Genomic DNA, 72,089 nt, shown 5'->3' on the forward strand with positions numbered 1-72,089 from the left:
AAGAAAAGAAGTGAAGGATGAAAATGTAATAATAATAATAATAATAATATAATGTTATTATTGTTAATTAATAATTTATAAAAAAAAAAGGAAATTAAAAATTCTCTCTCTTCCTCTCTCTCGTGCGTGACCCTTCCCCGTCTTCTTCCTTCTTTTTTTTTCCTCTTCTTCTCCTACTTCATCCCCATACCCTAGCCTCCATAGCCTCCCCCATCTTTCTTTTTCTTTTTCCTTTTCTTTTCCTTTCAGATCTGCAGCCGACCGCCGATCGTCTCGGTCTTCCATTGAAGCTAAACGTCGTCGTCGTCGTCGGTTGGTGTCGTCGGCATCGCGTTCCCTCTCACCTTGCCATTCGTCCGGCTACGTTTGCGCCAGTCTCCATTCGTGAAGTCCAGCCGCCGCGTGACCCTCTGCCCAGCCCCCGCGTGATCCCCTGCCTTTCAGCCGCCACGTGACTCCCTGCCTTCCAACAGTGTGTTCCAAGTCGGCTCATACTCCAATATTTCTTGCAATCTTGTTTCGTTTTGGTTCGTCTATCGTGGCCTCTGTTTCATCGTAAACCGACAAAGTGTTGTTGGTAAAAATAATAATAATAATAATAAGTTGTGGGTTCGTAGTTGTTTCATTAATTCAAGTATTATTGTTGGGTAATTGTTCAATTGTTGTTCAATCATTTAAGGTATTGAAGGTAGCGTTTAAATCCCTTGGACGCACAACACATTTTAGATCTTGGTTGAAGTTCGATTTTGCTAATACTCAAGTAAGTGTAGGAGTTTCATTGAGGAAATTAAATCAGAGAAAGTTTATGAAAATAATCGAATTTCTTATGGTTATGATTAGGATTTTTTTTCTCGTGGACCTTAGTCGATTAAGGAGCTTCCCTAACTGGAGGTATTTTTTCTGGTGGGTTGTTGTTTGGTTGAATATATGATTTATGGTTATGGTTGTTTTTCTGTGGATTGGGGAAAGGACCTGGTTGTGTCCTTGTAGACTGAAGTGGATGTTATGATTATACTGATGTACTGAAGTGCTTCAGACTGACTTTGGCTAATTTTGAATAAGATGACTGCTAGGGACCAAGTGAAGAGTTTATGCAAATGAGAATATTTAACTGAACTATGAATGACTGTTAAAATGTTTAGAATGGACTGAGGGGAAAGTTGTTAGCTTTTATTGGGATGTGTGCCTTGTAGGTGTCCTACGGAATCACCAATTTTTATGCATCGTTCGGGAGCATTAGACTGATATGTGTTTCTGCAGAACACTAGACTGAAATGTACGTCCCTCGGGGCGTTAGACTGAAATGTGTATCCTACGGGATCACAAGACTGTGACTGTGCAGGGTATCCCAATAGGATGTTAACAATTTATTTTCCCCTGACGGGACCAGTAGTGGGTCTCTTACTAAGTATTTTTATACTCACCCCTTTATGTTTAATTCTTCAGGCAAAGGTAATAAAGGTGGCAAACCGGCGAGGGACATGAAGGAAGCGTGATCGCCAGAGGGGACATTTTAAATTCGCTTCCGCTTAGTGATTTACCGTATTGTTTTGTTTTCGTACTTGAGACTGTTTAGAAAATTTGAGGTTTAAATGTATTCAAAGACTAGAAATTTATTAGTTTTATTTTCTTGAAAGTTTTGGTTATTTTAAACTGGGCCCAAACAAAAATAAATTATGTTTTCTTGAGACTTTAAATTTAATTAAATTTGGTACTTTGTGTAAACTCAAGTCTTTGTGTTAATTTAACGATTTTGGCTTAGTTAGAAATGTCGGGTCTTTACATCTATTGATTTTTTTTTAACATTAGTAATTGAATTTATAAAAATTAATTTAACATTTTAACGTGCATTTAAATTCTCTGAGTAAAAGATTGTTTAATGACAACCCTTGTATGTGCTAACGAAACCATACTAATGATACTGAAGATTTTTAAGCCAAACGAGACAAAAGGTGCAATGACCTGTACTTTTAAACTAAACTAAGGTCATTACTCAAAAGATAAATATCAAAAGACTCTCTCTTGGAAAAGAGAAACAAAAAAATCCTTATAAAGTTAGTTAACAAAGATTTTTCAAAGACATAAAATCGACAAACTAATCAAAATAATTTGAAAATGTGACCCGAGGCACCAACAATTTTTTAAAATAAAATAAACATAAATAAATAGGATAAAAGTTTCTAAAACCAAGGTATTGAAAATTTGATACATAGACGCAAAAGCAAAACTAAGTCCCAATAAGACACCCGTTTTTAATTCGAGTATGGGAAGTAGAATTTTTTCTAAAAGTACTATAGAAATGAGCGTTTCAATATATTTGTGGAAAGGATTAAGCGATAAAATCTTTTATTGTCAGAATAAATTTTGCGATTAACAATTTAATTTGCAAGGAAGTTTTGAGAAAAGAAGGATTTACAGTAGAATCTAGAAGTCTAAACGCTATAAGAAGAAAGTCCAGGTAAATTTGACAAAAACGACTAGACGTTTTAGTAGTCTTTTGCGATAAGAACCAAGAGTTTCACGATGAAGAAGTCTGGGAGGAAGTCTTGAAGTTTAAATATGTGATAAGTGTTCTAAGCGAGTAAAAGTTGGTTACTTCGTGAAAAACGTTTATTGTAAAAATATAACAAACGCGATAAGGTTATTTGCGAGAAGTGTTGTGGTTAAGGGTATTTACGGTTTGGGGTGTGATAATTTGGTATTAGAGCGATACGTTCTTTGGAAAGAATAAATTCGGGTAGAGTGAGTTAAAAGCCAACATATTCAAAGTAGCACTCGTCATTTTCAAATTGCTGAAACATACAATTTATTTATATTAGATATACAAGCACTTTTCATTCAGAAAACCAATCAATTTAGGAAAAAATTAATATATCCTAAGTGATATCTATTTTTGCAATGATGCTTCAGTGAGGTAGGATAAAAAACTTCGTAGGTGATTAATTGTCCCTTCACTGAATTGAGACAATCTCAACTAAATATTACACCAGAATAACTCTTATTCCTATAATAATTAGTCATCATTGTTTAGTCAAGAAATGATTAACTTACTTAAAAATTTCTTGTAAGTGTAACCCTTCATTTTAGATTCTATACTTCTGCCCTAATAAGTAATCCGTAGGAAAAAACCAATTAGAGCAAAAACTAAAGAAATCCTATCCATTTCTAGAGTTGAGTAAAATCTCATGTGCCTCAAGGCCGAGCATGAGAAATTACTAGAAACTAATGAAAGAGACTGTGGGATGTGTTGACACACATCTCTCTCCCACTTACTATAAACACTATCTCCATTCACCTTGTTATTGGCTTAAGCAAACACCACCCGCAGGGGACACAATCAAAAAAATGCCTCGAGGCCGAGCATAAGTCTCACGGTGTGAATATTTAAGGAGAAAAATGAAAAGAAAAGTGAAGTATCATATACCTCATTTTCTCCCACTTAGTGTTTTACTTAAAATCAATTAACTTGGAAAATAAACGACTAACTATTTATCTAAGCCATTGTTAAATTGGATAGTTTAACAATATATGATTATTGTTCATCAAACACTTTGATAAATATAATCACATATTGCAAGCTTATAAAATATTTGACTAATTCACCTTTCAAGTTAGCTCTCAGGTACGGGTGTTCCATTACAGTCAGCTTAAGTACCCCAGCCTAGACAGAACCTTCCTTAGACAAAGGTCTCTTATAGACAAATATTTTATAAATTTAATCTTTTATTGATATCATTTTAATATTATTAAACAATAAAAGATTAATCATATTTCTAATTTAATTAGAAGTATTATCCATTAAATTCTAGGTGAATTAATTTTAAACCATTTAAAACTAATTGTGACCTTATGTTAGCATGCAACTCTTTATTATAGATTTTAATTCTAAATTCATAAACTTATAACACTTATAAGAAAAGGAAACAATTAAAACCTATAAATATGCATTTATAATGTCATTTAATAAAGAAAACAATTATATTCGTTAAGTAATGATAGGCTCAATGCATTCTGAATTTCATCACACAATATAAAAATTATATTAATGCAATAAAAATAAAAACATCCATCAATCAAACTATATAATACAACAATTTAAAAATAGTATGATGCATGAAAATATTAATGATACATGTTATCATATAATATAACAATTATATTAAATATGATGCATGAGCATGCTTAGAAAATCATGCAACTAAAATATAACACTTATATTTAAGAATGATGCATGGTAGTTATAATCTTAAGGTACGGTTTTAAACTATATGATATACATTATGCATATAATTAATTTAATTAAAAAAATATTCAATAATAGACAAAATAACAAAATAGTCCGAATTTGGCACCCATAAAAAAATCAAATTAATATAATCATATTATATTAGAACAAGAAAAAATTAAAAAAAAAAAAAGAAAATTGCAACTTGAACACACAACCTCTTGCAATAATGGAGAATGAAGCAAATACAGCACCAAAACCATTGATGGTGTCTTCAATACGCTCAAATAGTATTTTTTTTTTCTTTTTTTTTCTTTTAACGAAGACTGCTTCAATTGCAACTCCGTACAGAATACAAATCTGAAAAAAAAAACTTTCAAAAAATGCATCTTCACAGCAACCATCGAACGATACATATTTACAAACTCGATTGCAAAATTAAAATGCCTAAAACATCAGGCCCTTACATCAATCAAATTAATAAAAAAAAATTGCAATCGAAGGTGCCAAAATCGAAAACATCTATTTTGCAAACCCACACTCATAATGAAGTGAGAAAAAGAAATTACCCACATTTTCTCTTAATTTTGTTTCAATGAAAAAACAATTGCACAATTTGGCTCTAATACCAATTGAAGGAATGAAATTCCCATAGCGGAAGTGTGTGAACGTCATGCAAAAGAAATTCAACTCAAAGCACAGAGAAAACACCTAAACATGCTTTTATGGAGGAAATGAAAAAAGAAAACTAACATTTGTATAACCTTCCAAGAATTCTCGAATCTCCTAAAGAACACCACGAGGAGAACACCACGAAATTTTCCTTGTTATCCTCAAGATAAAAGAAAAAAAACAAGAAAGGGTTTTGTGGGACTTCTATGTTTTTTTGTTTTGTTAAAGCAAAAAATATTTGCAGAGAGATTTTCTTTTTGTAACCAATAGATCGTCAAAATTCTCCCATGAAAGGTTGCATCCTTCCTTTTTATATCTTAACCAAAAGATACGAAGAGAGATGGAGGGGAAGTTAAAATAACTTCCTCCCTCTCCATCACGTAGAATAACTCCATTGGGAGTTATTCTTTTATTTAAATTCATATTAAAATAAATCTAATATAAATTTAAATTATATTATATCTTATATAATATTATTTTTATATTATAACATATATAATATAACCAATCGTTTAGATCTTCTCATATGATCTATAATTCTAATATGAATCGAATTCATATTAATTTTTAATCTATAGTTTATTTATGAATTTTATTCATATTATTATTATTTGAATCATATTCAAATATTAACTTCTCTCACAAAAACTTTATATTATAATGTATCAAATACATTATATTAATTGTATCATATACAATTTATTCCCTTCAATCAATTTGAACATTTCAGATTAAATCAAAATAAATTTGATTCTCATTTATCTTTGTTGAGCTAACAAGAGGACCTTATGGATCTACATAAATGATGTGAGATTAATAATTAAACTCGTTAATGAAATTAATCACTATTCATTAACTATCAGTCATTCCACTAAAGACCAATAGTTGCATTCTTCTTACTATAGATATATTTTTGTGTCCATTAAATATAACCAATCAACATGCAATGACCCTTCACAAATTGCTCATAAGTACAGTTAGGCCAAAAATTACCGTTTTACCCCTGTAGTTACATCTAACTCTATAAGTACCACAAATCCCTCTATTGAACAATAGTTATAGTCCCATTATAACTGAACTCGTCTCGAACTAAGAGTGGGTGTGGCACCACCACATTGTTCAAGCCTTGGAATCAGCCCTTAAAAGAGCAATTTCTCTACTTACTCTATCTTTAGAGAATGAGTTAATTCTTTCTTATGTAGTTGTGTTCCCAGCTCCCTAATCAAACGAATCCCAAAATGGTAGGCCTATTGAGTCAGCGATATAGGCCACTCTCACCCATGCAAATCAAAGTACTGCCTTCATAGGCATGAGTTCACAACTCACTCATGATTGAGGTCAAGTCACTTATTGTCATCTTAGTGAAATGTAGTCTCGACTAGTAACGGTGTTAATAAGAGAGACTATTGATTTCATGGTTCAATCTTATACAAACTCTTTGTATAGAATAACCCTACTCTAATGTCTCAACATGAATGATTAGGATCAAATCATTTGTAGCACTTTAGAACAATTGTAACAACTACAAATCAGGTTGTATTCATAGTGTCACCAGGATAAGGTATCCAACCTAATCCATTTACTACATATCATTTAGGTTATCATTTAAACATCATCCACTTGTATGTCTCCACATATATGTTTAGATTAAAGAAGATAACCTTGGATGTTAGTTTATTGGTTTTGTGGATTAATGCAACTAAATGTCAAATAAAATAACACACTTATTTTATTAGATATATAAAATGTTTGTATAATATATACAATTACAAACTACAAGACCACAAGATTTAGGGCATCAATCCCAACATGGACGAGATGGACTGTCTGCACACACATGACAAGTTCATGACATAACTGAGTGGGAAGGCACACCCTCATGCTGCGTGCATGATCTGCCTTAAGAGGTTAGCGCCACACACGGTGTGCGAGGAGCACCAGCGCATGACTATGTTTGGAAGGGACACTAGGTAGGCGACAAGTACGCACGCGAAAACCCCATTGCGAGGTTAGAACGCGGCGCTCCCGTCCCACCTCATTGAGGTTTGTATGTTGGTGGCCCCAGGCCATGTGCGTGTAGCTAGCCCATTTCATCATGTCAATGGCACCGTTGGGCTATTTTTGAGTTGTTTGGGCTGTCTTGATATTTTTGGGAATTTTAAGAGAAATTTTTTATATTTTCATGTTCAATGAATTAATTAAAGATAAAATATGAATTTTTCATGACGGGAAAATTAGGAGAAATTCTGAGACCAAGGTTATATTCAAGTGACAATGTATAACAAAATGTTTTAAAAAATTTATTAAGCATGTTTTCAAGCTTACAAGCAATAGCTTGTGAGTAACACATTGCTTTCTAAATGTTATTGTTAAATAAGTTTTTAAGCTTTCAAGCGCTAGCTTGTAAAATGATTTGGTAACCATGATCTCGAGTTTTTATACAAGTCATGTTATTGATAAATGTTTACTGTAATGATATTTCCACGCTTACGTTATGATTTCATGATTTCAAGTAAATGTTTCAAAACTTTCAGGGAAACATTTCACGTTTTCAAATGTTTTTATTCATGCCTGAATACTCCATGGACCTATTGTATACATGTGGTGTTAACTCCATATTGATGGTACGATTGACAAACCTATTTTTAACTATGGACCATCATGAAGGGTATATTATTATGCCTTAAAGGAAGAGGGTTAGCTATCCATCGACTGTTTTGTCTTCGTACCAGGGGGTAAATATTTCTCGTGGCTATGGAGGACTGTCTTCGAAAAGCTGTGCAAATGTTTCAAGTTCTATGTTACAACTATTTACTAATAAGTGTATTTAAGCGTCAGTTTTATACTAAAATGTTTTATGAAACCTATTTTATAAAACTGTTGCTCACCAAGTCTTTTGACGTACTCTTTCAAAAATGTTTTTTCCCTTTTCAAGTACAGATTATGGATCTCTGCACGTTGAACATACGACTTTCAGGCCAACTTAATTTTTCATCCAAGGATGTTTTGTTTTAAGTAGTATTGTGATTGTTCAAATATTTTATAACTTCATGATTTATTTAATTTCCATGATACATTTTATAAAGATTTCTTATGGGTTGTACTTCATATTTCAAAGTATAATTTAAATGTTCATGTTAATAAAATACTTACGATGTTTAGAAGTTTTGCATATGATCATGTCATGTGTCAGTTGAAGTTATTTCAGAAGCAAAAAGATTTGGGTGACATCATGTCACATTTTTTCAGCACCATTCATCTCTTTCTTGTCTTTCTTTACTTTAGGAACATGAAAATCTTTAGTTTCTCTGTTGGCGATGCTCAACTTCATATGATGAGCTCGAGTTGCCACTCTTTAAATGTGCGGGACTTTATTCCCTACAAAATATATAGGAGTCCCCAGTGCATGTCTTAGGTGCACATTTCTACAGTCGACAGTTCGGTGAGCCGATCTTTACAGTCAAGACTTAGAGCTCTTCATCGATTGATGTAGTCGATGACTGGTTCTCCCTTTCTTTGTTTCGTTTTTCCTTTCTTTGTTTCGTGTTTGTAAGCTCCATCATGCTTACACTGCGCCTGGTACTGTAGAAGCTGTTGAGAAACTCCTTTTCCAATTGATCCCAACTGTTAATGCTTTCTAGTTCTAGATCAGTATACCATTCAAAAGCATTTTCTTTCAAGCTTCGGACAAACTGTCTGACTAGTTGATCTTCTCTCTGATCCTACATTCTTGGCATGTTTCGACGAAGTGAGCAACATGATGTTTCATATTGCCCTTTCCATCAAACTGGTGGAATTTTGAAGGCTGGTATCCAAGCGACATTCTCAAGTTATCAATTCTTTTGGTGTACGGCTTATAGTACATGAAAGAAGTCTGAGATGGGCCTTCATACTAAGCTATGATGGATTTGTGATCATATCTTGTAATTGTTGAATTGAGAGAAAAGCCAGAGAAGTTGATTATTGTTGTGGTTGATTTTCTTGCACCACGTTCTTCCTTTGTCACCAGCTTTAACAACAGAAGTTTGACTCGATTTAGCAGTTTCGTGAGTCTGCATCTACTCTTTTAAAGTTGTGATTTCGTGGTCTCGTTCATCAACAACCTTCATCTGGAGATTAATTTTTCTCTCCATCTCCGCCATAGCAGCCTCGACGGTTACATCAACCATCATGACAGACATCACATTAGGGTTTGCTTCTTTCTTTGACTTGCTAGAGGCAGAATTAGAATCATTACATAAATAATTTTCTTTTATGACAATCTCAGTTGTAGGAGATTCCATCAACTGGCTTAAGGATGCTCTGCACGATGGCGGAACCTCGATCTTGCTCTTGAATGATCCTTTTAGAACGGCTACGGGTGACAAGTCCCATGTAGGTGTCGCTTGCAATAGAAGATTTGGATGCCGCTTTCTTTGATGTCATTGGTTTGCTTGTAGATCTAGATGACGAGAGAGATATGAGAGATAGATATGGCCCCATTGGGCGTGCCAATTTGTTCGCACAAGATTTCTAGAGAAATTTGATCCATGGAGTTGAACTTGAGTTGATGTTGTATTTTGTTGATTAGATGCGATGTGGTTCGATCTCTAAAATTTGATCATCTGATTCTCTCTCGATTGGATGCTTAAGCTTGATTTGGAGGAAGCGGAGCACGTGGTGTTCTTGAAATTGGAGTCCTGGAAGAAAGCTTTTATCTTCAAAGGAACTTCAATCTTCGAGGATGGTTAACTTTAGGAGCTAAGGAGTCTTCTAGTTCTTGTGAGAATTCTCTATGGACCTTTTGGAGTAAAAAAGTTTCATCCCCTTACAAATGAGGAGAACTCCTTTATTTCTAGAGTTCTCTGGTGGGCTTTATGACCTTGAGGCTGGTTGGTCCATGGACCAGACCATAGGCTCAATCCCATGTATTTGTGTTATATTTATTCTTTAGACTCAATTAAGCTTATTTTTTGACTTAATTCAACTTATTCAAAGTAAATAATATTTAATTGAACCAAAATAATTAACTTGATCCAACAATTAAGACGAAAACATGTGATATTATTAGAATTAGCCAATTTATGTTTTCAATTTTTATTTTGGGGCATATGTCAATTTTAATTAGTCCTAAATTCAATTGTTTGCACTTTTCATCATTAATTTAATAATGATGTGGCAATTTGTGATTGCTCTCAAAATTTCTTATTCAACATAACCATTAATAATAATATTATTATTATTCTCTCACCAAAATATATAACAAACATATATATTTATTTAAATCATTATTCTCTCCCAAATCAAATATATCATATTTTCTCATCCAATCAAATCAACAATCTCTCTTCACATTAATTATCTTATTTTTCAACCATTATAATTATATTTCATCGTATAATTAACTTTAATTTTTCATATTAATTATTTATACAAAACCAAATAGTTAATATCATATTCCACCAAAATCCAAATTCTTAATTTAAATATATATATAATATATATCCATATATATACTTAATTAATTACAATGCCACCAAAACCAACTTTTCCTTTCAAGATCCCAAATTAATTCAAATCTTCTTTAATAAATCAATTATTTTAAAATATCATAAATTATCTTAACCCCATCAATATAACACCCAAATAATTTAAGATAATTAATAAAATCTTCTTAAAGATTTGAGATATTACATTTCTTTTTCCAATAATATTATTCCAATATATAATTAATAATTTTTCTTTTAAATAAATCATATTTCTTCACTTTTCCGATTTACCCAATCATAATAACTTCTCCCACATTCAATATTTATCTTTTCCCATAATAATTAATTTTTCACAAATAAAATTATCTTTACTCCTTTTTATAATAATTATATATATAACACATATTATATATAATTATCAAATCTCTAACAAAATTTTGATCGTTAACCAAATTATTTAATTAAATTCAAACTCATCGACACAAAAAATCTAATTCTACTACTTAATTAAAAATTTAATAAAAAATATTTAATTAATTATAATTTCATAAAACCATCCCTTCTAAATTAATAGTTTCAACCTAATTAAATAAAATTAAATTAATAATTTCAACGTAAATAAATAAAATTAAGATAATTAAATTTAATATTAGATTAATCATTGGATCGTTACAAATGGAAAGTATGAAAAAAAAAATTAAATTGAGACTTTCATAACTAAGAATAATAAAATATATTCTTTTGTTATTTTAACTTGGCATACAAAATCAAAATATTGAAGCACGAAGACTATGAATGTATAACCTTTCTCTTTCATAACTTTTTTATTATTTCATTGCATATTGAATCAGAAGAATTAGATATTGATTATTTTAGCAAGATGGGAGTGTAACTCCACATTGAGAGATGACCCTTTTGGTGGCAGGAGATTGTAAATAATACAAAAATGTAGGATTCTTTTTGTATTCACAGTAACATGATTTATCTTGTCGTATCATTTTGCAACAAGATGATGATGGCGCTGTCGACGTAGTGTATGCCAATCGACATACTAACATGTTATTTGGGTTACATGACGATGCCTTTACCAATTGAGTTTCTTTTACAAATGTCACAAATAGCAACACCAAAATGAAAAACCTGATCAAAGAAAAAGCGTTCTTCATTTTGGAGAACTATTAAAGGACACTAATACGTATGTGAGAAAGCAATTAGATCGTACCGACTAAATGATTCAACAATTATTTTATAGACTCCTTTCGTGAAATTGTTTTTCTTTTTAAGGAAAAGTATTAGTTAAGTTTGTTTTGTTATTTATGAGCTATGAACGTTTTTGGAGTATTTGTTAATTTTAAATTAGCTTATTATAGTTTGTTGGTTTTAAAGGTTGTAAATTTGTTAAATGGTCTTAGCTAATATTTGCTCTACATTTTAACACTTCTTGAGGAAACCTTTCTTAGTTAAAAACCGTTCTAAATGTTCTTTCTTTCTTCTATCGTGACAGCTAGTTATAACGCATTTAATTAGCAACATTAAGGATTTTGATTTTGAATAATATGAGGAATTATAAAAAAAAAAAACCAAAGATAAACCAATTAAGAAAGAAAGTTTTTCGGATTGCCTTTTTAAAAATTGAGTTTTACAACAAAATGGGGTATGAAAATCCAAACTATTCTTATGTGAAAATTTTATTTTCTTCTTCTTTTTCCCTAAAAAAAGAACATTAAAAAAATCCATTTTTTTTCAAACTTCTCTCTAATAACTCTCTTGCCCTTTCATAAAACTTTTAGTCACTCTTCAAGAAGAGTTCTTGCTATTATTGGTAAGTGTTTATGTTATTTTTTATTGGTATTGTTATAGATAACCTTCTTACGTTAAACGTTTAAGCCTTGAATGTATAACCCAAAATCAATTTTTGTAATTGTTCTAAAATGATGGTTGTTTAATGCATATTTAACTAATTTTTTGTTATTTTTTTTCAAACATCTCATTGATATCTCGATATTTGGCAAACATCTTGTGGATTAAATATATAAATCCAAATTTGAATTTATATATTTATGTTATATTTTTGTTGCTTAATACATGTTTATGTTTTAATTTTTTTGCTTAATATATGTTTATGTTTTAATTTAATCCAAATTTGAATCATATCTATATAAAAAAATTTCATAATCTACCGTTTTAATGTGTATCATGTAAGCATTAAATTTTAATCTATAGTTTTAATATGAATCTAATTCACATTAATTTAAAATATGAACTAATTCAAATATATTTTTTTCTCATTAATTTGAATCATCTTTATATCATCGTAATACAATTTCTCCAAGTAAATTTGAACATTTCAAATAACATCCATTATAGTTTAGATATTTGTAAAATTATCTTTAAGGTTTGTAATTTTGCAAATATAGCAAAAATAATCAAATCCACAATTTTATATTTTGTAATTTCAATTTTAACCTTCTTTTTCTTATGGAACATCTTAGTTTCCAATCACACGACTACTCTAAATTCGATTGAAATAGTAAAAAGTGGTAAAATAGTGATCCTACCATTTTCCTTTCTATTACTTTATTATTTTTGTTATTTATATGTTTTTCCATTTTCTTTCAAATTAAAAACAAAAGCAGATTTTTTTTTTTATTTACCTTTACAAACGTTTTGTTCAATTTCAAGTAACATTAGCTTCAATCTAATACATAATGATTGTCCATATAAGAAATTTAACTTCATATGTTATTGTTCTCTACTTTATTTGATGTGAATTTTGGAGTTGAGTTAATTGTATTAATCTTGATTTTAGAATATCAAAGTTACATTAATTGTAATAAGAAATATAATGGTTATTGACCAGACTAATTTAACTTCGTTTATGATTGTTCTCTATTTTTTCAATGTGTATTTTGACAGAGTTGAATCTAATTTCAAATTATTTTGTTTTATTTTTATATGTTGGTTCTGTTTTGGTTTTATTTTTGTATCGGTTTTGTATATTAGTGTAGTGATGTACTTATATGTATTAGTTAGTTGATATACTTACTACGTGATTTTTATTTTTTTCAAATTTTATTCAGTTTATTGTAGTATTATTAACTATATGAATTATATAATCCAATGTATCATTATCAAGTCTATTAGTAAAGTATATTAGCATATTTGTAAAGTGAATCATTATCAAATATATCAATTAAGTTTACAAGCGTATAGGAGTAGTGTATTAAGTGTATCAGTAGGACTTCAAGCATATCAAGTGTATTTAACCAATCGAATGTATTAGTAAAGAATATTAAGTGTATCTATAGTACATTGGATGTATCAAAACATATCACATGTTTCAAGCGTATCAAATTTGTTGAGTGTATCAGTGAAGCATAACAAGTTTAGTAGCAGTGCATCAAGTGTATCGAACTTATCAGTGATGCATTTAAGTGTATCAAACTAATCAAGTGTGTCAAGGCCTAAGAGATATCAAGTGTATCAAGAAGAATCAAGTGTAACAAGAAATATTATGTGTATCAAGATGTTTTAGATGTATATCAAAAGATATCGAGTGTATCAAAGAGAATCATGTGTATCAAGTGTATCTATCAAATGTATCAAGTGTATTAAGAAGTATCAAGTGTATTAAGGATATTAGGTGTATCAGATGTATATAAGGTGTATCAAATACATATTAGTAACGAAGACATTTGTGACATTATACATCTTATATGTGTGGGTTGGGCTTTGTTTTTGCCATCTCTGCAAACAATAAAGTATGTGTGTCATGAACTTAATTATTATAATTTGTTTTGCCTTTTTTGTTTTTGCAAGTGTCTATATATTTTAACCCCATTACTCTTTACGAGCTAGGAAAGAGACCTAATGAACCTACAAATCATAAGTTAAAACAATATGTGATTAATTGACTAAACTCATTAACCACATTAATTAATATTTGTTAGTTGTGTGCATGCTTGCCAAAAACTTGATTTTTTTGGTTTGGACTTAGGGATAATGTTGTGTGTGTTTGTATCTAATTCTACGTGTGAGTCATTGCATGTTAGATGCTCACTATGTATCTCTTCATCATGTAATTACTAAGTTCTCGTTGAGTACAAGTTTTTACTATTGCTTGTTCAAATATAAGCGGAACAATAGGTTTCCTAGTATCGAACAAAGGGAGTTGATATCAAAGCTTAGTTTTAGAGTTTACTCTTCATTTGGATGATATAAAAGAATTATCTATACAGTGGTAACGTGTAAGTTTATACTATATCTACTTATCTACACTAAAAATATGTAAAGGGAATTAGGATGGAAGTGAGATGGACATGTGAACTAACTTGTTAAAGAAAGTGTGAATGAAGGTCTCTATATATTAGGCAATTAAGCTATGTGATAGTCATGATGTGATAGATCTCAATTAACTAGCTTATGATTAAGGTAAGCATCTCTGGGTGTCTTAAACGCCACACTTGCTCGCCTCTTGGAATGCAAATGACTAAGCTTGGTTAAGCAAGGTATATCTATAAGATTTTCCTTACAAAAGTTATAAAGCTTTTCTTATAAGGGTGATAACCTCTCCGTGTCAAACACCCATACTTGTTCTCCTTTCGAGACACAAATGATGGAAGTTATCTCGTAAGGTGGAGTTTGTCTCCAAACTCCTCCTTGTGCTCATTAGCCATGTAACGATCCAACTTTTCTAACTAAGTCGAAGTCATTAATTTTGACAAAGAGACCTTGATTGTCACAAAATATAGTAAAATTCATTTGAAATCATACGATCAAAGAAAACAACCTTAAGTCGGGCCCTATGTCAAATAGCCAAAACTTTAAAAGTATTGTTTACAAAACAACCATTCATAAACTCGGTTCCATCACAAAATTTTTAAACAACCTCATGTACTAAGAAAAACAGGAAAAACATAAGCAGAAGCATTTGAAGGACATTCCCCTATGACAATCACGTCTCCTTATTGTCCCTCGTTGGTCTACCTCCTTTGTTACCTTTGCCTGAAATAGTTAAACATCAAAGGGTGAGTATAAACATACCCAGTAAGAGACTCATTACTGGTCTCGTTAGGGGAAAAATAAACTATTAACTTCCTGTGGAGTACCCTGCACAGTTTAGGGATAACATACAGTCAACATATTCTTCTTTATAGGTGAGTCCATTTGTAGAAAATCTCTTTCTAATACATAATCCGATCTTAGCGTAACGATTTCTCAAATAGATAAACTCATACATAAGTGTCACTCATCTCAGTTCAGTTAATCCAGTCAAACGTACACCGTCCATTCTTTAACATAACAGTCAATCATCATCAGTTCAGTCAACAAACATTTTTAATTTAGTCAATCCATCAACACACTTAAAACTACTTTAAGCAATTAAGTTTCTTAAAACATATCAACCTACACTTAGCAGTCATATCCTTTAAGTCATTCAAGTCCATGCATAACAGCCAAATCGTTTTAATCATTAAAATCCACATATGGGTCCAGTAGAAAGTCCCTTATCTGTACGTTACCTAAGGTTCTTAATCGAACCAAAGTCCCACAAAGAAGACCAAGCTAATGGCGAATCGAACTCCAACAAATCTACAATTTGATTGTGAATCCAAAGAACTCAACGTTACTTTCAACACCTTCAAGAACCAATTAACAATTTAACCAATTAATCCAACCATAACACTGGAATTAGTTTTGAAACAACTACAACCCATAACTTAAATTTCTTTACCAACAAAACTTCGACGAATCTTAGTAAAATAGGTGCAGCGACAATCGAACCTAAACAAAAAAAATCATGTGAACAAATCAGAGTGTAAGTCGGCTTGCGATTCGCGTTGGGAGACGAAGAGTCATGCGACAAACGTTTCGACGGACACGATGGCTCAGATCTGGATGACGTCGAGCTTCGATTGATTTGCAGCTTCGACAAAAATGACAGAAATGAAGAAGACGGTTTGACCGGCGACGTTCCTCAACACCTGAAGCAGAGACGCGGCGGCGCAAAATGGTTGGCAGACGACGCGGTGGCGCAGACGGCTGGCAGACAAAGATGTGGCACGACACCTTGCAGCTGCAGTGGCGAAGCTTCAGTCGTAGATGAACGCTCCGACTTTAGCTCAACTACGTGAACAGAGATCGGCGCGGGCGAAATTAAACGAAGGCGCGATGGCTGCGGATGGAGAGGCGGTGTGGCTCGACTGGGTTTCGTCGGACGGGAAAGAGAAGGGGAAGGGACTGCGGGCTAGGGTAAGGAGGAAGAGGAAGAGAAGAAAAGAGGAAGAAGAAGAAAGGAACCTAATGGACCTACAGATCAGAAGCTACAACGATATGAGATTAATTGGCTAAACTCATTAACCACATTAATCAATATTCGTTAACTGCATGTACACTCCACTAAAGACTCACAGCTGAACTCTTCTCACTGTAGATATATTTCTATGTCCACGGATATAGACTAATAACAGTAAGTTAGTCATTCACGAGTGTTCGTAACATCAGCTGGGTCAATTTATTGTTTTACCTTGGGTTACCTCTAATCCTTAAATATCAGTGTTCATCCAATGAACAACCTATTTATGGTCCTACCAATAAACAGAAACCTCGCTCGTGCCATAGAAATGGTAGGGCCATAGAAAGGGTAGGGCCCTTTGTTCAAGACCTTAAGACACCATTTACAGGAACACTCATCTACTTACCCTAAAGTAGGGAAGGAGTGAATTCTATCTTGTGTAATTATGTTCCCAGCTCTCTACTCGGTTTTGTCCCCAAAATGATAAGCTTATTGAGTCGGCGATCTGGTCACTTTCACTCGTACAAATCAAAGGACAATCTCTCGCGAACAGGAGTTCATAACACACTTAGGATTAAGACTAAGTTACCTAGGTCATCCTAGTTAAATATAAATCTAACTAGTTAACGGAGTTATATCTAGTGGTTACTATTTCGCGGTCCGGTCTTATGCAAACTCATTGCATAGGATACTCTCACTCGCATGTCAACTACATGAATGCGTTGGATCATTGCGTTTGTACCAAATACAAAGTGAGGCGTATCAATAGTGTTACCAGGATAAGGTACCCAGCCTTATCCCTATACTATAGACCCTTTAAGCTGATCTTGAACATTGATCTCTGTATGTCTCTATATACTGTTCAAGACTCATTAAACAACTTATGATGTTAGTTTATTGGATTTGGGTTATTAAGACAAAACTAATAATTTAATCAATAACAATTATTACAATAATAACACTTTATTAATAACGGTCAGTGAATTATATTTACAATCTACAAGTTTTAGGACATAAATTCCAACAGAATGATCACCTTCTAAGCCTCTAAAATAGCAAAATGGAGTGAAGAAGGGAAGAGGAGGCCAAATCAAATAGGAAACCTTAAGAAATAGTCTGACTAAACCCTTGGCATTCCTTAAACCATTCAGATAAGATGAAGAATAGATAAAACCATCCAAGCCACACCTCAAAGCCACTAAATTACTGGCATGCACATGACTAAATCTTTTATAAACCCTAGCATAATTAACCAACCATTAAGAAAACTTCCTTGAATTGGCTTTTTCAAACCCCAGTTTGGCCAAACCCATTAAACCCATCCTGCTATCAATTCGTTTATAACCAAATCAGCCTAGACTCACTAAATCAATCCTAATCAACCCATGTCAAACACTCACAAAAGTAGTACCCTCAAGCCTAACCACAAGCTTAGCCTTAGAAGACCTAAACCTAGCCCCTACTAGTCCACAACTTAGCAATTTGAGCCAATCGTCATTGTCCAACCTAACTAGTTGGTCCAACATAACAGTCAACGTTTTAAAGAACCCCAATGAGCTTCTTCTTCCTCTCTAGTTGATCAACTACCTCCCTCAACAGCAAAGCATTACTAAAACCCACATCCTCCTTAATAGCAGCAAGCCCTTCCCTCTAGCTCCCTAAAGACAAAAGGGCCACTAAAGGGGAAAACACGCCCTCTCTTGATGCAATTGTTGGATCTCAAAATAGAATGTGTGGATTTTAAACCATGAAATTGAAATCCTAGATGTTGGACATCTTGAAATGGAAATTGGACGTCTAAAGTACGCGGCCAAGAACTCTTCTCCTAGGATTTGGACGTCTAGACCTAGTCCCCTAGAGTACTTCATCTCGTAGAATCTAGACGTATTGAATTTTGACATCTAGGATTTGAACGCCTCAGGTATGCGTCCAAAGCTGCAAAATAGAAACTTGTGACAATGAATGAGTCATGGTTGACACTATCGGTAAGACATTTAACGACTTTACCTAAAATGCAAAATATTTGTAATTGCCAAGCCGTTCCTAGGTAAAACAGTCAATTTGAACGAAACTGCACCAAGATGAACTGGTGTACCAAGATCCTTCAAAATATCCTCGAGAAACAAAGAAATAAAAATAAAAAACAAAGGAAGAGAGAGTTTGTTATGTGTTTCTTCTGATGTGTTGGCTGAAATGAAACCAAATGAAGACGTACATAGTGTGAACGACTAACAAAATGTAAAAGAAATTGTTCAACGGCTGTAGATTAATAGAAAGAGTTTGGGGGCAAGTGAAGTGGCTATTAATGAGAAAAAAATGTATGAAACGGCCGACTAGACAATGATAAAAAAATCATTGTGCGGCTAAATAATTTTGCACCTAATTCAGTGGATAACATTAGTAGATAAATACTTCAATAGTTTGTGTTAGATTATTTAATTAAATTAATTTTCTAAATGCAATATTTCAGGTGAGTGGTTAAAAACATATATTTTATACGATATTTACGTAGATGTCAAATATTTGAACCTTTCAACTCTCACTCTATATTCCTAGTCTAGAGTCATTGCAATATTTGTCTTAACATAAACATAACAGAAATTCTTATGATTAAAAAAAAAGTTAAGAAAAATTTGACAAATTTTGGTATGTTTTTAAATAGTTTTAATTTTATTTTTTTTGTTATATTTAAAAATATTTCTAAACATAATTCATTTAATTTATGTCTCATCAACGTTCCTCCTTCACTTCTCTATGTTGTTGAGCTCTAAGATATTTTCTCACCAATATGTATCATACCTCAATTTATCACATCATCTAACTTCACCAAAAGCTCATTGTTGGTACTGAAATATTGTTGAAGTGTTGAAAAAGAACTAAATAAAAGAAAGAAAAGAAGATAACAAGAATCAAAAGTGTAGAGTTTATTCATGACGAGAAAAAGAAAAGGAGAAACCCCAAAAAGAAAAATCAATTAGTTTTCTTATCCATGTTCCCTATGAGTTGCTTCATTTGAAATCTCCAAAACAAGAAATAAGCCAATCCAAACCCAACCAATACATATATCCAAACCCTTTCGTCTTCACTCTCTTTGGGAGACCTCATTTCCTCAATACCAAACATCTCCCTTCCCAAATTACCATTTAACCCCTCATTCACATACCCATTCAATACATACACTCTCCCCTCATTCCCTACAGCTACAGCAGTAGCAAACTTCTCTTCATCAAGGTCAATTTCGTCATAAACCACTCCCTCCCCCCAACTATCCTCACTCTTCAAGAACCACAGCTTCCTATACGACACCACCAAAACGACGCCGTCTTTCCTCGCCGCTATCCCGTCCGCCCCTTTCAATTCTTTGTTTAGCAAAACCAACCTCGCCGTTCCGTCATCGGCGTCCACTTTGAACATCTTTCCGGTGTTCGATTGCACCACCAGAAGGTACCCTTTGCTTACGTAAACGGCGCCGTTTAGCCCTGAGGACGAGTACACTTCGTTCGGAGTTGCGGGATAGGAACTGTAACTCGCGGATTTCGAGAAGATCGAGGCGGATCCGTCTTTGTCTACCTTCCAGATGAAGTTTCCGCCGGAGTTCGTGATGAAAGCGTTACCCTTGAAATCAACCGCGACGGCGTTCGCGACGGGGCGATGACCGGAGGTTCCATCGGAAGGGAGAGGTGTTAAGGAGATGCGATGGCGAGATCGGAGGTCGTAGGAGGCGAGGGCATTGAATTCTGGGAGAGGTGGGGCGTGGACGGCGGCGAGGAGGCGGCTGTTGACGGAATCGATGGCAAGGCCTAAGATCGAGGCGTTTTCGGGGAGGCTGGGATCGCGGATAAGAGTTTCGGCGACGCCGGCGTCGGAGACGGAGACGAGAGTGCGTTGGTGGAGTGAGCCGACGACGAAATGCTGGGCTGATGTGTCCCAAACGAGGCCCTCCGGGTAGAGATTTGGGGATCGGAAATCGATAAGGTGGGGCTTTCGAGCTAGGGTTTGGGAGAGGAACAATTGGAGGAAGACGAATAGGAGAATTGGAGAGCGATTAACGGGCGCCATGGGATTGATTTGAGATTAGTTTTGATGGACTAGTGAAATGAGAAAGGAATGTATATTATAAGAACGAAGCTGGAGAACCGATTCATTGAAGAATAAGAACAACAAAGCGAAGAGGAAATGGATTTCTTGTCAAAGGGGCTGGGTTCTACTTTCTTAATTTTATTTATAAAGTTAAGCTTTAATTAATACATCAAGTCAAACCTTTGAGATACATAAATGAAAATTGACCAAAAGAGACCTTCTTATCCAAGCAAATTTACTATTATGTACGCTCTCCTACCGACCTATACATTGATTGTCACACCCCTAATTAGGGGTACACTCCTAACTAGGGTTGATATTGGGTTGGGTTGAATTGAGAGACATTCTCAATCCAACTCATATTTTCTATTTATTTGGATTGACAACTTGAATAATCCGAATTTAGTTTCCAACCCGTAGAATATGGATTGGATTGGGTTGTGGGGTTAGATATAAGATTCATCTTCGGTCTTGTTGTATGGGGTTTGGATGGAAAAGATGCATCTCGAATCTGAGACGGAGGAAGAGACGTCAGATCGAATCTAAGACGGAGGAAGAGACGTCAGATCGAATCTAAGACGGAGGAGATGCGAAGATTGAAATCGAAGATGGATAAGTTTTGTCATCTTGGGTTCGAATGAAATAGATGTGTCTCGAATTTGACACAGAGACGTCAAGACGGATGGATTTTGTCTAATAGGGTTGGGACGAAATGGATGCGTCTTGAATCTGAGATGGAGGAGGAACATTGGAATAGAGGAGGAGACGCCAGAGGTTGCACGAGGGAGAGGCGGAGGGATGCAAAATGAAATTGCACCCTAAAAGAAACCTAATTATTTTTTATTAAATAATATATATATAATAATTATTGTTATTATTTAATTCGGGTTGGATTGGGTTGAACCGAATTGTTCAACCCTCCAACCCAAGACCCAACCCAACCCGAAAAAATCAAATTTCTTTAACCCAACCCAACTCATATTTTAAATCAACTCAACTCAACCCTTATAATATGGGTTGGGTAGTTCGAGTTATTTGGGTTCAACCCATCTTCTTACACCTCTACTACTAACATTTAAAAATTCTTCGAGTTTATAAAATAAATAAATAATTAAGGAGTTTTTTAAAAAATATAACAAAGTGACAAAATATTTACACTATATAAAACAATTTCGAAAACGAAAAAAGCCCATAGGCCCCGATGCGAAATTCCAAAAATTCTCCCGTCAACACGTGATTAATTGGCAACACTCGCACGTATTCTTTTTCTAAACGATCATGATACACGATCGTGTAGATAATGATACACATCGTGTAAACAATGGTGCACGATCGTGCAGGTAGTATCAACACTAGTCACACGAACGCTTGTCATTCTTCTTCTAAATAATCGTGAACTAAGATCGTTTAGATATGGTTACATGATCACGTACTAAAAGCTAAACGGTCATGTATACAATCTGAACGAACGATCTTGGTTCATGATCGTGTACCAAGATCTTTTATATTTGGTACAAGATCTTGAACCAAGATCGTTTAGATATTGGTACACGATTGTGAATTAAAAGTAACATTCGTATATAAAATCTAAACAATCTTGGTTACGATCGTCTATCAAGAGCTCAATAATTGTGTACCAAAAGATCTTGAACCAAGATCGTTTAGATATTGGTACACGATTGTGAATTAAAAGTAACATTCGTATATAAAATCTAAACAATCTTGGTTACGATCGTCTATCAAGAGCTCAACGATTGTGTACCAAAAGCTAAACGATCGTATATTTATCACATGTGCCTTATCTAGATGATACAAAATTTCACACTCATAGTCTTTCACTGGCTCTAGTAATCTATGTTGTCTCATATTTAACTCCTTCTAGATGAAGAAGCACGTCAAGCTCTTGAGGCATATGAAAATTTGTACCTTCTCTCCGTGTAAGTGGTGCTTCAAGTCTTTAGAGCAAATGCTAATGCTGTCTACAAAGTCTTATTATTTAATTAACAAATTAAAGGATAATTAATTTAATTAAATATCTCATATTTCGTCAATAAAAAATTGAATCATATTCAAATGCATATTTCTCTTTTACCCTACGATTTTAATATAAATATCGTTCATATTAATATATAACATATAGTCTAGTATACATCTCATTCATATTAACTTAATACAGATTAATTCTTCCATGTTATATAATTTAAATTTGAATCATTTTCATAATTTACCATATAAGTTACCATTGTCATGTTTCATTTGGAACCTCTTGATTGCAAGGATGGATACACAAATGAGGTTCAAATTAAACGCTTCGCTGATGCTATTATATTAGGAAAACCCATATGACCAATTCTATTTTTGGATTTTTGTTACTCATGAATTAGCTTCCCATGCTCATATTGGTTAGAATTATGGTGTGTGACTTGAAAACCACATTAGATGAGGATTATGCTTTCCACTTCACAAGTTCTTTTGTTTGTGCTAAAAAAACTCCCTAAATTTATTTATAATATTTTTATGGAACAAATATCAATTTAAACCCTAAAATTCATGGGTCATGTTAATTTAAATTGGATGATATTATCAACCCAATCCAACCCATATTTTTAGATTGTCGAACACAATAACTCGAATTAAGTTTACAACTAAATCACTAAAATATGGATTGAGGTGGGTTGTGGAGTTTGTATTGTTTTTTTATTATTATTTTTAAATTCTAGTGTATGTAAAATTTAAAATTGTTCCTTTTGAAAACAAAAAGTATCAAATTGTTGTACTCTGAAAGTTTCAAACCTCCCTTAAAATATAATTGCAGATTTCAAGATCTGGTATACTATAATCTCCAATTCTCCGTATATAGCCCATCAAAATATTGGCCTGCCTCCAGATTATTAAGCTTTAGCCATACCTCTAACATTAAAGTTTAACTTTTGCATAGTAAACAATTTTAGTATACCAATCAGTTAGCCGTTGGAAGGAGAATCAGAGGGAGAGAGCCAAAAGCTAGGGAGACGACGCGATGTGAGATGAAGAGGGAGACGACATGATGAAGAAGGAGATTGCACGATGAAGAGAAGAGGGAGACGAATGAGAACGACGATAATGAGAAGAGGGAGACGACTGAGAACGACGATAAAGAGAAGAGGGAGATGAGTCAAACAACTGAGAAGTGTGAAGAAGAAGAAATTAAGAAGAGGAGATGTAGGACTGAAAAGTGAGAAACTAAGAAGAGGAGACAAATGGCACAAGAGGAAGAGATTGAGAAGAGGAGGAGACGCACAACTTGAACCTAATGTTTTAACTTTTATTAAATAAATAATATAAACATTACATTAATTTGGGTTGGGCTGGTTTGACTCAAAATTTTCAACACTCCAACCCGAGATCCCACCCAACCCTTAGTACATTTTAAACTAACCCAACTCAACCCATATAATATGGGTTGTGTAGTGTGGGTTATTCATTGTATTTTCACACCCCTAATTGGCATGTATCATTGAGTCGAGACAAAATTACCTGTGTAAATGTGGTCCTTTATTCTCCATAAACATGTCTCTAAACTAACTTTACCTTTTGACACTTAGGAGGCATTTGGAGGAAGGATTGATTTTTGGTAAGGTTAGCATTATGATAATCTCACTATTATAATAGTCCTTATGTTATGATAATATGCGATTTTGGGAAAAGAGTATGATAGATAGTGTTATGATATTTTTTTCTCAAATATATAATATAGATCCAATACACAAATTTCATAAATTTATTTTATCAAATAATCTTACTTTTCTTAAAATCATTTGCCTTAATTTTCTTACTTACAATGTTCATTTCATAAATTTTGTTATTAAAACATTATGTTTCACCCTTATTTTTTAGCATACACATGTAACTCATAAACATGTAAACAAAACCACTGTTATTAAAATTGCTTACATACGATTCTTATGTCATACCCCAAACCATACTACGATGATAACGTAGTAGAAATAAGGTGCAGTTTGTTACGATCTTGAAATTTCTTATTGCAAAATCATATTCTCAACTCCTTTTAAACTATCAACAAAACTCAAAACGCAAACGGTGGTCAACCTAAATGCCAAGTATAATAAATACATACCAAAACGTATACTTTATTAATAACATACGTTTGATACATAATTACAACACTTTGACCAAATAACTAATGTTTAACTATTTCCAAAACATCTGGAGTCATCTCGCTGCAAATCATTCAACCTTCTTTTCTACTTGGCCTAAACGCCTGATCTTGGAAGATGAGATTCTTAAAACGTAAGTCTAAATGACTTAGTGAGATTTTATGAAATCATTTTCACAATGCCCTTTGATAAATCATTTTCATCAAATCATAAATAATAATACAAATCAGTTTATCAATTAAACACTTTATTTTGCAAAACATGTCAAAACGCATGTAATCATTTTCATAATAGAATTAAATCATCTCGCAAACCATATCAATATACATTTGCATAAACACCAATTCGCATAACACATCTTTCTCACATAATATAAATCATTTCAAACAAACACACATTAGTTAATTATTTTTTTCACAAGTCCCAAATCGTTTTCTACGCCTTGGTCTCATTATCTAACATTTAGACTACTGTATCAACAACATCCAAGAACATACAAATTCGCCATTGTTGCTCAAGCCACTAAGCTTTATACGCTTCTTTCAATGCATAAGCCAACTACTTATCACCATGTAGCCCGTACATCCCATGGTGGTCTTGGCTCTTTATGTGAACATAAAAGTTAGCATCATCTCAAGAAATCAACTAATGTTTTGAAAACCATTTTATAGTATGAAAATCATAATCATCAAATCAAGCTTTAACATTACAAATCATGTTTGAAAACATATAAATTTTTCATAGAATTCTCTTTTGAAACACTTTTCATTTGAATTCTTCTTTCAAATCAGTAAAGAGATATCATGATAAAGTTTTTAACATAAATTTATTTGAGAGAAAATAGTCACGAAGCTTTGAAAGAAAGCACTCACTACCAAAAATCCTCATCTTCCTTCTCTTTTCGTGGAGCCTTCTCGTAAAACAATCATCATACTTAGCACTTTATTTTTCTTCTTTCCGCCAAAGCCAAACGACAACATTTTAGCTCTCTTTTTTTAAAATAAAATCTTTTTGTGTTTACTTAATGACCAAGTCTTCCATTTATATAGCTCTTAAACTATCTTAATCATGCTTAAACTTTTCTTAGTTTGCCAGCTCTTGCTTAAAACTTTACACGTGTAAATTTAATACTTAGCTCAATCATGCTTAACTCCTTAATATTACACGTTAATCCTTGTCAAATAAATTGACATTTTTTCGTCAAACCTTAGTTCTTGTCTAACTTCATACCGCAAATAACTTTAACCACTTAACACTTCTCACGAATAACCTTATTGTATTGTTATATTTTTACTACAAGAAACATTCCTCGCAAACTAACCAACTTTTACTGGCTTAGAACACTTATCGCGAACTTAAACTTCAAGGCTTTCTCGCAAACTTCTTCATCACGAAACCCTTGGTTTTTATCGCGAAGACTACCCAAATGCCTAGTCGTTTTAGTCAAAACTTCACTTCTTAACTTACGTGAAAACTTTATGTAGAACAAGAAATTTCAGTCAATTAAATTTCGCCATGCCAGCACAACAAAATTGTGATGATTATAATTTGATTGGATCTGGTTAGTCAAGTTTTTCCATATTCAACCCAATTCAAGCCCTGATGAAAAATTGGACCAAACAAGAGGGCCCGAGCCCGCCAAGAAAGTGGGCCCAAGTCCAAGTTCAAGCCCAAGCCCAATAAGACAAATGAGTCCAAGCCTAAGCCCATCAAGCAAATGGGTCCAAGCCCACTTAAAACCCATGAAATTTCTCTATAAATAGAGACTTTTGCCACTCATTTGAGGAGGTCTTTGGTTGAAAGAAGAATTGAAGCTCTAAAGTAATGAACCTATGAAGAATTGAAGATTCAAACTCCTACAAACTCTTTAGACGTTCAAGTTCGTATCAACATCTTCTAAATGATTGAAGACTTGGAAGATTGGAAGATTAAACTTTCATTTGATTCCAGAAGATCGAAGTTCAAATCGATATGTAACTACAACATCCTGATGACCAAAGATCGAAGACCAAGAAGTTCTAAATTTTTTATATTGTATTCAAGAGAAAGCATCAAAGGAGTAAATACTAGAGATTGTATTCACAATATTCATCAATATATTAAAGTTTAATTCCACGAAATACATTTCTTCGAAATCTCATGTGAACATTTTCTTTTGAGAGTGTTTAGACTTATACATTCTATACAAACCCTTCTTTTCTCAAAACTTCCTCACGAATTAACTTCTTAATCACAAAACTTATACTTAACCATAAAAGATTTTATCGCTTAATCTTTTTTGTGGATTTATTCAAACGCCAACTTCTTTAATATTTAATCGAATTTTACTTCCTATACTCAAATTAAAAACGGGTTTTACATCTTACTCGATTAAATTTTGACCTAACTCGACACATTGCATACAACAACAACTTAGGTTATTTTGCGACATCTTAATTGAAGCATATATCGATAGTATTCGTAACTTTGGTAGTAAGACAATGCAAATAACATTCTAAATACAAATTTCCTGAAACATAACTTCATTAATACAATAATAACTAAAAAGTGTCTAGGTCTAATTGCTTTTGTTCTAAAGCATCATTGTTTTTACTTTTGTCAAAATGTTAGCACAAAAAATGAGTATAAAAATCTACATTACATCTAAACATTTTTTCCTTTCAACCACGTACTAATGATAAATATTTTTAACATTTAAAAAAGTTTCATGGATATTAATATAACTTAAATATTTTTAAAAACAAAATAGAGTAAGTACTAATTTTTGTAAAAAAAAAAAAACAATAAAATTCAGGACAATTTTCTATAATGAGTTAGAAAACAGTATGTAAAAGAACTCTCTTATCATAGATTAATTTAATTGAGAAAGAAAAAAAGAGAAAGGAAAAAGAGTGAAGAGTTTGGGAGATAAGGAAAGAAGTTTGGGGGACTAAATAACAAACAGCCACTAAATACAAAGTAGAAAAAGAGTTCTTCAAACCAAACTTTTTGTTTAACACTTCTTTTTCATTCTTTTTTCTAACAGTCGAACCTCTCGCAAGTTCTTCCTCTCTTCTCTTTTTTCAGTTCCCCTTCGTCCTCAATTTCTCTTTATCTTCCAATATAATCGTCATTTTTTTTTTAAATTTCCACTGTGAACCACACATTCACTGCCGGCAATGTTTTCTCTTCACTTTCTAGCTTCTAGATGTTCAAATAGGTCTAATTTTGGATTTATGATGCTTCACAAGGTCTTGTTTTCATTTTTATTCATACACGCCATGACGGACGCCTATTTTTCTTATTTGCAGACTCATACAATCGCAATTCTGCTTTATCTGCACACTCAATTAAGTCATTTGGGTAGATGTATATGCTGAATTTGTATAGACCCTCTTTCGGGCATCTCTGGAAATGCTGTGAACATAAGGATTTGTGCGGCTATTCTAGAGGGTTAACACGCATTCCAATCTCTACTGCTCGCTGCTTAGGTTCCAGGTATTTGCATGGTTTCCTAGAATCATCGTGTATGTTTAAAAGAAGTTCTTGGTTTATGCAATATGGAATAAGAAAATAGAGAATTTGAGATCATGCGCCCTAGTGGCAAAAGAGGGTCACGTGCTTAATAAAAGAACTTGGAGGCAATGAGTTCAATCCATCGTGACCACTCATCTAGGATTTAATATCCTAGAGTTTCTTTGGCACCAAAACGATGTAAGGTGAGGTAGGTAGTGTCGCGAGATTTTTGTATGTGACCTAAGCTGACTTGGACACTTTTGAATAAGAATAAAAATAAAAATGAAAGGAAATTCAATAGATACTGACTGCGTTTATGTGACGAGTATGGTTGTAAACTAGAGACAAGATGGTAAGAAGGGAGGACAACTTTGGGAACAAAGTAAGTGTTGCAAAGTGAAGGAAAAGTTTGCCACTTTTTGAGTTGATTGTTATTTAGTTTGGATTATATTAACATGTGCATTATTGCGGTTTTTGGATGATTACTAGTTAATAAGTACACTAAATCATGTATCTTAGGATGTGAAATCGTTGACATGTGTTAGACCTAGATTTCAATTATAGTTGATGGTGTATCAGATGTTAGACGTTTGCCAAACTTATGATCCACTTCTTAATATTTTCTTGTTCATATTGATATAATAGCATGTTAAAATAGTAAGATCTTTTAATTTGGTCCAACTTCTAATTGCTTTTATATCTTTAGGCCAACTTCCATGTCACAGGCATTAACAGAGTTTGCCAAACTTTTGATCCACTTTTAGTACTATCTTGTTCGTAATGATATAGTAAAACATTTGATGTCAAGAAAATTAGACATCCTGTAAAATTTTCATGTAAAAGTTTCTTTTTTTTAGTGTAGAGCTCATCGGTTTGTGCTCTAAAGCTTTGTAGTGACTTGTTAGTTTTTCTCTTTGTTGATGACTCAACTTCAGGAAAATTATTGCCATGTCTGCATCTGTGTCAAAAGATTCTGGGATATCAGTTGCATCAGCAGCAATCCAGCCTCCATCTCACCCTACCTATGATCTGCGTGGCATCATCAAATTAGCCCTTGCAGAAGATTCTGCTGACTTTGGTATGAAATTATTATTTTATTATTTAATTTTTTGAAGATTTTATGGTGATGTTTGGGATTATCTCCCATTCAAGAAAAAAGAAAAATGAAAAAAAAAAGAAAAAGAAAAGAACTAGTTGCTGAAATTTTCATTTGCCCAGTAATCCTTAGCATAGTTTTTGCTTCTGGTATGGGTTTGATCTTGAGTCTTATTTTTGTTGGATAAGAAGTTTACAGAAGCATTCACATCATCAATGGTCAATTTCTAATTCCCAACAACTGTTCTCATGGGTCAACTTCCAACGAAAGACCTAGCAGCCTGCATCAGATTGATTATATCTGCATGTCATGTCGTGCCTGGGATGCTTTTTCAAGATTGAATTCCTGATGCATAATGTACCAGTTTTACTTTTTTTAGATGAAGATGTGTGTATGAGTGTTACAGGAACCATATAATTGAAATAGAGAACAAAAAGTTGAAACATAAATTATATTGATAATTTGCAGGATATGGAAATACAGAAAATACAACTCCCCAAGTTTGAGGAACTTTGATGCCTCCTTGAGCAAACTCAATTTCAAACATCTAATTAATCGCTTACTTTCAGCCCATGCGCACAGACTTTTTGTAATCATTTTCTACTAAAAGATGCTTTGACCAGTGACTAACATATCAATCCATAGAATCCTTTTAATCTTTTAACATTTATTCTCAATTCCTAATAGTATTCTTAACACAATTGTAGGTGATGTAACATCTTTGGCAACTATCCCTTCTGACATGCTAGTGGATGCTTTCTTTTTGGCCAAAGAGGATGGCATTGTTGCTGGTATTGCTCTTGCAGACATGGTTTTCCAGGAGGTTGATCCTTCAATTAGGGTAATGTTAATGCTCTCTCTCATCACTCCCTCCCCTCTTGTTTTTGGTACTTATTGAGTTATTTATGAGCTGGGTGTTCCCATTCATCCTAATTCACGTTTTGTCTTCAGGTGGAATGGTCAAAAAAAATGGAGATTATATTCATAAAGGATTGCAATTTGGAAAAGTTTCTGGTAAGAATAGAAAATCTGTAGGAATCCTAACAAAACTCCATGTTGAGCATTGTTTTGGTATGGGATACTCCAAACACTTGATTTGAGCTTGATTTTAAAATTTATTTCATTATTGTTAGAGTTAGTGTGCTTAAGCCCAAGGAAGGATTATGTAAGAACCCCAATTATCCATACCTATAGGAGGAAGGGTAGAAAGGTAACTGCACAGGACAATATTATGGAGGAATGATTGGAAGGAAGATCGTGCTGGGTAGGGCCCATTGGGCTGAGAAATAGGTGAGCCTATAAATAGGATTATTAGGTATGGAGTAGCTAGGTATATTTTATCTTTTAAAAGGTAGGGCTGCAGCAGCCGCAAGGGTCTCTTAAATCAAGGAGGCCGGTATGTTCTTTTCTTGATTTTCCTTGTGTTCTTTGTTGTTTCTTTTCATCTTGTGACGTTGTAAGCATTTGGCTATATATAAATAAAGTAAACCAGGGTACCGCCTCTGTTTAAGCCATTTTTACAGTATTTTCGGTCTAAATCAGTGTATCCTAACAGATTAACTCTAATATTCCTTCTTTACATTAAGCGTGTTGTCTATTTATTTTCCCCTATTGTACCTTTTATATATGAGAAAATATTAAGAAAGTCAGATCGTGATTTTTCTCCCGGTCCTATGGTTTCCACCTAACTCAGTGTCATATTTTCATTTACTGCTTTCAATATGGTATTAGAGCGGGGTAAAGACGAAACCCTAGACACCAATATAGATGGAACCCAAATAGAGACTAAACACATGACAGCCGTTGCTGTCGTCGAGATCAATGCCACCGTCGCTGCCACCATCACCATGGAAAAACTATTCCACTAGCTTCAGACGTTGCTGGTGAGTAGTCTTGACCCTAGTGAATGATTCCAACCGCAAGTGCCAAGCAAGTTTGCCCATGCACCGTTGCTACCAAGCGCATCTGTCCATGTTCTACTGTCTATCTTCTCTAATGCTCAGTGGGCCTACTCCCAATCGGTCTCCTCTGTCTAGTCGCATAACCCTTTTGGTTAGCTGTCGATTCATGCGCCACCAACCCTAAATCACGCGCCACTGCTGCCAAGGTCATACATCTACATGCCGCCACTGCCCTCTTTTCACACACCGCTACCTTTTGACTTGTTATAGCAGTCATACATACGTGGTCTCTGAATTGATCAGCTCCATACTAAATCAGGGTTTGAAGTTGCCAAACCTCCAAGGTTTGAAGCACAGTTTGATTATCGGGTTTGCGAACTTTAGAAATCCTTGTATGGGCTGAAGCTGTCACCAAGAGCATGGTTAAGTTTACTATCTTTGTCAAGTCCAAGGATATAGTCAGAGGCACTTTGGTCACACTTTGTTTACAATAATCTCCAAGGTTGGGAAAATCACTGTGTTGATTGTCTATGCTGATGACATTGTATTCTCTAAAGATGACATCGTCGAGTTCATCCAATTGAAAAAGAAGATGGGTGATGACTTTGAAATTAAAGACTTGGAAAATCTGAAGTATTTCCTTGAGATGGAGGTAGCTAGATCAAAAGAAGGTATCTCCGTATCTCAAAGGAAGTATACCTTTATTTGCTAACTGAAACAAGTATGCTGGGATGTCATCCTGCTGATACTCCTATTGAGTTCAATTGTAAATTGGGAAATTCAGATGATAGAGTTCCAATTAATAAAGAAAAATATCAGTGGCTCGTGGGAAAGTGTTAGACCACCTATTATTCTGCAATATAGTAGAAAGGGAAAGACAGGAATAACACGTGTAAAGAGGAACTTAGACAATGAGAAGAGGGACCACAGTGGGACCCAAGGCAGTTAGAGTCATTGTGTCTATTATAAATAGAATTTCAGTAGGAGGGAAGGGCATATGTGCATTTTGGTGAGAATTCTGTTTCATCCTTAAGAGAAAGGATAACAGGGGTGAGAGAAAGTTTCTTTGAATTTTCAATTCCTAGTTTCTCAAATTGATCTCTTCATCAATTCGATAGTGTAATTCATTCATCGTTTATATTGAATAAGAACATTTTATTACGTGATCGTTTACATTTTTCGGACTCCATCATATTGGCATCAAAGCTTTTTTCTCTAGGAAATCGAAAGAGGATGGCGCAGAAGCGAATTGAAGAAAAATTATAGATGTTCGACCAAGAAATATTAGGAATTCGAATGAATTGCACAAATTACCAACCATTGAAGAAAACTTCACGTCCTTAGCAAAAAGTATTGAGATACTGGAAATGCAAGCCGAGAACAACAACTGTTGTTGAAGTACGTTGAAAACACATCAAAGGAAAAGTCAGCGATGAGCGAAGGAATAATAGGATTTAGAGGCCAAGGGTCAACGATGACGAAAATGATGGAAGAAGGTAGTACTCCAATAAAAGAAATTGGAAGCGAAAGACGATCGAAGAAAATCGAAATCAAAGATAATCGAGTGATGGAAGCAAGTTCAAGAAGGTAGAAATGCCAGTTGATCCGATTCATGGCTATTTAGAGCAGATTGGTATTTTGAAATACACAAACCTGATTCAGAGAAGATGATGTGGCAGTCATTAGCTTTGATTGAGCAGCGTTAGATTGGTACAGGTTGCAAGAAGAACACGATGAGTTTAAAGACTGGGCGGACTTAAAGCAGAGGTTGTTGGTGAAATTAATCAGTCAGGTAAGGTTCAATTTGCGGAAGATTCTAAGCAATCCAACAGGAGTCAATTGTGGAAGAATATCGAAATCTTTTGATAAATTAGTGGCACTCCATGGATTAAGGCCAACGTTGAATGCTAGGAATGGTTGGGCTAGCACAAATGATGAAATTAGCCCAAAGAGTAGAAAATCGGGAAATCACATGAGAGAGAGGCAAATTTAAAGGAGAATCCTGAAGGTAAGTATCAATCCAACTATTTGAATAATAGTAAATCTGTTAATTTGATAAGACTGGAAATATATTTCTAATGAGAAAAATTACCCTAAGAGGGGTGGCGGTTGGAGAAAATCGACAGGAAGGTCTAGTGAACAGCTTTTTGATGCTGAATTTCAAGCTCGAAAAGAAAATGAATTATGCTTTCGTTGTGATAAAAATATAACTTTGGGCACAAATGTAAAGCCAAAGAACAGAGAGAATTACGAATGTTTGTAGTGCGAGAGAATAATAAAGAAGTGGAAGTTATAGAGGATGATTTTGAGAGGAAGAGAGATGAATTCGTTGGGGATAGAGGAAGAAGTTAGATCAATTGTAGAGTTGTCTATAAACTTTGTAGTTGGTTTATCCAATCTGGGAAACCATGAAAGTGAAAGGAGATTAAGGGCAAAGAAGTGATCGTGTTAATTGACTGTGGAGCTACTCACAATTTCATATCCAAGAAGATGTTTGACCTTGTAGTTGCCAACGAAGGAAACTCTAACTAATAGGGTTATATTGGGGTCAGAGACTCCTATAAAAGGAAAAGGAGTATTTGAAGCAGTACTTATGAATGGAAAGTAGTGGAGAGCTTTTTGCCTTTGGAGCTTGGGGAAGTAGATGTCATTTTAGGGATGCAATGGTTATATTCATTGGGTGTTACAAAAATGGATTGGAAGAATCTTACTACGATGTTCTATCATGAGTGAATAACAAAGTAGTCATAAGAGAGGATCCAAGCCTAAGGCCAGAGTAAGTTTTGAAAGGCATGATGAAAACTTGGTCGGATTTTGATCAAGGATTTCTGATGGAATGTAGAGCTCTAGAGGGAGGAATGACCTTGGCAAAACTATATGGGGTAGATGCGTGCCAACCATACAAGAGTCCATTCCAGCAATATTAGCAAAATTTGAAGACGTGTTTGAATGACCAGAAGAATTACCTTCGAGGAGGGAAATTGAACATTGCATCCACTTGAAGAATGGTACAGACCTAGGGAGTGTAAGACCCTACAAATACGTGTATCAATAGAAGGCTAAAATGGAGAAGTAAGTGGACAAAATGTTGACTTCTGGGGAATTTGCCCAAGTACCAGTCCCTATTCAAGTCTAGTGTTGTTAGTAAAAGAGAAAGATGGAAACTAGAGGTTCTGTGTCGATTACAGGGCTTTGAACAATGTTACAATTTCGGATTAGTTTCCTATTCTGGTAATTGAAAAGTTGATTGATAAACTAAATGGTGAACTTTTGTTTTCGAAAATTGATTTGAAAGCCTGATATCATTAAATTAGGATGTTCACAGATGATATAGAGAAAACCACATTACGAACTTTTAGTCATAACTCTTTGGTTGACTAATGCCCCTTCCACATTCAATCATTAATGAATACTATCTTCAGATCCTATTTGAGGAGGTTTGTATTGGTGTTTTTCGATGACATATTGATATACAATAAAGCTTGGAAGAGCATTTGTAGCATTCGGAGTTGGTGTTGGAGATATTGAGAGAATATGAACTATAATGCAAAAAAGAAGAAATGTAGTTTTGCACGATCGACAGTAGAATACTTAGGGCACATAATATCAGGAAAAAGATGGAGGTCAGGAAATTAGCCTTGATTACATCCGCTTACTCCGATGTCGATCCTCTAGAAGCCTATTGTCCCACTAACTCAACACTTCCAAGCTGGTTCATTTGTAGAAGATGTGTGCAAACCCAGGACAGCCAAAGAGGAACTTGGAATATGTCTATCATCAGCCACAATTTTGGAATAGGAAAAATTGGTCCTATTAGAGTCCAGAAACGCGAAATATTGGATGAATGGTTGTGGTAAGGCCAACCCATATGCCACATGACCAATGCTCGCCACAGGACCAATGCGAGCAGCCACCAGAAATGGACCAATGAATTGTGGAGCAAGTTTAGGATGGTGTAGTGGCCAATAGCGATTGGAGATAAGGACGAATTTGACATATATCCAATCATTGACTCAAACTGCATGTTCCGTCATTTAGAACTGGCGTACTTTAGCATTCTTTGCTGGGCCTTCATCAAATTCTTCTTCAAAACAGTGAGCATAACATCCCTCTCCTTAGTGTCCTTTAGAAGATGATCAATTTCATTCATCGGCTGGATCCCTTGTCATATGGAATGGAGGGAGGTGGGCAGTCATAGAGCACCTCAAAAGGAGTCATACGAATGGTGGTGTGATAAGCGGTGTTATAGCTTACTTACACATTGTTTGGGGTCCCATGGCGAAGCAGTCAAATAAGTCGCAAAGAAAAGCTCAAAGAAGTCAAACCCAACTGCCCGAAAACCAATTCGATCTCAATCCTGAGATAGTTTGATTACAGATTATGTAGATGATCAAATGAACTAAGGATAGGACAATGTTTGTGCTCCCATCAATCTTTGGTCTCAAACACTCCACAAGATAAATCAATTCAGTTCATGAAAGCTCCAAATATTCATGCATTCTATCACAAGAAACACAAAACACAAACCTTGAAAGCTTTCAAGGTTAAAACCATCCATATCACCTACAAATTACGTAGTTTCTTGTAGCCTCAAAATACAATTTATATATTCTATGAGGCATTTCCAAGGTTGAACTTTCTAAATTTATGGCCATAATCAGGTGTGTAACGTAAAAGGAAATAAAATGACTTAAAACAGAAAATTCAAATAAGAAACACCATAAATATGAAATTCTTTGCTTTTAATCACCTGTCTAAGAATTTGTAACCGTTCGTTAGTCATGAAGCCCCGTTGTTCCTTAAATGAAGCTTGATTATTCTTCAGGGCAAGCACAAAGCATTCTTGTAGCTGAAAGGGTGGCACTAAACTTTATGCAGAGAATGAGTGGAATTGCAACTTTAACCAAGGTACTTTTGTTTCCCTTATTAGGCCACAATGTAGCTTGATAACATCAATTTCTTCCATGTCTTATATAAATATAGGCAGGCAATTGGGTGAGGCAGCCAATGGAATCAGACACATGACTTTGCTAGTACCCAATGTGTGGTCCGGCGATGCGTTGTGCTTGCATGGGCTGAGTGCCTATGTGCGATTGACATTGTTCAGGCCTCACCCCACCAACGGCCCTAATAGTGGTGAATTTATCCAAAATTTCATTTTGGCTTAGTGGCACTCACATGCACCTTAGCCCCTGAAAGCGGCATGAATTTGAGCCTCTAAAATGCCACTTGAATGAATACTTAAATAATATTCAACAAGAAAAAAAGAATGTTAGACCTATTATAGTTTTAAAGTTTACGCATTTAAAATATATCTTCGCTAACTTTTTCCTTTCAAATGGTAGTTATATAATCATTGGTCCCAACCCCCTTAACCTCTCCAAAATACTCCACTCAATTATAGGAGGAAAAAAATTATATCTAATTTTAAAAAGAAAAAAAGTTGCATGCATACGTACATCATAAATGTATCTATATATATTGGACGTTGAATCATTCAATCTCCAAGTTTATAAAATCATTTTTATCAATATTTATGTTGAGATCGATGTATTTAATAAGATACATAATTTAGTCTTACAGCATATATTGAAAAAAAAATTGTTTGATAAGATAGGCAATAAAGTTTGTATGCAACGATTTTTTTGCAATGAAAATTAGTTGAGGCATATGTGATATATTTAAATTAGTTCAATTTTTATAAATGAAATTTTGATTGTTTGTTTTAGATCATTTTTCACTAAGCTCTCCAGAATAAAAATTCTAGATTTGCCATAGATCCTGATGCGCATGCCTTTGGCACATGCACACTTTTTTGTTCCCTTGCATGATTCTGCGCCCTCCCACACAATGCTCCTGCCGCAGCCATCTTGCCTGTGTGGTTGCTACAGTCTGAGACTCAAATAAGCCTATGCAACATATGCTCGATCCCATCTTGTTTTGTGACTCCCTCCTCTACTTGGTGACACTAACGCCTGTCATCAGTCTCATGGATGCTGACTGCATTATTCTTTACAAATACATCACTATCTAGGTTACATTAACTGCCAACCTCTAGTCCAAGTGTTTAGGGTTTAGGGTTTAGGGCTATCTAGGTTACATTAACTGCCAACCTCTAGTCCAAGTGTTAAAAAAACATAAAAGTCTGTAACACTTGTTAGGTGTGGCCCTCATAACCTTATGCTCATGTAAGAATTTCACAAAACCTTTGTTACCCTTTACAAATAAAATTAAAACATTTCCTTGTAAACGAAAACGTTAACTTGGGCAATTCTCTAACGAATGGAAGACATCACACAGACACATCCTTCGTTGTATACTAAATATGACCTGATACTCTGGCATAGCTCTAACTCTTCCATAGAATCATTTCATAATGAATTCCTTCATTCTAATTTTTGTTGAGGAGCTACCTTGAATGAAAATACTACAAGGTTTCACAAATCCTAATGTGGAGGGTTTTGCTTTTTTGTTGCTTAAATGGGGTCCCACAAATTGTATCATTCTTCTGTCAAAGCATGACAACCTCATTCCTCATGTCTTCCATGTGTCGCACTGGTTGATCTTGCATTTGAAACTTGACTCTATGGACTTATCCAAGGAACTCTGCAAGGATTGGATTCTTCTCTTGTTGCTGTTCTACCAGCTTCCAGAAGGTTGGAGGATGGTTGTGAACGTTCAGGAATGCATAAACATACTTCTGTAGCATGCTGACCACATGGCCGTCTGGCATCCCCATTTCCTTTCCAAATCTGGCAATTTTTGCTTCCAAGGTTACTGTCCATTTCTACAAAACAAAAAAACTTACGAAGAAAGACACTGTTATCATGAAAAGAAATAATCTAATCCATAAGGTAGAATAAAACAGTGGATATTGGAGTAAAGCTGGGGATATGCTTAGCCAAGCATCAAAAGGAATCGTAAGAGGTCTTGTTATCTTAAGTGGGTTCCTTAGAGCATGTTCATGAGAGAGTTACAGGCTTTGTAACATTACTCCAGTATGTGAGAATTGTATGTAATAGCTGAGATGGTATCTCGTAGATTAGCTTTACTCGTGCATTAATGGTTGCCTTACTTGTACAACGAAGGCTGTTTAAACCTTGTAGGTGATTGTTGTGTTGGGTGTGTTGCACCCTATTCCGTGCAATATTTGCAACAAAAGTAAATGGCAGTCTTTCCTGTGATGTGGCTTTCAAACAGCAAAGTATATGGCCTTTGGTTCTGGATGGTATCCATGACCAATGGCAGGTCGTAGTTATTTTTGGTGTCAGTACTCTGATTACTGTAACATCAACACATCTCCACAGTAATATTTTAATGAAAACGGTTTGACTAGGAAGTACAGGTTTATGTATTAATAATGTAATATTTACAATTTTGAAGCATCATTTTGTTCTTATTTTACCATCGTATGATTATCAACATAGTCGCCATGTTCTAACCCATCGGTATTTGTCGGTTTTAGTTTTATCAATTAGCAAAGAAAACAGTGAAAATTATTATTTTTTTTTTAGAAAAATTGCCTGCTTTAAAATATAATTGTACTTTGCTACACTCTAACTGAAAACTATAGATCATGAAAGCATTGTAATCAGCCCTTAGATGTTAAGTACACTTAGATTTTGAGTTATTAAGTACATGACATCAACTCATCAAGTACTTTGCAGGCAATGGCAGATGCTGCAAGCCCTGCGTGCATTCTGGAAACGAGAAAAACTGCTCCAGGTTTACGTTTGGTGGATAAGTGGGCGGTGCAAATCACTTCCTTAGTTCACTTTTTTAGAGAAACCTTTTTAGCCTTCTACACTTATTCCTTATTCTTTTACAGGTATTAATTGGTGGAGGTCAAAATCACAGGATGGGTTTATTTGACATGGTGTTGATAAAAGATAATCATATATCAGCAGCTGGAGGCATCTCAAATGCCATTAAATCTGTGGACTTGTATCTGCAACAAAGGGAACTTAAAATGAATGTAGAGGTACTTTCCCAAATCTTAACCTTTTTGTTCGTTTATATAGTGGTATATTTTGTACATGACATCTTAATTGCAAAACTTTCTCCAGATTGTTTGGAGTTTCTTCTGACTAGTTGATGTCCCGAGTACTGCTCTTTTCTTGTTATAAATAGATTAACAAAGAAAGAAAAGAACCCACTTGAGAAGAATTATAATACCATAATTTATATAAATTAATCGGACTACATCCTATCCTATTCCTGTCTTTTGCAGTTTCACGAGGTTTCATTATAAGATGAAAGTTACCCCATCCTTTTTCTAATTCTTGTTAATTACACTCCCTTTGTTATTAGTTAAATTGGAAGTGTAATCTAGAATTCAGATAAGTATAATTCTTATTCATTTTTAGTTAAATAAAAGTTACATATTATATAGAGAACAAAATAAACCCTAAACACTATGTACAATTACAATAAAGGACATATCTTATAAATATATATCATAACACTCCCCCTCAAGCTGGAGCAAATATGTCAATCATGCCCAGCTTGTTGACAGCTAGCTTATCCTTGCTCCATTTAAAGCTTTAGTCAGAATATCTCTCAATTGTTCTCCAATCTTTACATATCCTGTGGACACCAACCCATCTTGGATTTTCTCATGAATGAAGTGACAATCCACCTCAATATGTTTAGTTCATTCATAAAATACTGGATTAGATGCAATGTGAAGTGCAGCTTGATTATCACACCATAATTTAGCTGGCACTGTAATACTGAAGCCTATCTCAGATAATAGTTGGTGAATCCATACTATTTGCACACAAATTGTGTCATAGCTCTATATTCAGACTCAGCACTTGAACGAGAAACAACATTTTGTTTCTTACTCTTCCATGATACTAAGTTTCCACCTACAAAGACACAATATCAGAAGTTGATCTCATCTCACGAGATTCTGCCCAATCAGCATCAGTAAAACATTCAACTCTTGTATGTCCATGATCTTTGTATAAGATCCCACGTCCAGGAGCACTTTCAGATAACACAAAATCTGCTCTACTGCAGCCCAATGATCCACTGTAGGGGAAGACATGAACTGACTTACAATACTTACAAAATAAGCAATGTCTAGTCGAGTCACTGTTAAGTAGTTCACTTCCCAACTAATCTCCTATATCTCTCAGGATCTTTCATAATTCTCCTTCTTTAACAAGTTGCTGATTTGGCATCATTAGGAATGTCACTTGGTTTGGCTCCTAATTTTCCTGTCTCAGACAACAAATCAAGTACATATTTTCGTTGAGACAAATAAATACCTTTCTTGCTTCTCATCACTTCAATGTTCAAAAAATATTTCAATTGGCCCAAATCTTTTCGTATAAAGCTGACCATGAAGGAAAGTTTTGAAAGACGAAATACCCGATGCATCATTTCCAGTAATAACAATATCATCAACATATACAACTAGTAGAACTATACCATTATCATATCAACGATAGAAATCCGAATGATCAGATGCACTCTTTTGCATACCAAAGCATACGAAGACAATGTTTCAAACCATACAATGATTTTCGAAGGTGACGTACTTTATCTCTCCCCCTGAGCAACAAACCCAGGTGGTTGCTCCATATAAACTTCTTCTGGAAGATCACGATGCAGAAAAGCATTCTTAATGTCAAGTTGATGCAAAGGTCATTTATGGTAGCAGTCATGGAAAGAAATGACGTATGGAAGTTAATTTGGCAACTGGAGAAAATGTATCTGAATAATCAGTTTCATAGATTTGAGCATAACCTTTGGCAACAAGGCGAGCTTTCAATTGAGCCATTGTTCTAGCAAGATTCATCTTGACAACAAACACCCATTTACAACCAATGGCCTTCTTTCCTGCAGGACGAGATACCAAATCCCAAGTACCATATTATCATCTAAAGCAGTCATCTCCTCAATCATTGCATTTCGCCAGCCAGGATGAGACAAAGCTTCATGAACAGAGTTAGGAATAGATGTGGAGTCAAGGGACGTAATAAAAGCATATGTGGGAGGAGACAATTGGTGATAGGAAACAAAGGAAGAAACAGGGTAAGTACACTTGCGTTGACCTTTCCGAAGAGCAATGCGAAGATCATCACTTGGCCCCGGATCACATGATGAATGGGCATTGATGGAGGACATGAGTCTAAAGCTTGTGGTGGAGATCGTCGGGAGTAGACTCGAGAAATCAGTGGGCGGGAAGGAGGTGCATCAGTGGAAGAGTATGGTGTGGGAGAGGTAACCTCATATATAAAAAGATTGTTATCCTCCCCCGACACGAACTCGATGGTGATGAAGTAAAGGGTGTATATGATAGAACACTGATACAGTGTTTCTATTTTATTGATAGCTTCACATAAATTACAATATAAAAGCAGTAAAAGAAAAGTAAAAGAACACTAACCCTTGCCCTTCCTCTCTTTCAAGGAATGTTGCAGCCCTAATTCTTCACCAAATTATTCATGCCCTTCTTCCCTCCCCAACTTCCTATTTATAACCAACTAACTACCAACAAATCTAATTACCTTTATACCCCTACCCGATATTAATCTAGGTATCTAACATTACCCGAGCTTCAAAAACACCCTGTCCTCAAGGTGTTCTTACAAATATGATCTCCCTTTTTCTTTTCTTTTTCTTTTTTTCTTTTGGTTACAAACTATTTCCAGTGATATGCTGACCAAAAAAAAAATCTCTCAGCTTCAGGAAAAAAACATTTCTTTGCTTCAATAAGATCCATTGACTTCGCCCATAGCCCAGAATGATCTTCCTTTAAATCATCCACTTCATTTACATAATAATGGGCCTTCACTCTTTGATTTATAAAAAACTTAGAAGCCCACTTTAAGTAGTAAAGCCCAAAATTTTAGGGTTTGTTTTTCTTGCCTCTTTCTTTCTCCTATCATCTTCTTCCACGTCATTGGAATCTTCACGCGTACTACTTCTTTACGTGATTCATCCATATTTGACATCATCTCCCCGGACCACCGTAACCGACCACTTGCCGGCGTTTTCTCTCTCCTCCACATCCAGATAACTGTCATCATCTTCTTTTCCCCTCGCAACCCAACAACTTCCAGCGGCTTCATCCTCCATCGTAACCAGCCATTTTCTCTTTCCTCAAGCAATAATTTTTTTTTCGCTTGAGTCTTTGATTCAGATCTCTTTGGTACTTCTCGCCAATCCTCCGCGATCATTTTCTCTTTGATTGCTAAGGATTGTCCGCCAACACCTTCTTCTCACACTGATCAGAAACGTAATAACAGCCTTTAGTCCAGTTCAAACCAACCCTTGAATGCTTCGCGTTCCTCCGGTGATCGATAACAATATAATGTGCTTCCAACAGAACTACTTAGCTTGTTTTGATCGATTTCTTTTCCTTCAATTTCTATTTTGAATTGGTTTCGATCACTCACCTTCTCTGTTTGTACTTCGTTCTCGGCTCTTCCTACCGGTGTCATTCCACCGTCGACTGTCTTTATCATTGGTATTTGTGGTTTCTTTTCGGCTTCATCCTCTAACTTCTCTGTAATCTTCTTGCTCGACCGGCTGATTGAATCTTCTATTTCGCTCGTTGTATCTTCTATGTCGTTCGTTGTCCTAGATTTCTCACGAATCATGTTCTAAAAAATATTTCATCAGTTCTATTTCTCTTTTTTTTGTTTCTTCGATTTCTCTCTTTTTTGCTTCAATTTCTCTCCTTTTCATCTCTTCCTTCTCCAACGTTTCAAGCCACTCTGACAAGCGCTGATCGTTTTCCTCGATTTGAATCCCCCTTCGATCAATCGCCTCTGTCAAGGTTTCTTCGATTTCTGATCTTTTTGTTTCTTCCTTCTCCATTGTTTCCATAAACAGCAACATCATTTGTTGAGTCCTCTCGTTTATTGCAATAATGCTTTCCATTGTTTCCCATATCGACGGCAGTTTCTCTTCCATGGCTGACAACTTGATAATTCTTCCTCCAAGATCAACTAGCTCTGATACCAATTTGATAGAACACTGATACAGTGTTTCTATTTTATTGATATCTTCACAAAAATTACAATATAAAAGCAGTAAAAGAACCCTAACCCTATACTCTTCCTCTCTTTCAAGGAATGTTGCAGCGTTAATTCTTCACCAAATTCTTCATGCCCTTCTTCCCTCCCCAACTTCCTATTTATAACCAACTAACTACCAACAAATCTAATTACCTTTATACCCCTACCCTATATTAATCTAAGTATCTAACAGTATCCTAAAAAAATGTAACATCAGGTGAAACAAGATACCTATTAAGGGTAGGACAATAACAACGCTATCCCTTTTGAACTCGCGAATAACCCAAGAAGATACACTTCAAGGATTTGGGATTTAACTTAGTATGATGAGGATGAACGTCGCGAACAAAACAAACACAACCATATCTTAGGAGCAATAGAAAACAAATTTTGGTAGGAAAAAGAACACGTAGGGAATCTCACATTAAGAACAGAGGAAGGAATTCTATTAATAAAAAAACAAGCTGTGGAAACAGCATCTGCCCAAAAGGTTTTCAGAACATGCATTTGAAAAAAAGCACGGGCAATTTCAAGTAAATGCCAATTTTTCCGCTTGCAACACCATTTTGAGATGGAGTGTCAGACACGAAGACTGATGAATAATGTCATTTCACACAAGAGCCAAGAGAGAAAAATATTCACCGCATTATCAGTGCGCAAAGTTTTGAGACATTAAACTGTTTTTTATATTTAGTATGAAAGGCACAAAATGAGATAATAACTCAGAACGATTTTTCATTAAATATAACCAAGTTAGACGAAATGATCGTCAACAAAAGTAACAAAATAACGAAAGCTGTTTGAGATACAACTAGACATGGACCCCAAATATCATAATGAACTAACTCAAATGGAGCATTGCTCGTTTATCGACTCAAGGACTCGAACTAAGACGATGAAATTTGCAAATTGACACGAATCACAATTTAAAGAGGACAAAGACCTAAATTCTGGATAAAGTTTCTTCGACACGAACAAAGATGGATGACCTAAACGACAATGGACTTCAAAGGGAGAGGAAGACAGGACATGCCACAGCTTGGTACTTGATGATCAAAGCGATAAAGGCCTCCTGACTCATATCCTCTACCAATAATCTTCTTGTTACACGATCCTGAAACAAGCAATAACCAGGAAAGAACAAAACAACACAATTTAGGTCATGAGTAAGTTGCTAGTAAATTAAATTAAAGGATAAATTAGGTAAATGTAACACAAAAAACAGAGAAAATGATGGGGTAAGATGAATAGTGCCAGAGCCAAGAAGTGGAACCATCCGCCAATGTAACAGATGTAAAAGAGGCAGGGGACAATGGTTTAGAAAATAGGCGAGAATTACCCGTCATATGAGCTGTGGCACCAGAGTCTATGACCCATTTGGTAGATGATGTTAGAAGACACTTTGTATTACCTGGGACAACGGTGGATGCAACATGAGTCGAGGAAGATGACGCTTGTAATGAATCTTAGTAATTCTGAAACTTGGCAAACTCATCTGCAAAAATAGTAACTGATTCCTCTAGTATATCACATGTGGAAGCTATTTGAGCATGTTGAGATTGTTGACTATTCTTATATAACAATTTTCGACAATCACGTTTCATACGGCCTGGCTTACGATAGTAGTTACAAACAATCTTTGCAAAATCTGATTTTCGATGATCATAACTATTCCTTTGAACATTGCTATCTATTACTCGAGGTGCCTGAGGGTTATTCTTCTTGGTAAAGAGAGCACTACTAGGTTGAGAAATAGATACACCAGTCGGAGAGCTTTTAATGCGAAGGACACGAGTGAAAGCATCATCTAATGATGGAATCTTAGAGTCAGAGAGAATTTGTGCCTTTGTTATTCCAAATTCAGGTAAGAGTCCATTCAAAAAGATCATAACAGCCATCTTCTCTCGTTGAGCTTGTTGAACTTTAACATCAGGACTAAAAGGTAACAACAAGCCAAGCTCAACAGTTGTCTCTTAAGCTGCATAAAGTAGCTGGTGACAGACTCAACTTTTTGTTCAACACGAAAAAATTGCATACAAACCTCAAACATTCTATATACACTTTATCTGAATATAGAAAATCTAGAAATTCCAGAAGATTTTTAACAGACTCACAGTGATCGACCAATCCAATTATGTCACTCTCAATGGAGTTTTTGATTTGAAGATATAAACGGGCATCATCACAATGCCAATCCTTCTTCTGCTTTGTATTTTTTGGGGATCTTCGTCATATGATTAGGTCCATTTAACTTATGTTCTGTGATCTTAGAGCTAAGGGAATAACGTTGGAGACTACCAAATTCTTTATGTTGGCCATATTAAAGTCACACACTGATTGTAGTACACACAAACAAAGAAAAAATCAATTCAAACCGCTGTTAAATTGGAAGAAAACCCTAAAACAATGGCGTAGCCTTCAGATTTTGTCAAATCTGAATACTCTTTGATAGACCCAACGATACAGACTGACCAGAAGCAGAGGTTCGAGACAAGCCCAGAAGATGGAGGTCAAAACGGATTTCTCACACGGCGGCGCGTGGGTGATGTGTAGAGGTATTCCGGCAGCGCGTGAATCTCACGCACAGTGTTTCCTGACGATCGGCGAAGACGGACTTGGGTGGACAGAGGTGGTGCTTCTTATGGTATGGGGCGGTGTCGACAAACCGTCAGCGGAAGGCAACCTAAACTTAAGCCTAATGGAGGAGGAAGCTAACGGCTATTCGAAACCCTAATGGCTCTGATACCATGTAATCTAGAATTCAGATAAGTATATTTCTTATTCATCTTTAGTCAAAGAAAAGTTACATATTTATATAGAGAACAAAATAAACCATAGACACTATGTACACTGTTACAATAAAGGACATATGTTATAAATATATATCATAACAGGAAGGTTTCTTTTATATAGGAAGTTAGGATTCTATCACTCTCTTCTTCAGCAACCAATCTTCTATAAATGATCTGAACCTAACCTGTACAAACAGGGGTCATCCTCAAAATGGAATTTAAATCATGGAAGAAATGTTTACGCTGGTGATAGTTTAAGTTAACAGGAGAACACCAATTCGGTTTACAATGTCGGGAACCATGGTGTGCAGCCGCTAGGTTCTACTCGAAGTACTACTCATCACCTGTTGAAGCTTGAAAGCTGGCGTGTCCTAGAAAACTTTGCACACCCTTCACATTGGAAGGTTGTGGTAGCTTCTCTATGACTTCAATCTTGGCCTTATCTACTTAAATTCCAGTCTGCAAAATTTTGTGCCTCAGAACAATGCCTTCTTCTACCATAAAGCCGCATTTCTCCCAATTGAGAACCAAGTTCGTCTCCTTGCATCTTTTGAACGTAAATTCCAGATTCTGCAAACAATTAACTTACAAATCACCATAAATTGAAAGTTATCCATTCGATAGGTTTTTTTCAGCACATCAGATAATATTGACATCATGCATCTTTGAAAAGCAGTTGGTGTGTTACACAAGCAGAAAGGCATTTGTCTAAAGACAAATGTTCTGTATGGACGGGTGGACATTGTTTTCTCCTGATCTTCAGGGCAATAGAAATCTGGTTGTAACTGAAGTACATAGCAAAGCCCATCTATTTGGCACTTGTCAATGAGGAGCAACAGGAAATGATCTTTCTTGTTGCAATATTGAGATTTCTGTAATCCATGGACACACACCAGCCAGTCACTGTTCATGATGGAATCAACTCATTCATGTCATTATTGGTGCATAATACCTAATTTAGACTGGAAGTAAGCAGCACATTCTCCTCTTAATTGAGGGAGTCGTCTTAATACCTTCAACCGTTGCATCACATTGTAAAGATGAAGAAGAAAAAAAAAAAACAATGTAGAACTTCAAACATCTTTCACAATTATGCTGCACCTTCTATTTTCCCAATACCAGTCTTGCTCCTATTTAAAAATATGTATAAAGAATTAATTCTACTTTCCTAAAAAAAGGAAGCTCTTTCTGTATATTGTGATCTTTACTTCTGCTATTGCAGATATCAACACATTGGTAGGTGCACCTGTACTGACTTGAAGATTGATCTTAAAACTAATTTTTTATGTGCGCATCACAAATCCTATGCTTCACCTGTTCACCATCTAGTATATTAAAATCCATTGAGTTTCTTTGTAATTAAATGTATAAGGTTAAGCAATTGTTCTTGAGATTAGTCCAGGTGCTTATAAACTTAATACTTATGGATATAAAGAAAACGTGTGCTGTATATGCTGCTCCTATAACTCTGATTTTGTTAAGTGAAGTTATATTGTCATATATTACAACTTGCTTACCCCTAATTTTTTTAGTTCTTAAATTTTTAAAATTCTCTTCTTGAAATATTCAACATATTTTAATCATTTTTCAGGTTGAGACCAGGACTCTCGAGGAAGTTCATGAGGTACTACGCTATGCAACTCAAAACAAGACATCCTTAACTAGGATGATGTTGGATAATATGGTAGTTCCACTGCCAAGTGGTGATGTTGATGTTTCCATGCTTAAGGAGGCTGTAGGCATAATCAATGGGAGATTTGAGACTGAGGTAATGTTTATTATCAGCATAGTTTGCAGTACAAAATTTGGATGATTGAACAGATTGCTTTATCAAAAAGTAGATAAGTCTTGGTTAATGGTTAATCTAATGTTCAATTAAGATTATTTCTTTGTGATGTAAATAGTAAAACTCTTTAAAAGTTCTCTAGTAATATTGCTTTGTGTGCACAGAAAAAAAATGGTGCACGACTGGTTAAGTTTTGGAAACTTGAAGTTCATTGATGGGCTTTAGTTTTGCATATAGATACTATATAAAACTCACATGGACGCCTTATACGTAAAGACATATTTTACCGTAGGCTAACTAATACATCGAGTTATTAATGGATTTTGATTACTTAGAAGTGATAATAGTTGTATATTAAGTTTTGCCCTTGTAAAGAGTTTTGGTTTTGGTTCAAGTAGCCATGAACTTCGATAGATATTTGATAATGTGATATAGCAACACTTAACCCACTTATGCTAGAGCGTCTGGTTTAAATTTATTGCATGACATTATTTAGAAAATGATAGACAAGAACAAGGATGAAAAAATGATATCAAATTTTGATTCACCTACTTTCTGGTGGCAGCGTCAGGAAATGTTACTCTCCATACTATACATAAAATTGGACAAACTGGGGTTACTTACATATCCAGGTATAATGACACCGATTGAAATATTTTTTATCAGCAAGCTTGCAGCTATAGTCAAAGAGAAATTACACTGTTTTTCTTTTAATTTTTAATTTAAACTTGAACTTAAATTTTAATATATATATAATGTCAATGCAATTAATTCTCTTAAACTTCTCTGGTATCAACGATTTGTTGACAGCCGGATACTGACTTAAAAGAATCCTAGAAAAGCACCTGCTAGGAGTTGATATATTATCCCAGCTATACTTTCTGAGGCATTAATGACCTTGTGGGAAAATATTTCTTGATTGTCATACATTAATTGAAGTCGTGTTTCCTTCACAATAACCTCCCATTAGTTTACTCATAGCATTTAATGTTGCTTGTATCTTACATTCTTATTCATAGCATTTATTGTTGGTTTAGTTGTAGAATTTTTGAACTGAACCTTCTCCCTTCAAGGTGAAGGTAACATAATATCCACAGATTATTGAAGTTCCAAATCCTTGTCTATAGCACTAAGACTTTATGCTGCTATTTTCGATAATTTCGGTTCCAACGAGCTTAAAACAAAACAGTGCATCTTAGATTTGATGGTGACATTAATGTGATAATTATTGTTACCAGAATAGTTCGAGATAAAATCATGGAGACATTTATTGATTTAACCAGTTTAGTCGTGGCTCTTACTCGAGTCATGATGAGATTGTTGGTCTCTGCCAGTTTTACTAATAATGCTCCACAAAGCAAAAGTAGTCTGGGAAAAAATAACTTGCTGGATTGTCGTTCAAACAAAGAGACAATCTCTCGAGTTGAAATACACTGTCAAGGAAACATGAAACCTGCTAACTAACCTTCATTTTGGAAGGATAATACTAGAGGGATTTAATAAGGGTGTATTAGTAATTAGTTAAGTGGTCTGCTAGGGAAGTTTGGTTACAAAAATATAATGGGTGGGGAAGAATAAAAGGGAGCAATATTTTGGTGAGTGAATTAGGGTTTGAGAGTAACCTCAGGAGATTGGAAGGATCCAAGTACTAGGGATGTTCAAATGAACCAACAAGCCGAACGATCTGGACTACCCACCTGGGTTAGTTTTGTTCTTGGATTTGGTTGGGGTCTTGGGATAAATAAATTAATTTTTGGGTTGACCTAACTCCGAAATATTTTTATACGTGTAATTGTCTTTTTTCTAGTGTAATTGTCTTTTTTCTAATATTTTTCTTTTAGTATTCTTATGATAAATGTTTGTTTAAAGCTTGTAATAGATATCATTAATATTTGGTATTTAACATTTGAATTTTACATGATTTTAGTTAGTTATTAGCCATATGTGTCCTGGATATATTTAGATGTATTAAATAATAATTACCAACCTGAATTTTAAGGGTTTCTTTGGATGCCCAATTCGAGTCTTTTGGGTAGTTAATGCGATTTAGGTTGGTCTTAAAATCCCTTCTAACCCAATCCAATCTAACTTAATTACACCACTACCAATTACCTTGAATTACTTTGTTTATTTTGTAGTTTTGTTACCAATTATATTTTAATATATTCGGGCTGTATCAGATTTTTATCTAGAAATGGAAAAAATGAAAGCAAAAGAAGAAAAGATTTCTAAAACAGTGGGAATTTGGTAAAATGCTGCCACACAAGAAGAGAACTTCTTGACTTTACTAATTGCCCTATGTGTATGATTCCATCTCATGTCATATTGTCAATCACAGAATGGCATGTTTGTGCTATTTTCTCTTTTCTTTACTACAACTTACAAGGAAAGAACAACTTTTTTTTTAGCAAAGCTATTAAAAGTGGGGATGAAGCTATAGAAACTAGGAGGAGTCATTTTCCAATAAACTTTCATGAGTTTTATTTATTTAATTATTTATGTATACTGTTTCTTGTGCAGTGGTGCGCTGACACATTCTGTGAAAGCACTTGATATCTCCTTGAAGATAGACACAGAATTGGCCCTTCAAGTTGGAAGACGTACAAAACGAGCTTGATTGATGATTCATTCTTGTATTTGTATTTGGTAAAATATTTATCCACTCTAACTTTACAACTGTCACCCTTTTTTCTTTTTCTTTTTTTTTATTGGAATTGCAAATTTGGTTCATAGTTTGATAAATTATCTTAGGTAGTATCTATCGCTGGTGGTTGATACTACGGGTGAAGTTACCCATCTATCTTTTAAGGAGTACTAAGTTCCTTTGATTTTTCATGAAGTTTTATCAATTAGTCTCAATGTTTAGTTAATCCAATTTGCAACTTCATTGTTGCAACTTCTACAAACTATTCATGTTTAGTTAATCCACTCACTATTTTAATAGAAAATGAAATATTAAATCTTCTTAATGGCGATAATCACTTTTTGCAAAATTAAGTTTATTGAGTGCAGAAATTAACCGTGGGATCACATCTTCATAACTCAAAAAATTGAAAAAACATCTAAGCTCACTTAATGTACAAATTGTATCACTTTTTCAAGTTTAGTTTAAGATATAGGAATTTTTAAATATAAAAAATGAGTGAATTTTTAAATATAAATAATTAGTCAAGTTATACCAAAATTCCTATATTTTTTCGTTGATGTCTATTAATATTTATAACTATTAATATTTATAAGTGATTGAAACTATAACAATCTATTAGTGTCTGATGAGGATGATTTCTTTCTTCTTCTTTTTTTTCTTTTTTCATCATGCTTCTATGTTATTTCTTCAAATAATGTTATGTTTTCTATTTATAATCCAATTTTACAGACATTTCTAGTTATACTTCTAAACACCTAAAGTCACTCAAGAAGCCAAAACTCTTTTCAAATTTGCTCATTCTTTCAAAATTTTACTTCCAACCATAACATTAAGTTATATATAGTAATTCCTCTAAATGTTAGAAGTTAGTAATTTTCTTCAAAGCAATACTTGATGAACTTTTTTCATGTATCACATCATTATCATCACACGCATAAAATATAAATCAAAATATTTTCAAAGAAAATAAGAATATTGTGTATCAAATTATGAGTTTAAGGGAATATGTGCTTTTGGTCTAAGTTTTAAAAATAGACATTTTTAATCTTCTAGTTCATAAGAATTGACCCACTTGGTCCTTGAGTTCTCTCAAGATACCTTTTTAGTCCATGAATTCTAAAATATAGGTTTATAAGATCATAAAAGTATTCTATGTGATTTTTAAAAAATAATTATATGATATTTAAAATCAGAAAAAAATAGTTTTATGAAAGATATGGTCATTAGAAAATATTTTTCTAATTTAAAATGTCATATATAAAATGAAAGTATAAAGCTATTTGAGAAACCTTTTAAACATATTTAAAAATATAGGGTAAAATTTTATAAACATTGGAACTTAAAAGATCTAATTTTAAGACTTAGGGACAAAAATGTACATATTTATCCAAACAAAAAAGATAGGTGGGAGATGCAACTAAAATTTTTTATTTCTTAACAAGTTTGAACGTGAAAAATACATGAATTTCAGTGCTTGGAAGTTCCTACGAAATGTCCAAATCATGTGGTTGCTTTGATTGAAGTATATGGTTGTAAATAACAAAAAAAGAAGTCTTCCATAACATATTTCTCTCCCCTTTCTCAACAGGCGGGCAGGTGAGACGGTTTGGGTTAAACCCACTTTTTTAGTTTTCTTTTTATTACCCCATGAGGAGAGAATCACTCTTTTCTTTCACCCTAAACAATAAAATGAATTTAAGTAAAAGAAAAATATGGGTTTTATTTTTAGCTTTTAGTCCTTGGAAACAGTTTTTGCTTCTATAAACCCTTCCTTAATGCTAATGTTAGTAGCAGCTAAGCCTCAAACTTTACATCATATCTTTATCTATTATTTATTTGTTTATTTCTACCAAAAAGTTGTTTCCTTTTTGCCACCCCCTCCCTATCCTCAATACTTTCTCCCCTTTGTGTTTGTTTCTTTTGTGATTCTTTCCGACCAATGCTCTTTGAATGCCTTTCTCTCTATCTTTTCCCTTAAATGCAAATGCCAAATGCAATGTTAGAAGGCTTACACACGAGCCTCTTGCTTTTTGTGTACATTACTTTACTTACACATCTGAATTTTATACGCCTAAGATGTGTTGACCTCCCATTTTCTAGGTTTTCTTTTGGGTTTATGGCTGCTTTTATAAATTGTTAGTATTTATTTGTGCACAATATATTTTTCTAAGCTACCTTTTTCGTTCCACTTTTAATAAATTAGTGATGTCACTCCTTCGCTTATTACTGTGCCAAAATGTTGATTTGTGTTAAATCTATTGGTGATGAGTTTAGTAAGCATTTGATGTGATAATTTTATAATGTGTTAACCATCAATTGGCTGTTGTATTTGAAGTGGAATAGGCCACTTTTTTAATTGGATAAACACTTGTTTTTTTTCTTCTTCTTATATTGGTTCATTTTCACATATTACACTTTCATTTCCTAAATTCAAAGTCTGGTTTCAATGTGATTTCCATGTTTTGAAATTTATACTTTTAATCTCATTTTTTTACTAAATATTGACTTAATTTTGGGAAATTGCTATTTATTAATTCATTTTTTAAAAAAAATTATAAATTAAATAACATCCTGTCAATTAATTTAGAACAGTTAAAATTATTTCAATAGTGATAAAAAGAATGGTGAAACTTAATAGCAATTAAACTTATTGAATGAAAAATAAACTCTAAAATTTATAAGTGATATCTTGAAGGTAATTAAAACAAAATTCAAATTTTACGGTTAGATTTCTAACATTTTGATATTTTCCGACAAAATTGAGATTAAACTAAAAAATGTAATATTTTAAAATTAAGAACTAAAAATGTAATATTATGAAATTCTATACATCAAATGAAAACTAAGCTAAAAGCTCTTAGTGTTTGAAGGTGAAATTACAGATTTAATCCTAAAATTTTGTAAGGCTCTTAGTCATTTTAACATCCAGTTTGGATTTATTGGACATAACACAATGAGGTACATCAGTAGAAGAAAGCAAACAAATATATGCATGGTGAATAAAAATGGAATTAATAAGTAGTTCCAAACAAGGGCATATTACATATGCTACTTCATTTTGATAAAATGTAGATTTTGTTTGGTCATCCTCATCTGTATACCAATCGAACCGACCAAGATTCATCGAATACATAAAATCATGACCAAAAAGTTAAATTCAGAATTTTTTGGTCATTATACATTAGAAACAAATGTACATATTAGAAGCTTGGGGTGGGTTGTGTAACATGAAGAGGGTGATGAAAATGAAAGTTGAGGGCAAATCTGTCATTTATGTTGTTGCGTTGTTGTGTGTGTGTGGGATGGTGCCAACCAACCAACCAACCAACCAACAAACCCTTAGCTTTTATTATGCATCTCATCAGAGCCTAACATAACATGTTATTTTATTCCATTCTCTTTTGGTGTTTTTCATTTATCCTTTTTCCTATTACCAATAAAGCAACAATCCCTCTAATCTTAGGGTTCCTCCCAAGTTATTCCCCACCAATGGTCACTGGTCACCCATGTCCTTAACCACCACACGGCGTTCTCCAATTGCTTCATGTAGAGCATCACTCACCTAATGTCCTAGGATTCTTTCCCCTAACTTTTTTACTACATAATTGATAGTACTTCAATATATACCCCTGTTAACTGTTAAGGAAGGAGTAATTAAGTTGTTAAAGAAATAAACAGACTTGATAACAAATAATAACATACTAACTAAACCAATTCTTCTCTCCTAATATCGTTATACTTCAAAATGTTACCACATTCATTTTGTTTCAACTTCAATCACTAAATACTATCCTTGATCGAAATTTTCTTAGAGTTAGTTGTATTTTGCCCCCTTCTTGGCTATGAACTTGTTTTGCTCCACAAGTTCAAATTAGTTCTTTCCATTTGTTTCTTGCAATAAAGTTTCTCAAAATTGCAGAATTTGCTAGTTTCAATGGTTCCACTATCTGGGTTAGAGAAAGCTTAAATATTACCACAGATGAAAATTTTGAGTTTTTCCACAGAGAAAAACATCTTTTTTCCTAAAACAAGTGTTGCTTACTCTCTCTACTCTACTTTCTTTGGGGGTTAAAATCTCTGATGCACTTTTCTCACAAAGAGAAAAAAAACTCTCAGAAAAAAAGTCTTCCTTCCTCCCTTTCTCTCTAATAAGTTTTCTCACTTAACATATTCCGTCACTCATTTTTCTTGAAACAAGAAAGTTGAGAATAAAATAAAATATTTCAAAAAATATCAGTTTATATCCTTAAATTTTGAGAGTTATCAGTTAAAATTCTCAACTAATAAAGTTGAGTTGAAGTTGATATAATAAATAATTTATCGGTTTTAATTGGTATAGGCTCAAAGTAAACAAAGCTTCCACTACTAATGTTTCAAGCTCATGCCCACACTTAAATCACCAACAAATTCAAAAGCTAAAGTTCATGGGTTGCCGTAAATACTTTAATATTTTCTCTCACTTGTAAGCTTAGAGATTTGTAGAAAGCACAAGAAGTAGAAATCAAGATTACTTAGAGATTTGTAAGCTTAGGAGTTTGTATATACGACCTACAATCACTATAATTAAACCAAAAGTTTAAGTTGATGGGTGAAGGTATGAATATTTGACAAGTGATAAATAACCTAAAGTGGGAGTCCTCTCACAAGCTGCCAAGTGGTCCATAGTTGATACTTGATCACACAAAAACACAGAAGCACAAAAGCAAAAATCCATATTGATTAGAAGCTCTATGTTATTCCTACTTGAAACTTTTCTTCTTTCCATCAATAATGAAAGCAACTTTTTCCAAATCACAGTGATCATAAAGATGACGTTTAGGCCATCTGTTTAGGCCTATAGACAAAATAAAGCTACATCTTTGTAATTGGTAACAGAAAGGGCACTAATTAACAAAGAAACTTATGGCAAGTAGGGATTAGGCCAAGTCATGTCATTTGGGGTTTTCTAGCCGACCAAACTTCAGAATTTATATGAATTTGATGGCCTCCCACCTTTTTCCCAAAGTTATCATTATGATGAAACCATAATTCTCCTAAACTTTATTTGACAATTTAGGAAGATACCTTTCCTAGATGAAATCATCATAATTAATAAAAAAAAATTGCTTGACTTTTTGGTTTAGAGGCTAATTTTGTTCTAAAGTGGAGGAGAGGAAAGAATATTGAATTTTCTTCTATTATTAGAGATTGATGCAAAACTCAATCCCACATGGGTTTATATTTGCAAAGGACTTTATTCTCTAGAATGGTAGTGCTTAATATTTGGGAGTAACACAAATTGGAAAAAGTCAAAAGTACCTCTTAAATGCTTTGGAAGAAAAGACTTCTAATCCAAGTGCTTGATTGAAGAGCACTAAAAAACTACTTTAAGATTATAAAACTAAACATACGGTTTTGTTATTAATCTTTACTCTCTAATTATAATGAAGGTACTTTTCCACCAGACAAAAAAAGGGCCAAACATATCAATTGCTGTTTGAGATTATAGGTTTTTTCTATTAGAAAAAGTATTTGATATGACTATTAAAAGAATCATTTAGTGAAATAATTTTTTTTTGTATTACTATTGATTAACGGTTTCACTTAAAAACACCTTAAAATGTTCTTTTAAGAAATTTCAAATGTATTTCCGTAATGTGACCAGACATCACAAAAAATTAACAAGTACTGTAAATTAGTAAAATGGAAGGAAAAAACATGCATAATAAATAGTCAAGAAACGAAAAAAAAACATTAAAAATGGGTCAAGCTCACAATCACATGGAGAAAAACAATGTGGGTATCCAAAATTGCAAAATTCTATCTCAAAAAATAAAATAAATAAAAATTGCAAAATCCATTGGAAACACATTTAAATAACTCAAAAATATTTTTCAAGAAAATCCCAAAGTCTAAAAAAGACGGGGTCATGGTATGAACTATGTAAGGGCCAAAGTGGTTGCCATCCTCATTTTCCAGACAAAAACTATCCAAATCATATATTGACTTTGGCTACCACATCTATCTATATATATATAATATACATTATAAATACATGTCATATGGAAAGGAATCTAACATAAACAAATGAAGAGGGCAAAGGATTATAAATGGTGGGACCACAGTAGCTCTAATTTGACAAAGAATTCACAATAGAAAAATAAAACATGTACAGTTTTGAATACAATTTACCCATCAAAAAGCCAGTGACTCAAAGAAGAAGAAAAAAAAACCATACCCTTCAAGTATCATGTGGAGATGAGTCAGGCATGATGACTAATCCGCCCATGGGCGGCGCTGGCAGTACGTCTATTTTCCCCGCCCGCCCAACCAACGCCATTTGCATATAAAAGTGACGCAAACATTTTTACAAACAATTGGTGTGCATTTTGGACCATTCGCTTTGTCTACTCATCTTCCTTCAAAAAGACCCATTAATAATCAAATCAAAACGCTGTATTTTAAACTAATGAATGAAATTTGCTGCTGAAAAACGCCAAAAATATAACGCAATTGAACGAGGGGCAAAATCAATCGATTCCCAATTGAATAATATTTGTTTGAAAAAGAAAAAAAGTGTTGCAGGATCAGCTTATCTTTCGGCGAAGCTTGTCAGCACATACGTCCCTCTCTTGAGTGTGAAGACGTTGTTGTCTCACCAAACTAACGCCAAAATTGAGTCTCTATGCTTATGTCTGTCTCCCATCGCCCATTGTTCATTTCTCTCGCTTTCGCTTTTCTCTTTGGCTCTCCATCTCACCTTTTCTTTTTTATATATTATCATCATTTTGGGTAATGGCTTTTTGGATGTAAACTTCATTATTATGTTGCTGTTAATTTATATAGAAAATAGAACATTTTATTTCTTTTAATTACTATTATACTTTTGAAATCGATCCAATTAAGCAAAAAGGTATTAAAACTCTTCATCAACAATCTCATTGTCATCCTCTTACACTGTATAGGCAAACAAAAGTATAACATGCATGATCTAATCTAAAACATTCTCATTACAACGAGATCAATCAAATGATTTATAAGCATTCAAAATCATTAGAACCAATCATGTAGTTTAAATCAACATCCACCAAAGTATTTAGCAATAATACTTGACTACGTTAGCCCTAGAAAACTAAGAAAATCGTGCAAACATGGCTTCGATGAGACGAAACCAAGTTTAGAAGAATACAAAAAAAAATACATAGGAAAATAAAAAAATAAGAAAAATAGAGAAAGTGTTATCTAATGATTGTCCAATCCCATTTTCGAGATGGCATCAAATATCAATCTTCGATTGCTCTTTACATTGTCTTCGACTCCAAAGACCTTCTGAGTTGTAGTCAAACCTCTCTCTCTCTCTCAGCTTCTAAGAGCTCAAGAATCGATACCCTAACTCAAAGAAACAAAATGTGTTTACAATGGAATTTACTGTAGACGTCTAAGGCGAAACTGCGCAAAGAAATAGATGCTTGTAGCGCCATGATGCTAACTCACTAACTTGCTTGTTCCTCTCGGCTATCTAGTTACGTTGATGCTAGCATTGAAGGGCTACTTTTTTCATCATTTTCGACTTTAATTTTGTACCTCTTTTTGTGCCTTGCCACTATTTGGAGAATTGGACAAAACTAGCACATTTTTTTGTTTTATCTGTTATGAGTAGCACGGTTTTAGAAAACTCGTAATTTTGTTTTTTTCGAGATCAATCTCGGTCGCTTCCCAAATTTAAAAAAAACTATTTGAATGATTTCTCTCAATCTTCTCTCAGCCCAGTGCATCACCGTGATTGAATTTTAATTTTAAATAATTGGCCTAAAAATGACTAATTAACCCCAATAAAAAATGATTTGGTAGAGCAAGTGATGGAGGAAATTCCACGTTGGTCATCTTCTAATTTAATTTATGACTAATACATTTTTCTTAAAAGGACTAAAAAGTGTCTATATCTTAGTTTTTAGTTTCCCTTTTAGCTTTCATTTTTAAATTTAGGGACATCTCGAGGCAACCTTAGCCCGAAGTCATATTACATGATAACTTTGTCCTTTAATTCAAGCCCATCTTGAGACAACTTTGTCCTGGGATAATTGATATAATTGCTTAAATTTTTCAACTCGGGGCATCTGGGGGCATATCTCGAGGCAACCTTAGTGTGAGATCATACTACATGATGCTTATGTTTTTTAGCCCGATGTATCTTGAGGCAACCTTAGCTCGAGATTATACTTTGTAATGCTTATATTTTTTAGCTTGGGGTCATCTCAAGGCAACTTTGGCCTAGGATCGTTGACATAGTTGCTTAAACTTTTTAGCTCAGTGCATCTTGGGGCAGTGATGTATGGGAGCAATTAGCCTATATACTTCAAGAGAGTATGATTTAAAGTAGTACCATGTTGAAATTTATGTGTTCTAAATTCTCATAATTTATTAGTTGATTAGTTTAATTATTGATTATGCAATATTAATTTGTGTATTAATTACAAAAATCCAAGGTTATTGTATAATCTCGGATCAAATAAGACTTTAGAGCACATAAATCACAATAGACCCACAATGGAAAATACAAAAAATGTCTCAGTCAACACATGATTAGTTGGCCACTCACGCACGTAATATATTTGGTACGTGATCGTTTAGATTTAGCTAGATTTGGTACTAGATCATTTCGATTTGGCTAGATTTAGTTACATGATCGTTTAGATTTGGCTATCCAAATCTAAACAATTTTTTTAAAGATTGTTTGATACATGATCGTTTAGATTTGACTACATGATCGTCGTTTAACAATTTTTTTAAAGATTGTTTGATACATGATCGTTAGATTTGACTACATGATCGTCGTTTAGGTTTGGCTACCCAAATCTAAATGAATTTTTTTCAAGATTGTTTGGTATACAATCGTTTAGGTTTGCCAAATCTAAACAACTATGTACCAAATCTAAACGATCATGTACCAATATCCCAACAAATTTTTTCAAGATATTTTATATTTGGTACACGATCTTGAACCAAATTTTTTTTCTTTCAGAGTGTTATTTGGTTCAAGATCGTGTACCAAATAACACTTTGAAAGAAAAAAAAAAATTATGATTGATTGAAAATAAAGATCATAATTTCAAAAAAATGTAAAAGAAAAATTATAGAAGAAGAGAAGAAAGAAGATGGAAAGGAAAGACAAACTTGGAATATTTAAGAAAATGGCCTACTTCATGGGCTTTTTGATTTTGTTACACCGGCCATAAATTTTTTGGTGTTTTGTTATATTTATGAAAATTAACCTTATTATTATTATTTTTTATATTTAAAAAGGATCCTCGATCCTCGTGCAAGAATATTCATCATCCTCTTCCTCCTTCACTTTTGAAACCCTAATACAACCGTCCTAGCTCCTTCACCATATGTTTCGACGTCGTCCACCGCTCATTGTTACTCCTCTCAAACGAAGTTGTCGGTAGTCAAGCATCTGTTATGCCCACCAATCCACCCCATTTTCTTTCATTATCGTGAGTCGAGTTTGCATTCAAGCACTATCTTTGCACACCATTGTCTGTGACGTCCTCCTTTTCATCACATCCAAACCTCACTAAGCCACCTTTAGTCGTCCCTCGATCTCACCCTCGTCGTTTCCTCAACCTCCACATCAGAGGCGTCCCAAGCTTTTACTCGAGCCACTTAAGTCGATTTGTTCCCTTCCCCAAGCCAAGACACAAGCTAGCTTCTTACCCTTTTCTTGAGCCATTTATCCATTTGGCCACTTCGGTATTTTTCTTAGTGAGTTTTAATTGGATTTTAGGTATGCCCATCAAATATTAGTTTTTGGTCTAAGTAAATTAATTTTTTGGATTGAGTTAAAATATTTTCTTAAAGTTTGATTATTTTTTCCTTGAAGGGTAAATGGCTAAATTGGAAGAATTAATCTATGAAATTTTCTAATTCAAGGTTGATTTGGTTTCAACCTCAACTTTGGGTAAGTTGGAAATCTAAGATAAATAATTGGATGATTTGGTTGATAAAATTATTAATTTAATATTTTTTATGTTTAGGATTGGTTTATTTGGAAAGTTATTGACTGTTAACTAGGAAGTAAATTTTAAGCTAATCTCTCAAGAAAGAGATTTTACTACTAGACATTCGAACATGAATTTAAGAGCTTGCATGTATTTACTGTTATGCATTGATGGTAGCTAATGCATAATGTGATGCTATAGATGATGATTGATATTATGTTGATGATTATGCATGATATATTAGTCACATGATTAAAGACTTTATGATTGATATTCATGTCATGTTATGATGTCTATAATGTGGCTACATGCTATGGATTATGGTGTTCTATTAACTTTGACCATTAGGATTGTACCTACATGTTTAGTGTCCCTCGGTATCACCATTTTTTGACAAATTTATGATTGTGTGTGTTTGACAGGACCACAAGTTTATCATGCCATGTTTTTTTAGTGGTTTGACGGGATCACTTACAACCTAATATCGTAGGTGTTCTTTAATTAATATTTCAGGCAAAGGTAGAGGTAGAGGAAAGCTGAAAGAAGACAAGAAGGGTTTGTGACTTGCTTTGGGGGAATTATGTTGTTTCAACCTTTCATGTTTTCAGTATTTTTATTTTTAGTATTTTTATTGAAATTTATCGAAACTCGTTAAATATTTTTATGTTATTTTCTTTTAAAGTGAGATAAGGTCGGAACTAAGACTATGTTTACCTAGCAGTTATTTCTATTTTTTCAAATTATGATTTATAAATGAGTATTTGAAATTATTTATTTAAGAATTTAGTTTTCCTCTTTCTCTTTTAAATGCAAAAATTGTTATTTCTTTTAATAGTAATGAGTTGGGTTGTTACAGAATTAACCTACTAATCATGATCTTATCATATGGACACGAATATATCTATATTGTGAGGAGTGCAACTAGAGGACTTGTGGAATGACCCGTTAGTTAATAAATGTTGATTAGCTCGATCTAAAAGGGTTTAACTAGTTAATCTCAGTTAATTGGTGCCTATGATCTATAGGTCCATTAGGTTCTCATGCTAGCTCATATGGAATTATTAACTTATAACAGTATGTTGGATTAGATCGAATAGTTTGAATTGGGTAAAGAGAGAGAAACTAACAAGTATATATGATATAGCGGTCGGTTATTAGTTTTGATATAGTGCTTTATATTTAAATATAATTTAAGTATGAAAAATATGAATGCAAATACATATGCAGAAGCTCGAACATGATGGAAATGGTCAAAGTTGTAATGTAAGACACTAATCCAAAAAAGATGTCCTATTAAGGAAAGCCTTGTTAGAAAGTTGTTTCAGATAAGTGTCGAGACATCCTACAAGGAACGATACAAAGAGAAAAGCGTAAGACAGAAGTCCTATCATAGGAAACTGAGTAACACGATAGGAATAACTGACGAGAAGGCAATGCGCTGAGCGAGGCATTGGTAGGGTACCGCAAGAAGTATTTGTGTCTAAGAGATTGAGACGAGGAAGTAAAAGTCTTGTCATTTAACACATTGTAGGAAAGGAAACGAGGTAGCTTCTTTGAGAAGAGAACGAGAAGAGTTAGACATTCAAGAATTTGGCTTCCGAATGAGATAAGGTGTTCATCTCAAGGGAAAGTCAAATCGCCGCTGAGAATAGACTACGTGTAGAGTTTGGATTGGTAGAATAATGTGATGGGTGCTAAGACAACACGTGTAAAGCGCAAAAGTGACCCTTGGATGTGAAAGGTCTCTATAAATAGGGTCAAAAGCCAAAAGAAAAAGGAAGTTTTTTCTAAACAGAAAAGTGGTATCCGATAAAAGTAAGAGGAAAAAGTTCTGAATGCTGAATAAACGATTCCACCAACTGTTAGACGTGAAGAGGAAGCTAAAAGCCGAGAAGGAAGAAGTCAAGGCTAAGTATTTTGAGTGAGTGACAAAACGATTTACAAGCTTGTTGTGTATACTACATTGTTTGTTTTTACAAGCTTCGTTTGAATGTAATAATGTAGTTTATTATCTTTCTGTGAATGACCAAATATGTTTTATGAGTCTTATTTCTGTGACTGAAAAGATACATTTCATAAATATTTTCTAGAAATAGGTGAAAGGCTAAATGTTTTCTACAAGCATTGTTAAATGTTTTCTACGAGCACTCTTTGAAAGATGGTAAAATGTGATTTATAAATGGTGGTGATTAGTTATTCAATTTTTGGTATGATTTGTAAAACCACTAGTTGATCTTTGCTTTAAAAAGTGATGTTTTATGCATGATGTATATGTTGAGTATTCTTTTCTCTATGTTGATGATCACGAAATACCTTATTAATTGTGCTAATATGTGCTATGAGGAAGCAGTGGTACTATGTCATATGGTTGTGGCTTGATCTATTGCACAATGTTGAATGGAATTCTGGATAACTCGTGTAATACTAGCGAGAGCAAATCCTAGGTCAGGGAAGGGAGAACTCCTAGATCAGGGTGAGCTATTAGAAAGAGGTGACGAGATGTTGTTGTATATCCCAGGTAATTCGTGTGATACTGGCGAGAGTGAATCTCAAGTCTAAGCGATGGAGATTCCCAGGTCTCATAATGGGCTTATTATGAACTAATTGTAGCGTGTGAGAAAGACATTGATGAGACGTTGGTGGAGTGTAACTCCCAAGTTTAAGAATGTGAATGTGGCGAGATGTTGTTGGATATCCCAAATAACTCGCTTGGTCATACTGATGCGAACGAATCCCAGGTCAGTGAGAGAAGATTCCTAGATCTCATAATGAACTTGTGATTGTGATTGTTGTATGGATTGGTAACTCACCTCGTGGTTATTGATTTGTAGTGGTTATGCGACTGCGTTGATTGTTTGTTGTGACGAACTTTATGTGTTATGGCTTACTATTTATTAATCTGTGGATTCCTTGTGATTTTCCAAAAGGTTTTTCTTAAAACCAGCTATGTGAAACCCTAAATTTTTGGATGCTTGGAGTCTAATAAGGATAAGAGAAAATGAGATTTAAGGGATTAAGAAAGTTAAATTCTTTGAAAAAGTTAAAGATTATGTTTAAGTCAGAGTTAAGAAAAATTGGAAAGATTGGCTAAGTATCAAAGAATGGCACTTTGCGCGTTTAGAGGCTAGTGTGGACGGTCAATAGGCCATATAACCTCTAAAAAGTGTTTTTTGGGCAGCCAAGGGAAAGAAAAGAACCTCTAAAAAGGTTATTTGACATTTTAGGCATGTGTTAAGTGAGAAGATATAGAGGTAATCTAATTTAAGGGCTAGGTGAGAATAATAGTTTGAGAGGTTATTTGGACGTTTTGTGTAAGCAAGAAAGCTTGGTTAGAGGTTAGTCGGATAAAACTTGCGACAATGCAAGAGAGGCTAGTTGGCACTTGGTCTTGGTGTTTTGGACTTGTCAAGGGGGTTGGGCGTTTTGGTTTGGCATTTTGAAGAAAGGCTAGCGAGATGAACTAAGAGGTTAGCTATGCATTTTGGACATGCATGTGGCAAACTTAAAGGAAGCGGTTTAAAGATAATCCAAGTGTCTTCATATTATTAACATGCATTTTGAGGTAGAAAGATAGTTTGAGGTGTCTTAAGGAGATGGTGGATTAAGCAAGGTTGAGGTGTCAAGACAATTTTGACGCAATGCTTTTTATAATAGCTAACTGCAGTATTGAATTTCTCATAATTTACTCGTGAAAAATTGTTCAAATTGGCCTTGAAAGTTCAAAATTTTTGTCTACTTTGTGAGTGAGGGTTGCTGTTCATTTTGGATTCAAGGAGGTTTGCGTTTTGATCAAGAGAAGGCGAGAAGATCATTTCTAAGGTGATTCTGAGCAAAGTGCACTTCCTGAAGACTATAGAATTTATTACTTGGAATGTTCCTTCGAAACTTTGAAAAAGAAAGCTAAGACAATTTAGAACAACGTTATAGAAGGAAGTTTTATGAACAGATTTATGGATGTTAAGTTATGACCTTTCGAAGTCAGGTCATATATTCTAAATGAAATTGAAGTTGTGATTTGTAGGTCAATGTTGTGCATGCTAGGCAAGATGGGCTTGATGTTTGGTCATAGAGGTTATTTTGGGTCAATTTGCATGCACATGACAAAGTCATGGCACAACCGAGCGACAAGGCACGTGCTCAAGCTACGTGTATACTATGCCTAAAGAGGTTAGAGTGACACATGTTGTGTGAGGAGCACCAACGTGCGCCATGCATGCAAGGGGCACTAGGTAGGCAGGAACCATGCGTGCAGTGTCACAGTCATACTTGTCTAGAGCGTTGTTTACCTATGGTTGTATGCCCAAATATCCTCGATTTATCTTATCTTTATGTCTTGTATTTAGTTTAGCTAGTTGTTTTCCTTTTTAAGTCATAAAGCTTGGGTGTGATGTTTTGGCATTTTCATATGCAAGCCTACCAGAGCTGAAAATGTTCAAAATGTATGATAGGGGAGGCATAGTAGTTGAATCCCCATCCAAGCAATGTCGCACTCTTTGCAAGCAAACCTTTTTCCTTGCAACTGACAGTCTTCATTGCATATTGTAACGTCAATTTCAATGTATTTATTTCTTTCTCGCGTTTCATAAACAATTTTCTCAAGAACGCGAACGAAGGTTGCATCATACTCTTAGATTATCTATGACTTTTGAATTTTGATAGGTTGACTTGTTCATCGAATTTGAACAAGTGTCACACAATCGTTCGCCCCGAGTTTGAAAGGCTGTGATCCTCCCTATGCTAAGAAGGGTCCTCAAGCTCGCAACTTTACCAATAAGTGAAAGTGAAAATCATATATCGCTTGGGCCTGTCTAAAAGAAGCCTCAAAGCAACTGAAAAGGTGGGCAGATAAGAAGTTTCGCCCTCTAGACTTTCATGCGGAAGATTAGGTCCTCGTTAAGCTGTGGTCTGAATAGACTTGGTTTTGAAGATATAGAAACCACGACCTCGAGAGAAGATACGAGAGACTGGCAGAAGTGGAAGAAGTCTTGTTGAGAGAAATAATTTGAGGATGTACTAGAGCTAGGCGAGCAAGTGTGGTATTTAGGCACTAAGAAGTGTCCACTTTAATTAGAAGATGGTTAAGTAAACTCTATCACATCAAGAATTACCGCATTACTTAATCACCTACAACGTGGCAACCTTTCTTCTCATTTCTTTAATGCAAGTTAGTTCACTCTCCATATGTCCACGATTCCATGTCACCTTCTACAGAATCTCTAGCGTAAATAGTATATTTAATAATCATACATACTCTAACTTTATATTGTATGGATATTGTATATCGCCTAGATGAGAAGTGGACTTTATAACTAAATCTTGATAGAAATTCTTTGTGTTTGATCCTGGCTTACCCAGAAAATCTCTTGTTTCGCTCACACTTGGGCAAGCAAGAGAAAAACTTGCACTACATGCAAATCATTAAGAAAGTCAGCAAAGCATAGATAGTAGATGATGGAAACTGTAGACATGCAGCATAATAAAGATCGTATTTTACTCTAATTACAACTAAACACTTCAGTGATTAACATGCATTACAACCCTTAAATGAAACAAAATACAGTTAATAGAAAAACTCACATTTGATGCTTTTCTATTATTGTAATCTTCTCACATGCTCTTCACAATCTCCTCACAAAATCAAAGCCAGATTAGAAAGAAACAACACATCTAGGATGACTGTGCAGGGTAATAATTGCGACAAGGCCCCAATCATTAACGTTCGAGAATCTAAACGCAAGGATGCTTTTGTAACAAATCACTTTCCTTAACCATTTTACAAATGTACCACTTTTGTATTTATTGATTTCTTTTAGTTATGTCTTTTACTGCCTTCTTTTATAGCTTTCTAGTTTAGAAGTTTTTGAAAATTTAGACGAAGAAAGAATAAGGTTACGCAATAAGACCACTATGCGAGCTTGGGTTAAGGTTAAAACGCATCACTCGTTATGGTTTTCTTGCGAAGCTTATTGGGAAAAGAAAAGCCCATGAGTTATTTTAGGGTTTCAGGAATTCAAAACGTCAATTTCAATTTAAAAAAGAAGGAATGATTAGTCACCGCTTAGGAAATCCAAACGATGATGTCAGGCGTCCTATCACAATTAAAGCGCAGGACGCTAACTGACACGGTAACCCACCCTTAACCATAGTTGATCATCTCTTTAAAAACCCACATAAATCCTAATATACACTTTTTTGTCGCTTCCACCATTTGAAGGCCTAAGCTCTCCATCCTTTGATCATCACTTTCGATGAAGTTTCAAGTAATTCCCTTTCTTAATCTTTTACATTAGACTTAATCTATATATTTTCTTGTCCAAATGGCCGAAAAGAGGACCATCTGCCAAGCTATTAAGAAGTATTTGACTTCCAAGCCTAGCAAATCCCAAGAATAAATTAAGCAAGTCCATTCTGATGGTCCTATGTCGGAACAAGCACAACCCAACTTCATGACCAAAGCTTTTGAGAAAATTTCTAAGGGAACAATTGATCCAACCCTGTTTCAACACAAAGGAGTTGGTAATGAAGGGCAAGATAATGTTGCATTGACGCCATTGATAATCAATGGGGTAGAAGTAAAGTTGCATGAATCTGACTTGACAACCTATTGGCGATGGTTGAAGAAACAAAAAAGGCACAGGAAGAGCAAGAAAAGAAAGAAAAAGAAGAGAATGAAGAACCTGAAAGAAAAGAGAAATAAAAGAGAGGGAGGATGAGGAAGAAAGACTTAAAAGGGAGAAAATGGAAAAACAAGGCAAGAAAGATAAAGAGACATCATCATCTCCCATCATCCTAACTAAGTTTGAGAGGGTCACAAAAAAGGTCCAAGAGAAAAAAAGGAAAGATGGCATATGGCCTCTTTAAACTTAAGGTCACAGTGTAGGGTGTTAAGGCCCTCGCACAAGCGAAGAAGGAAACAAAGTTAAAGGAGCGGAAAGAGCTCCTTAACAAAGTAGAAAAAGTAACCCTCTCCGTGAAGAAGGGTAAGGCAAAGAAAACTCATAGTGAAGAGTACGACAAGGAGATGGAAAAAGAATTAGAGGATGAAAGTCCCTTAGATGACGAAGTGGCCAAACCTTCAAAGAAGAAGAAGGTCACAATAAAGAAGAAGGTTTTGAACATGCAATTCGTCGAAAGGCAAGAAAGGTTCTCAAAGTGAAGTTGTTGAAGAAGAAGAAGAGACCAAGAAAGTGAGATGGAGGGGACCATTTCTGTCAATGAAGTAAGCAAACAATTTAAGATAGAGAAGGAGCTCTATCCATTCTAAGGCATTTTGCCAGAGTGTTGGGATTTATGTCCTAAAACTCGTAGATAGTAAATATAATCCATTGATCGTTATTTATTAATAAAGTGTTATTATTATAATTTCAATAAATGTTATTAATTACATTATTAGTTTTGTCTTAATAAACTAACATCCTAAGTTGTTTGATGAGTCTTGAATAGTATGTAGAGACATACAAGGATCAATGTTCAAGATTAGCTTAAATGGTTTATAGTATAGGGATAACGTTGGGTGCTTTATCCTGGTAACACTATGGATATAGATCACTTTGTATTTGATACAAGCCTAATGATCCAACGTGTTCGTGTAGGTGACATGTGAGTGATGGTATCCTATGCAATGAGTTTGCATAAAACCGGACCACGAAATAGTAACCACTAGATGTAACTTCGTTAACTAGTTAGGTTTCTATTTCATTAGGATGACCTAGGTAACTTAGTCTTAATCCTGAGTGTATCATTAGCTCCTATTCGTGAGGGATTTTTCTTTGATTTATACAGGTGAGAGTGACCAGATTGTCTACTCAATATGCTTATCATTTTGGAGACAAGACCGAGTTGAGAGTTGGAAACGTAATTACACAAGATGAAATTCACTCATTCTGTACTTTAAGGTAAGTAGATGAGTGTTCTCTTAAATGGTGTCTTCCAGACTTGAACAAAGGCCTGTACCCTCTCCATGGCATGATAAATGTTTATGTTTATTAGTTGGACCATAAACAGGTTGTTCATTAGAAAAACACTAGTCTTTACGGACTAGAGATAACCCAGGGATAAAACGATAATTTGACTCAATTGGTGTTACAAACACTCTTGAAGGATTAACTCACTGTTATTGGTCTACATCTGTGAGCACAAAAATATATCTACAGTGAGAAAAGTTCAGCTGTGAGTCTTTAGTCGAGTGTACATACAATTAACGAATATTGATCAATGTGGTTAATTAGTTTAGTCAATCAATCTCATATCATTGTAGCTTTTGATCTATAGGTCCATTAGGTCCCTTCCTAGCTCATAAAAGGGTAATGAGATTTATTTATATTAGTTGTATTTCGAAATGTTCAAATTTACTTTGGGAATTAGTATAATGTATGGTGATACATTATAATATAAAGTTTATATTTTAATCAAACTTTATTATATAAAATTAATTTTGGATATGATTCAAAAATACTTTACGAGAGATAAAATACTTGAATAAATTCAAATATTAATTTAATGTGAATTGGATTCATATTAAAATTATTAGTTATGAGATAAATTTATATTTGAATGTGATTCAAAATTAATTTAAGTTAAATGTAAGATATTTAATTTAGCTATTAATTAAAATTAATTGATTAATAGTTTTAGTTTGATTTGATTTAATTAAATTAATTTAAAACGGTAAGATATTGGAGAGATATTCATTAAATATGATTTAAATGAAATATTAATTAAATATGATTTAATTAATTATTAATTGATTAATTAATTAATTAGTAGATTTGAAATTTATATTAATTTAATATTTTTTAAGTTAATAGAATTTCATGATTCTCTCTTATTTCCTCAATGAAAGAGAGCTATAAATATGCAGAAGAAAAACAGTGTTTCTTAACAAAATGAAGTCAATGTTTTTGCTCTCTGCAAAATAGTTTCTCTTTAAACCTTTCTTTTTCTCATCCCAATTGGTTCCCACAAACCAATCTCATCCCAGAGGATAGGAAGGTCTCCGAGAGGTGGTGTCTCAATTAGAAATTTAGTAGATTCAGAGGTGTCAAATTAAGTAAGTTTTTCATTCTCTGTATCTTTTAATTTGGAAGCATGCTTAGCCTTTTAGAATTATGTTTAAAAATGTTGTCAGTGTATTGGTATTTTGGGATTTTCAAATTAATTTTAAGGAATGGTTCTGTAAAATCTTTTGCTTCCACAGACTTTAATCCCTTCATAGAGTTCTTGTTATCATCCATCCGAGCATTCAACTAAAGAATTTTTTTTGAAGAGGTGACCGCGATAAGGGCTGACGTAGTGAATCTATTCTACAAGGGACTTATCTGTTAAGAAAAACATTATACACTAGTTAAAAGAAAAATAGTTTTTTTTAGCCAGATACAATCAACGCATTATACAGATTGGATGATAATGCGATTGAGCACGCCATCTTTAAGAACCTAACACAGTAGGACATAAAAGACGCGTTGAAAAGAATAGCTTGGTCAGACACTAAGTGTGACAGAACTCCAATTGAAAAGTACCAACTCTTCCCACACAACTTGAATACCGTAGCCAGTTTTTGGCTTCTATTTATGAAGAAGAAGATCATTCCTACGCGCCATGATAGCACCATCTCAATAGACAAGGCAATGCTCAACTACTACATTATGAAGGTGTTGGGTTTTATGTTCTAAAACTCGTAGATAGTAAATATAATACATTAACCGTTATTAATAAAGTGTTAATATTAACATTATTAACAAAGTGTTATTATTAACGTTATTAATAAAGTGTTATTATTTAATTTCAATAAATGTAATTGATTATATTTTTAGTTTTGTCTTAATAACCTAAATCTAATAAACTAACATCATAAGTTGTTTGATGAGTTTTGAACAGTATGTAAGAGACATACATGGATCAATGTTCGAGATACAACTTAGAGGGTCTATACTATAGAGACAAAGTTGGGTACCTTATCCTGGTAACACTATAGATACGACTCACTTTGTATTTGATACAAATGCAATGATCTAACGCATTTATGTAGGTGACATGCGAGTAAGGGTATCCTATGCAATGAATTTGCATAAGATCGGACCACAAAACAGTAACCACTAAATGTAACTCTGTTAACTAGTTGGGTTTCTATTTCATTAGGGTGATCTAGATAACTTAATCTTAATCCTGAATTTATTATGAACTCTTGTTCGCGAGGGATTCTCCTTTGATTTGTATGGGTGAGAGTGGCTAGATCGTCGACTCAATATGCTTATCATTTTGGGGACAAGACCGAGTGGAAAGTTGAGAACATAATCACATAAGATGAATTTTACTCCTTCTTGACTTTAGGGTAAGTAGATGAGTGTTCCCTTCAATGGTGTCTCCAAAACTTAAACAAATGGCCCTACCCTCTCTATGACACGAGATTGAGTTTATGTTTAGTGGTTGGACCATAAACATATTGTCCATTAGAGGAGCACTGATATTTAAGGACTAGAAGTAAACTATGGGTAAAATAATAATTTGACCCAGCTGGTGTTACAAACATTTGTGAAGGATTAACTTACTATTATTGGTCTATATTTATGGACACATAAATACATCTACAGTGAGAAGAGTTTAGTTGTGAGTCATTAGTGGAGTGTACACACAATTAACGAATATTAATTAATGTGATTAATGAGTTTAACCAATTAATCTCATATCATTGCAGCTTCTGATTTGTAGGTCCATTAGGTCCTCTTCTATTTGAAATATTCAAATTTACTTTGGAAATTAATATAATGTACGTTATACATTATAATAAGTTAAATTGTATTGTACAAATTTATTTTTGTATGTGATTCAAAATTAATTTATGAGAGATAAAATATTTAAATGAGTTCAAATATTAATTGAATGTGAATTAGATTCATATTAAAACTATAGGTTAAAATTTAATATGTATATGATACACATTAAAACTATAAGATATGAGATAAATTTATATTTAAATATGATATTTAATTTAGAAATTAATTAATAGTTTTGTTTGATTTGATTTGATTAAATTAATTAAATTAAAACTATAGACTATGTGAGAGATATTCATTAAATATGATTTAAATGAAATATTAATCAAATATGATCTAATTAATTTAATTTAATTATTTATTTTAATATTAATATTAATTTATTAAATTAATAAGGAACGCGTTCCTTTATTCTCTCAACTTTTCTCTTCTTTGGAGTTATCGCCAGGCAAAAAAATGCAGCCTTTCTCTCTGGATTCTCAGTATCTGCCTCTGTGAATTCTCTTAAGGAAGAAAAATTCTCTCTAAAAAAATTCTTTTCCAATTTTAGGTCCCACAAACCAAATCTCTAGCTTAGAGAATAAGAATGTCTCCAAGTGGTGGTGCTTCAACAATTTGGAGTTTTAGTAGATAGAGAGGCATCAATGTGAGTAAGTATGTTTCTCTTCTTTGTAATTTTCTTTTAAAT

General features: G+C 34.0%; 2 protein-coding genes and 1 long non-coding RNA gene across 5 annotated transcripts; 2 read left to right on the forward strand and 1 right to left on the reverse strand.

The window, feature by feature from the left end:
- Positions 1-49: 49 nt before the first annotated feature.
- Positions 50-1,761, forward strand: LOC116405616. 3 transcript variants are annotated; one of them, XR_004218717.1, is made up of 3 exons: positions 54-760; positions 841-891; positions 1,447-1,761. It is a non-coding gene; the product is annotated as an uncharacterized LOC116405616 (long non-coding RNA). The 3 variants fall into 3 exon arrangements; XR_004218718.1 differs by having other exon boundaries at positions 50-903; XR_004218716.1 differs by having other exon boundaries at positions 56-760; positions 841-1,761.
- A 17,799-nt stretch (positions 1,762-19,560) lies between these two features.
- Positions 19,561-20,971, reverse strand: LOC116405618. Its single transcript, XM_031889552.1, has one exon. The coding sequence runs from the start codon at positions 20,717-20,719 to the stop codon at positions 19,631-19,633; it is 1,089 nt and encodes a 362-aa protein (XP_031745412.1). The 5' UTR covers positions 20,720-20,971; the 3' UTR covers positions 19,561-19,630.
- Positions 20,972-28,070: 7,099 nt separating this feature from the next.
- On the forward strand, positions 28,071-50,908 carry LOC116405617 (nicotinate-nucleotide pyrophosphorylase [carboxylating], chloroplastic-like). Its single transcript, XM_031889551.1, is given in 12 exon segments — positions 28,071-28,096; positions 28,188-28,374; positions 29,328-29,470; positions 30,196-30,329; positions 30,440-30,446; positions 30,449-30,502; positions 36,215-36,297; positions 39,057-39,140; positions 39,218-39,370; positions 47,808-47,983; positions 48,566-48,634; positions 50,523-50,908. Coding segments are annotated over 11 exon segments (1,131 nt in total). The 5' UTR covers positions 28,071-28,096; positions 28,188-28,243; the 3' UTR covers positions 50,620-50,908.
- Positions 50,909-72,089: the final 21,181 nt, after the last annotated feature.

This window comes from Cucumis sativus, unplaced genomic scaffold (assembly GCF_000004075.3).
Source record: "Cucumis sativus cultivar 9930 unplaced genomic scaffold, Cucumber_9930_V3 scaffold126, whole genome shotgun sequence".
Taxonomy (NCBI): Eukaryota; Viridiplantae; Streptophyta; class Magnoliopsida; order Cucurbitales; family Cucurbitaceae; genus Cucumis; species Cucumis sativus.

What these genes read in the sequence shown, in the direction of transcription:
- LOC116405618 (XM_031889552.1), bottom strand. Translation starts at nt 20,719, where the DNA reads ATGGCGCCCGTTAATCGCTCTCCAATTCTCCTATTCGTCTTCCTCCAA.